The sequence below is a fragment of the Nelumbo lutea genome, chromosome 3 (assembly GCF_056320005.1).
Source record: "Nelumbo lutea isolate HS-2025 chromosome 3, American lotus-T2T, whole genome shotgun sequence".
NCBI lineage: Eukaryota > Viridiplantae > Streptophyta > Magnoliopsida > Proteales > Nelumbonaceae > Nelumbo > Nelumbo lutea.
Genome location: NC_142686.1, coordinates 111,708,025 through 111,780,113, shown reverse-complemented (window position 1 = coordinate 111,780,113; position 72,089 = coordinate 111,708,025). Strand labels below are relative to the sequence as shown.

Here is a 72,089-nt window from a genome sequence, read left to right as displayed (position 1 = left end):
ACTACTGGCCAACGATGAAGGCAGAAGCTGTCGAGCTCGTCAAAAAATGCGACAAGTGTCAGAAGCACGCTAACATCCACCATCAACCTGCCTCCGACCTCAAATACCTCGCCAGCCCGTGGCCCTTTGCACAATGGGGCATCGACCTCCTAGGGCCATTCCCACCAGCAACAGGCGGAAGAAAATTCTTAGTTGTTGCAGTAGATTACTTTACGAAGTGGATAGAAGCCGAACCTCTAGCAACTGTTACGGCTCGAAACATACAGAACTTCTTTTGGAAGAACATAGTATATCGGTTCGGGTTACCTCGGGTACTAATCTCTGACAACGGCAAACAGCTCGAGGATATCAAGTTCCAAAAGTGGTGCCAGAGCATGGGGATTCAGCAAAATTTCACGTCAGTCGCGCACCCACAGGTAAACGGTCAGACAGAAGTAATGAACAGAGCCATCTTGCGCGGACTGAAAGCACGTCTGGATCGAGCTAAGGGATTGTGGTCCGAAGAGCTACCAAGTGTCTTATGGGCTCACCGAACTACCGAAAAAGCAGCCACGGGAGAAACCCCCCTCAACCTCACCTACGGCACTGAAGCAGTGATCCCGGCCAAAATCGAAATACCAACGTTGCGATTTGAAACATACGACGATCGGACGAACGGAGATGTGCTACGTACCAACCTCGACCTACTGGACGAGGTAAGGGACCTCGCGCACATCCGAACAGCGGCATACCAGCAGCAGGTAGCTCGCTACTACAATAGTAGAGTTAAGCAACAAAGCATCCGAGTCGGCGACCTGGTCCTTCGTAAGGTTATGGTGCCCGAACCCGGCATGGGCAAGCTTGGACCTAATTGGGAAGGGCCCTATAAAGTAAAAAGAGCGCTCGGGGGCACATACAAACTCGAAACTTTGGAAGGCAAACGAGTACCTCGAACGTGGAACATCGTGAACTTAAGGCGATACTACCTATAAACCACCAAGCGAAGTGGACGAAATCAGGCCCTATGTGCCACAGGGCAAGCCAAGAGGAACTTCGGCATAGACACAAAGAAGAGCACATTATCAGCTCGGCAAAAAATCAATTCGCGGCATAAAAGACCGCGGAAATTTAATAACCCGGCAAAGAAACAGCTCGGGGAAGATGAGCAAGGGGAAAAAGACACTCCATTGCAAGAAACAGTACATTGGCAAAAAAAAAATTTACATGCCCGGAGCTACTTCTTCGCCATCGGAAGGCACTTCAACAACACCCGAAGGCCCTGCCTCTCCTTCAGAGTCCGGCTCGCCATCGGCAGCATTGGCCACCTCCTGAGTTATACGCGAAGTGGTTATGGCACTTACATCGAGGTCGGGGTACGTATTCTGGATCATCCACCGGCTCAAAACGCGGAGAGACAATGTAATCTTCAACTGCCTACTTCTTGGCGTCTTCAATGCCTTGGGAAAAAATCTGTGTTCTCTCCCTGATGTCCTCCTGAAGATATTCAACTTGATGCTGCAAATCCAACTTCAAGTCCGCCATATGCTTGACAACTACCCCCATGGCCTCGGCGTCACGCTGAGACCTCGCCTGCCTGGCCATCGCGACGCGAGCAGCCTCTTCAGCAGCGTAAGCAGCCACCTCAGCAGCCCGGGTATTTGCCTCTGCAGCACGGAAAGCTTCTTCAGCAGCATGAGCGACAGCCTCAGCAGCTCGTGCCTGTCGCGAGCTCCTCTCCACTTGGGCCGCCAAGGCATGAATTGAAGAATTCACCTACCAAAAGAAACAAGTGAGCAAATGACAGCAGAAGCAACAGAATAAAAAAGGAAGACAAAATCTAACTTACCACCATGGCATGTGTTATGGCGCGGCAAGCGACCTGATTCAAGGGAAGATCAGTCCACGCCGCGACCTCCTCAGGGAAAGTAGCGTCCTTACTCTTCTGAAGAGCGTAGTTCGGTGTCAACACGCTCCTAAACTCCCCTTGAGCTCCCGAGCTTGAGAGCCCAACCTGCGTATGAGCAGACCCGGAGTGAGCTGGAGCACTTGAGTACGCAGGAGCGCCCGTATGAGTGGTCTCAGCGTAAGGTGCCCCGGCAGTTTCGTGCACCGGTGGAGTCACTTCGGGCTCCCTGGGTAGATCCTCCGGCGTATGGTCTGGAACTTGGGTCTCCTCATCCAGGGGCAGCTCGGTACGAGTTCGCTTGGCGACCCGCTTCCTCCTCTTCATACCTTGAAACAAACGCCCCCCACGAGTTCTCTCTGCATCCATCACACCTGCAGAAACGAGTTCATAAAAAAAAATGGAATAACAAAGCAAGCAAGAAACCGCATAGCTAGAAACCTACCCGAACTCAGGTCGGCTGCAATAAGCTTGGCCTCCGTTAAGTAGTGGTGGCACTTTAAGCCTTGTCGTGCCCATTGCCGGAGACCCTTCACCGTCTCTTTATCGAGAGTTACGCCCAAGTCAGGAGCGGCCTCACCCCACCCGGTCTGAAAGGGCCATCCTTGTGCACTTCGCACGCCGAAGTAGTCCCGCTTCCAAGCCGGGACCTTATTAGGAAGATCGTGCTGAAACTTAAAACCCTGGCGAGGAGAAAGGTAATACACCCGTCTCCCCCCAGGAAGAGAACCCATCTGTCTCTTGAGCATCAAGATAGAGGAGAATATCTCTAAGTCTAAGGGGAAGTTCTGCTCGCAAAAAAGGGAAACTATCCCCACCAGGTTCCGAATAGAGTTCGGATGAAGCTGGCCAATGGTGACACCGAAGTGGTTTATGACTTCGACGAGAAGGGGATGGAAAGGAAGTCGCAACCCTGCAGCGAGCTGCTCTCAAAAAATCACGATCTCGTCTAGACTGTGTTCCCAAGGAAAGCTACCCGAAGGAATAAAATATGTGTACCCCCTAGGAAGATTGTAAGGCAGAAGTATGGATTGAAGCCCCTCAGGCGTCATGGTCGAAGGACCAAACCTGTCTAGCATCCGACCTCGGCGGGAGGTAGACGCCAAACTGCCCGAAGCAACTCGGCCTACTGGTTCATTGTCCTCAAGCTCCACCTCAGGATCACTGAGGCAGTCTGGGGACACGACTCGGTTGGTGGAACCTACGTCGGCCCTACTCGAAGAATCGTCTGAGCTATCAAAGCTAGACATTGGGGAAAAGATGGATTCAGGAAAGTACTCACCGGAAAGTTTGAAGAGCAAGCCAAAGAACCGTGAAGACTGTATAACCAGCCTTGACGCGAGCTGGAAAAGACTTGGACATGAGCTGAAAGGTTGGACGCGAACTCAGTAGACAAACCGCAGAAGTGACAAACCAACCGGGGTCCCCCACTATTTATAGCTACAGTAACCAAGAATCGGCCGCGCAGGCCGAAGACGATTCGACGACCCACATTCTTACCGACCGCACAACCCTTAAGGTCGAGACGTGATTGGCGCACATCTTTCCGAAAAAAGCGAAACGTCAGCGCACGTCTTTTTGAAACCGACGTTGCTTCGACACGCGTCTTTTCCGAAACTGACGTGCCACACGTCTCCCTGACATTCGCCCGCGCATGTACAACAGTGGCGCGCCTTTTTGAAACGACCCGCTGTCACGTCCCAGCAGCGCGAATTGGTTTGAAATTTAAAACACGCGCTGTCACAACCACCAGCGTTCTTGAGTAAGCACGTTTCTAGCCTTCTCGGAAACCGAAAGAACCCTAGCAAAAGCATCTCGTGTAGTGAAGGTTCGAAGGACGGGACAAATCCACCTACTACCTCGTGAAAACTCCCCGCACCATGGCAAGACCCCCGGCGCAAAGAGTGGGGGGCAATTGATGAAGGAAGATTTGGTCCGACCTCTCTATTACGTGACACATGGTAGAAACAACAGCTCGGCAAAAGGGGCCAAGCCTAGGTGGGAACAAGGGGACACGAGCGGACTGAACTCCCTACCGGGGGCCCGAACTGACCCACCTTGTAACGGCTCGGGATACACTTCGCCGAACTGACCTTGTAACAGCTCGGGATACACTTCGCCGAACTGACCCACCTTGTAACAGCTCGGGACACACTTCGCCGAACTGCCACCTTGTAACAGCTCGGGATACACTTCGCCGAACTGACCCACCTTGTAACAACTCGAGACACACTTCGCCGAACTGACCCACCTTGTAACAGCTCGGGATACACTTCGCCGAACTGACCCACCTTGTAACAGCTCGGGATACACTTCGCCAAACTGACCTGCCCTATAGATACCTCCGAGCTCAAGACCGCCTCGCTCAGCACTTCGCATCACTTGGCACCAAAACCAAACAAGTCGTACCACGCCTGACACTAAGGAAGTTCGTGCCCAAGGGCGCCGCGCCTGACTGACTTGGGATCTGACGTTTGGCGGTAGCACCCTAAACGGCCACCTGCCACCCCCACTGACACCGCCATCTCCAGTTAGATGACGGTTAGGCAGTGACGGTTCTGTCTCAGCAGAAAGGACGACAGCCGAATTGACAAGCACAAGGGTAATCATACTTGACCTGACAAGGGCCCCGGGACGAGTGCACGAAGTGACTATAAGAGCCACTTGCCCCCCGACAACGGAGGTATGCAAACTTTGCACTATCTGGTATTACCTTGCTTTTGAAGGATTCTAACTTGAGCTTCGGAGCCTCTACACCGGGTTCCCCCCGGAGCTTCTCCATCTCCTCCATTTCAGGTTCCCTGTTACCCCATTCGGAAGCAAGGCAACGGACAGCTAAGACCAGCCGGATCGCGCTCCATCACATTCCTAATTTCGTATCAAAGTGTCACTACATACATTCTCAAATGAAACTTGTTTTGTTGGTACTTGTGATGATTAGAGGTTGAACATGTGTTTTTGAGTTGTATTGTATTTGGTATTGGCATTGCAACTTAACCATCATGCTATAATGATCTCTCACCCAATGGTGAAATTTAAAAATAATTGTTTTATCTATCTATCTATCTATATATATCTATATATATAACGGATGCTCTCTCCGTGTAGCAAATGGAATCTACTCGTGAGTAGATTCCCACGTGAGAGTTCACAACCCAGTAATTAATGGATTGTTAATTGAATCTACTGATTATTACAATTATTTAATAAATATATAATTAGTGATTATAATTAATAATTACTGTTATTATAAATATTGTTGATAACTAGATATTTAATTTAAAACTATAAACACTGTTATTAACAAATATTGTTAATAAATTACTGATCATTACAATAATTTAATAAATATATAATTAGTGATTATAATTAATAATTACTATTATTATAAATATTGTTAATAGCTAGATATTTAATTTTAAATTATAAATTCTGTTATTAAAAAATATTGTTAATAAATTACTGATCATTACAATAATTTAGTAAATATATAATTAGTTATTATAATTATAATTACTGTTAATATAAATATTGTTAATAAATAGATATTTACTTTAGTTTTACTTTAAATTAAAATTATAAATATTATTATTAATAAATTTAGTAATTATTGTTATATTAAAAATAATTAAAAATGTTATTAAAAGTATTGTTATTGATTATTTAATAAAATATTATAATTACTGACTATTATTGATAAATATTGTTAATTTAATTTAGTTTTGGTAAGTATTAATTTAATGAATATTGTTAATAAATCCTATTCATAAATTTAATATTTAGTGTTATATTAAAAATAACTAAATAATATTATTAAAACTATCATTAATGATTATTTAATTAAATAGTATAATTACTTACTATTATTGATAAATGTTGTTAATAACTTTATGACAATCAATGGTTCGACCGTCCGGTTCGAACGGATGGCCCGTTCTGACAACAAAAATTATAAGCAAAAAATTATGGAACTGTTATAGCCATCGATTTTCAGGTCAACAGGTCGATCATCCAATTTGAACGGACAATTCGTTCTGACAACAAAAATTATAGGCAAAAAATTGAGTTTGTGAGGTCTATTAAGTAGTATCGTACATGTTATGTCATTCGAGCGTATGACTCATACGACTCAAAAACGGAACCGTTCAGGCAGCTGGTTTTTGGGTTGATAGTTTGATCGTTCAGTTCGAACGGATGGCCCGTTCTGACGACAAAAAATTACAAAACCATTATGGCCACTAGTTTTTAGGTTGACGGTTCAATCGTTCAGTTCGAACGGATGATGATGATCTATTATAACAACAAAAATTACAAGCAAAAAATTGAGTGTGTGAGATCTATTAAGCAATATCATACGTGTTATGTCATTCGAGCGTGTGACTCATACGAGTAAAAAATGGAACAGTTCTGGCCACTGATTTTCGTGTTGACGGTTCGATCGTCCAGTTCAAACGGACGAACTGTTCTGACAACAAAAATTAAAAAAATAAAAAGTGGCCAAAAACCATCGAATGGGTCAATGGATCGTTGACCGATTCAACATTTTTTGGCCAGGGACCGGGATTGGGGTAAAACGGAACTGATTGCCTGGACGGTTCCCAATTAAAAAAATAAAAAAACGAATGACCCATTCTAACAAAAAAAATTGAGTGTGTGAGGCCCATTAAGCAGTACCATACGTGTTATGCCATTCGAGCTTGTGACTTATACGACTTGAAAATGGAACCGTTCTGGCCACCGGTTTTCGGGTTGATGGTTTGACTGTTCGGTTCGAACAGATGGCCCGTTCTGACAACAAAGATTAAAAAAATAACTAAAAATCATTGAACGGTTCAATGGTTCGATTGCTTGGGTCAATGAGCCATTGACCGATTCAACGATTTTTGACCAGGGGCCGAGATTAGGATAAAACGAAACCAGCTGCCTAGATGGTTTCCAATTAAAAAAAATGGTCAAAAACTAAACAAGTCAATGAATTGACAATTCGACTGCTCGAGTCAATGGATCGTTGACCGGTTCAACGATTTTTTGCGAAGAACTAGGTCAATATATCAACAAGTCGACGGTTCCATTCCAGCCAAATCAGGACCCCTCCGCTAGTTGACTCATTATTACACATAGATTTGGATGTATTGCGGGTAGGATTTATGGGTATTTGGGAATTGATTATGTATATCCATCTTTGCTTGTATATGATGCACTAGAATATAATTCTCACTCCCATGTATGATGCCAATTGCCAGGTAAGAGCTACGCCATTGGACTATTTTCTTTTTCAAGTGGGCGTTTAATGGAAGAAACAACAAATTAATGTTCTCCCAACACCCATGGTTTTGAAAAAAACATTTTATGACATTTAACTCAAAACAGTCTCAATTGAATAAAAAATTAGGTTGTGTTTTTTTTTCGGTGTAAATACAAAAATACATCGATGTAAATGAAAAACGGCCAAATGTATCATTATAAAAGTTGAACCGGTCAATGTTTTTTTACACTGTTGTGCATTTGAAAGATGAGTGTAAATCATGAGAGTATTTTTTATGTTTGTTTGGAATTAACATGGGTATAAAACTACACCCAGATTTAAAAATGCCTATTAATGTCAAATTCAACTATTTTGGAATAAAAGCCTACGTGAGAACTACTGCATGTAACCATATGGCAACTCCCGAGGAAAGAAAGAAACTTCACACCACTTACCTCTGTACAATAAAAACACTCCCCACTTCCCTCCTCTCCCCTCTCACACACTCTCTCTCTCCCTTTCTGGCCGGCTCTCGCATGATTGCATCCATGGAGAAACCCAGAATTGAATCAAAAGCTCAAACACTTGCAATCCACAAAGCTCTTGCAACAGTGGAAGGAGGAGCAGTGCTTCCAACTCACTTGAGTTCAAGTTCAAGATGGTTAGAAACCCATCCTTCCCACAACCCAACCTCCACTCTACTGATGAATTATTCATTGACGGCATTTTGCTCCCACTCCACCTCTCTTCCCACCACTCCGACCCACCTGACTCAGAACCCAAAGCCAATGTAGAGGAGATGCACACTCCAAAACCCGAATCAAAGCCTGCGTCAAGACCAGAGTCAACAACTTTGTTATTCGAGTCACCGCTTGTATTTTTGACATTCAAGCGATGGGGGGACATTTTCAAGAAGGGTGAAAGGAAAGCAGAAGTCGTGGCATCCTCTACAACCACCAACAATCATGAAGACAGAGACAAAGACAAGAAGAAAGAAAGGAAAAGTAGCAGTGGCGTGAACGCAACAGAGCTCAACATCAATATATGGCCATTCTCCAGAAGCCGTTCGGTTGGGAACAACGGCAACCGGCCAAAGATGACTGCTGGAAGGGCGGCTTCTTGGAAGGTTAGTAGTGCCCCTTGCTCACGCAGTAACTTAGCTGGGGAGCACAAGTTCTAGAAATGGCCAAGTAGTCTTGGTTGAGGTGGGATCCATGTGGGGAGGAGTAGCCCGGTTTGTCAGGTACGATGTGAAGGCTCCGATGCAAGAAGCTCCAAGCCTCTGGCTTGGAATGCCGATAAGGGGGTAAAGAAGGAAGGATTAGAGAGTTGGCGGAGCAAGAATGCTGGTGGTGGTGGAGCCAGAGCTAGGGTTTTGAATTTGAATGTCTTGATGTGTATAGGGTGTCATTCCCATTTGAGCTGCAGGAACGATGCGAGTAGCGCCATTGGTAATGGTTGTAGTCATGAACAGGGCCACGGTGTAGCCAGCTCTAGATCTGGTACCTTCTGTTCGTTGCAAGGTGGGGATGATGACAACTTGAGAGTGTCCTCGGTGTTATGAGATTAGGGCGTTTGAATATGTGAAAGATAGTGAGAAAAGAAGAGAAAGAGCGAGAGAGAGGGAGGGAATGGAAGAGAGGAGGTGACTAGTAGAACGACGATGAGGGTGCTAGCGAAGTGCTCAATAGTGAGAGAGAGGGTCAAAGGAGATGAAGATTCGTTGGCTAATTTGGAGTTTTTACATCTTGTTTACTTCGATGGAGTTTTACATCAAAAATATCGATGTATAAAATACATTGACAATCAAAGTAAGAAAAAAAAAAAACAGAAATCACTTTTACACCAATTTTCAGTGTATTTTTACATCCCATCCAAACAACCACAAAATTGGACCGGAATGTAAAAATACACTGAACCGGGTTTTACACCCCATCCAAACATAGCCTTAACATTTATTTAAACTCAAAATGCTTAGGTGGTGCTAACTTGGCAACGTTTCAAGTAGAAACAGCCACAACACTAAACATCACCTATATTTAATAAAAAAAATGAATTGAAATTTACTTTATCACAAGAAAAATAAAAATTTGAAACCAATTTTAGTAACAAACAAAATATAAGTTTTAAATACATATCTACAGTACTGTTAGAAGCTTATGATTATGCAAAACTTTTGGGGGTGTTTGGTTCTATGGGCATTTATTAAAAAGAATGTCCCCACATCAATGCTACATAAGCATTGGCATTTATTGCATATGAAACCATTGTTTGGTTTTACCATTTACCAAATAAACACTAAAAAATGCTTATGTTGCATACTTTACGAGGCGTTAATCTAATGTGTAAAGTAAAAAATGTTTAAAGCAATGCCCACCAAACAAAAAATAAAACGTTTAAAGCAAAGTTGTACAAATAAACATATGGCTCATCTATAAATGCCATTGGAGCCAAATATATACTTTGTTTAACTAAAATACCCTAATTTTTTAACTTAGTGACTCTCTAACCATATGGGTAGAATCTCTCTCATTAAATGTTATAGGTATTAATTCCCATTAACATTAATTGAATCATATTCTTGTCTTCTTGACAAGATTACCCTTGCTTTTGAATTTGGTCTCTCTCTAATTGTGAGGGCACAAAATGTAATTTGAGCTATTTCATTTATTTCACCCAATTCCTTTTCATCAAGTCTCATATTTATAGTATTAACTACCATTCTTTTATTGAATCTTATATTAATTAACCATATTAAGGAAAAGTAAGTGTAACAAAAAATAAATATTTTTATTAATGATATAAATAAAACACAAATTTAAAACCAACAAAAAAATAAAGTTATTTTCCTATTTGGTGGAAAATAAAAAAAAATAAACCTTTTTGGTCAAATTTGTCAACCATTGGTGTCACAATTTAATAATAATAATAATAATGAAAATACAAAAAAGTATAAAAATACAAAGAAAATTTTGTAGAAAATATTTAGGCACATTTCTAATATCACATATTCATCATATTAAATAAAAATATGTGTGACAAACAAGAATAATTTTCATAAATATAAAATATAAAAATATTTGAAAATATATTATTTACTATCATCCCCATTATCATAAAAAATTATCACGTGCAAAACATATACATATTTATCGATAAATATAAATATGTAAATCAAATTGATCCAATTATAAATGAATGGAATTTGGATCACTTTTAATGGGATCATTGAATTAAAATTCAAGCTTGGACAGTCATATTACCATACCTTTTCCAGCTATACAAACTAATTGGAATAAGTGGTGAGATTCACATATGCGCCTCCCATAGCATATTTCAATCATGTATCGGAAACATTTCCCCCTGACAACCTTCGGAGATGTTTCCAATGCAGGGGTGATATGTGCATGTGGGGCACCCTCTGTGTGGCGCAGATGTGACCTCACACTTGCCATCTCAAGAGGAAACGTATACGTAGTTCTCCAATACATGGTAAAAGTATGGTTTCTGGGCACTTTCAAATCCGCTCCAGATTCTGCCACGAAAAAAGTGGCAAAATAGCTATTGACTCCCCAAAGTCTTCTCACTCACCGCCTGCACACGTCGCTCCTCAGGGCCTTTCTTTTTCTCTCTTGTATTTGTTTCCACGTGATTTCTTGTAAAGAAATTCCAAGTGAAATGGGCAATGAAAAGAAAAAAGAAGGAAATTTTGGAGTTTTAGTGGACAAAAACCTTTAAATCTGATGTTGTCCAAATTACTGATGTGGATGAGCAACAGATAAGTCCTATTGAGTTCAGTGAGTCGAATTGGAATTGCTGGATGAACTGTGTGAATTCGGATGAGCTGGAGATAAAATCACACACACCCAGTGAATTACCAATCACAGTTGAACACATCAATGCTTACTGTGGGTCTCATGTGGGACCCAGTTGTATTGAACACTGGCGTCTTTTCAACCGTAATAGATAATTCAGATAGGTGTGTATGTTTTTGTCTCCAGCTAATCCACTCTCAAACTGTGTTGAAGGAGGCAAATAGGGCAAAGTAATAGACACTGAGTGACCTGCAAAAAAGCAAAACCAAAGGTGCTTGGGAAGGTTATTTAGGGAGAGGCATTCTAATGTTGAAGTCAGTAAGTACTGAAAATGGTGGATAGAATGAACTATTTGAGATGAATTCGTCTTAGTCGAGTTATAATAAAGAGTACTTACTGACTTGAACATTAGAATGCCTCGTAAATTGTGCCCTTAAATACCCACCTGGGTGTACTGTTGTGCTTCTCACTTTTAGGGGCTTGTGCCACGTGACATTGGCTAAAGATTATTGGGCAGTGGACAGCCATGAATGACTCACCTTTTGCCACATGCCCCATTTCATTCGGGGTTCTCGCTAATGATGCGACTGTTGGTTCCGATGTGTAGCATTCCGCACGGCTGAATCGGCCGAGGATGTGGCTTAGTTTCTAGCCATGTCAGTATCCACATGGTCAACAATATAGGTTGGGGTACGACCCCATCAAAATCATCTTGAACCACTTGGAGTAGTTGTGCAACTTGGGGGGTTTGGGTCGGACTTCTGTCAAAATCTGAATGGCTTGGCTTGAAGGCCCAAGTCCGAAGTAGTGCTAAATGCTAACCCAGGCAAACCCAACTTGCACACTTGCACCCCCTACTTGAAAAAGATTGATTTAATCAGAAAGAACAATGATAATGAAAGGGAGGACTTGCTTCTTTTTCTATTGTCTGTTCAGGGAACGGAGTTGCAAAACCTAGAGAAAGCAAGTTTATCTCTAGTCGTGTTAAATTTTCCAACATCTCCAATGAGAATCTTCGAGAAAATAACCCTAGTTTTTTCTTTTCTTTTTTTTTTTCCCCTTTTTATTCTTTAAATTACATTTAAACCTATATTGAGACTAGTCAATTGGGATTCACTCATTAATGTCTTGGGATTTAAATAACATGAAATATTAAAAAAATTACTTTAAATGTATTTTGCTTTTTGACTTTTTATGGACATTTCAAGTTTGTATATATTCTTTAAATGTTGTTAGAATTATCCAATTTGTCTTGCCAAAGAAGTTTGTATATATTCTCATGCTAAACAGTTTGCATAGGATTAGGGATTTACATGGTTTTTAAAAACGAACTGGTGACTGAATTGGTCAGGGGTCTGGTTATCGGTTTGAACGGTTTCACTGTTCGACCCAAACGGTTGGCCCGTTTTGACAAAAAAAATAAAAAAAAAAATTAAATTAAAAAACGATTAAAATCGTTTGAACGGTTAATCAGTCGGTTCAACGGTTTGCTGACCAAAATCAACGATTTTGAGGGAAAAAGCAGTTTTGGAGGAAAACAACGGCTCCCGATTTTTCCAATCCGACCGTCTGGTCTGGTCCGATTTTGAAAACAGTGGGATTTATATGTAAAACTTAAAAATGTGAACTTCTTTTTTGTATATCAAAACTTTAATAGACCTGCCCATATGGTATCCCAACAAGCAAAAACTCATTGTCTATCCTCTTTTACTTGTAATTACTATCAAGATGGGATACCAAGGGCAGAGGACTTTGTATATGCTTGTTCTCCTTAATATAACTTGCACCTTTAAAAAAAATAAATAAGTAACACCCCATAAAGTTACTTTCCACCTCATATAAATTGTGTAAGATCAGCATTTCATTTCAAGAATTGCCCAAGCATTGGGGGAAACATGAATTTGATGTTTTTCCCAAATAACCCATGCACATAAATCAAAGTGTTTTAGTTTTCTAGTGTTTATTTGATAAACAATGAAACCAAACTATGGTTTCATATGCAATAAACATCAATACTTATGTGGCAACATTTTTCAATAAATACCCACAGAACCAAACATATACTTGGTTGGAGGCTTGAAGCGCATTTTTTGCCACTGATCAGGGTTCAGGGTGGGTTTGGAGAAACCTGAAACTCTGTGGATCGAGGACAGGGCCAAGATGGCATTTTTCCACCCTGCTCCGATCTCAACTTGGAACCTACTTAGACTATATTATATTACATAATATATGCAAAAAATTGTTAATATATGTTAATACATATTATATATTATATTACACCATATTATAAAAATAAAATTACATGTATGAAATTGGAATTTGCCTCGGGAATTGTTGGGAATCTCCATTCCCTATGAGAACGGGGATGGAATTGGAATTTCTAGCCCCAATGTGGTTTGGGGTAGGGCACTTGAGTCTAAGGTCAGAAACGGGGCATGTAAAACCCAGTCCCGCCCCGCCCTGTTGCCAATCCTACCTTTCATCCAATTGCTTAGAACCAAGGTTCAAAGTATCGACACGTATTGGCCTATATCGGCCGATACGTATCATTCTGGCACCCCACCAATATGCCCCTACAGTGGGTGTATTGGTGGTTTGGCCGGTTCAGGGTGTGGCGAAGACCTAAACCGGCTCCCTTTAACCAGCTGGTAAAAAAAATAAAAAAGAAATAAAAAAAACACCAAATGGAGTATCGATTTGCCCAATACACCCATACCGGAGTATCGGGCATATCGATATTTTGAACCTTGGTTAGAATCAAATTCTGTTTATAACAGTGCAAACTACAAACCCAAGCAGGTATGAATGTGATTATCCATCCCAAATCCTCTAAAGTAATCTCAGTTGATCACCCATATTACATGGTCATTGTAATCTCTCTCTAAATTTGCCCATTTCCTTATTCCTTTTAAGACATTAAATTATAATTGATTTTCTTTTTAATTCATATAAGTTTTGACAAATGACAATGCTCATTGCCATCCTCATGTCCGAATATCCAGATCTCTATTACTGAACTTAATTAGTAGCGGAGGCCCCTGCTTCGTAGGGGCTGAAATGAAATTATAACATTGCTATTTGTTACATTAAAAAAAAATAATAGTTTCTTAATAAGAAAATTGTAATTTTAAGTACTCAAGTCTTAAAACTCATATAAAGAATCATTTACTCGTTTTTTAAATATTGCTTTAACAAAACATCTTATGTAAAAGAATATGATTATACAGTGATAGTTTTAAGTTCTACTTCATAAATGTCTTTTGTTTCACATCGAGAACTCCCAGTTGACCCAAACAGTAGGACCATTTGGTCTGGGAACCATCCAAGCAACTAGTTCCATTTTACCCCAAATCCGGTCCCTGACAAAAAATCATTGAATCAGTCCACGACCCATTGACTCAGGCTGTCAACCCATTCAACAGTTTTTGGCCATTTTTTATTTTGAATTATTTTTTCCTTTTTAATTTTTGTTGTCAGAATGGGCAATCCGTTCTAGAAACCGATGGCCAAAATGGTTTCGTTTTCGGGTCATTTTTCTAGATGCCAATAATTAGACGAAATAACTTCTATAGTCATAGTCATGGGAATGGTAGACATTGCAAGGGATTCCAAAACCTTGAAAGATAAATCAAAAGTGACCTTAAACGCAAAAAAAAAAAGGCAATAAATCCACCAAACTAGAAAAACCAAGGAAAAAAAATCAGAAAATTAAGTCCAAAGTTCCACTTTGAAACAGAGCTAAACATACATGTAATCAAAGAAAGAGACAAAGTAGATCATCTTGTAAGAAAAAAAAAATTGCACAAGAAAACCCAAAAATTGTTTACTTGGAGGATCTTGAAGAAGAAGACCAAATACCCAAAAAAAAAAAAACAAAAGCAGAAAATGAAAAAAAAGAAAAATACTACACACTCGAATCTCGAATAAATCCAACAATAGAAGAAACATTTGAATAGTGAAAATCCAAAAGCATAAAAACCATGGTTTTTGAACCACTGTTGACTCGGATGCATGAACATTTTGGCCTAGGAACCGTCCATGCAATCAATTCCATTTTACCCCAACCTCGGTCCCTAGACAAAAACCGTTGAATCAATCAATGACCCATTGACCCAGGTGGTCGATTGTTGACTCATTTGACCTGTTCAATGGTTTTGACCATTTTTTATTTAATTTGGAATCGTACAGGCAACCGATTCCGTTTTATCCCAATCCCAGTCCCTCGCCAAAAACCATTGAATCGGTCAATGACCCATTGACCCAAGTGGTCGAACCATTAACCTGTTAACCCATTCAATCATTTTTGGCTGTTTTTTAATTTTTGTTGTCATAATGGTCTGTTCGTTCAAACTGGGCGGTCAAACCGTCGACCTGAAAACCGGTGGCCAAAACGACTCCATTTTCGAGTCGTCTGGGTCATACGCTCGAATGACATAACATGTACGATACTACTTAATGGACCTTACACACTCAATTTTTTGTCTATAACTTTTGTTGTCATAACAGAACGTCCGTTCAAACTAGACGGTCAAACCGCCATTTTTTTAATTGGGAACCATCCAAGCAACCGGTTCCGTTTTACCCCAATCCTGGTCCTTGGCCAAAAACTGTTGAATCGGTCAGTGACCCATTAACCTAAGCTGTCGAACCGTCAACCCATTGAAACCGGACGGTCGAACTATCAACCCAAAAACCGATGGCCAAAATGGTTCCCTTTTCGAGTCGTATGAGTCACACACTTGAATGACATAATGCGTATGATATTGCTTAATGGACCTCACACACAATTTTTTTCTTGTATTTTTTGTTGTCAAAGTGGGTCATCCGTTCTAACAGGACAGTCGAATTGTTGATCCAAAACCAATGGCCAGAACAATTCCGTAGTTTTTTGCTTGTAATTTTTGTTGTCAGAACAAACCATTCGTTTGAATCGAACAATCGAACCGTCAACCAAAAACTGGAGGCCTATATATATATATATATTAAAGGGCTGCCATTTGGTGAAACGGGAGAACAGCCCTATCCCTTTAATAGATATACTAGTGGAGGGGCCTTGCTTCGCAGGGCCTGGAGTGGAACTGTCGACCCGTTGACCCATTGACTTGGTCCCTAGTCAAAAACCGTTGAATCGGTTAACGACCCATTGGCCTGAGTGGTCGAATCGTCGACTCGTTGACCGGTTCAATGGTTTTTGGCCATCTTTTTTTTTTAATTGGGAACCATCTAGGTAACTGATTTTGTTTTATCCTAATCTCACTCCCTGTCCAAAAATCGCTGAATTGGTTAATGACCCATTTACCTAGGCGGTCAAACCATTGACCCGTCCAATGGTTTTTGTTGTTTTTTTTTTATTTTTGTTGTCAAAATGGGCCATCTGTTTGAACCATCGACCCGAGAACTAGTGGCCAGAATGGTTCCATTTTCAAGTCGTATGATTCACAAGCTCAAATGGCATAACACATATGGTATTACTTAATGGACCTCTCAATTTTTTTTCTCAGAATGGGTCATCCGTTTTTTTTTTTTTAATTGGGAATTGTCTAGGCGACCAATTCTGTTTTGCCCCAATTCCGGTCCCTGGCAAAATCGTTGAATCGATCAACGACCCATTGACCTGAGTGGTCAAACCGTTAACCCATTAACATGTTCGATGGTTTTTGGTCATTCCATTTTCAGGTTGTATGAGTCACATGCTTGAATGACATAACACGTATGATACTGCTTAATGGACCTCACACATTCAATTTTTTGCCTATAATTTTTGTTGTTAGAATGGATCATCCGTTTGAACTGGACGATCGAACCATCGACCCAAAAACTGGTGGCCATAATGGTTCTGTAATTTTTTGTTGTCAGAATGGGTTGTCCGTTCGAACCGTTGACCCAAAAACCAGTAGCCAAAAAGGTTCCGTTTTCGAGTCATATGAGTCACACGCACATATGATACTACTTAATGGACCTCACAAACTTAATTTTTTGCCTATAATTTTTGTTGTCAAAATGGAACCGTTGACTTGTTGATCCTTTGACCTAGTCCCTGGCCAAAAACCGTTGAATCGATCAACGACCCATTGATTCGAGCAGTCGAACCATTGACTCGTTGACCCGTAAAATTAGTCTTTTTTTTTTTTTTACATGGGAACCATTCAGACAACCAGTTCCATTTTATCTTAATCTCAGTCCCTAGCCAAAAATCGTTGAATCAATCAACGACCCATTGGCTTAGGCGATCGAACCATTGACTTGTTTAATGGTTTTTGGTCTTTTTTTTTTTTTTTATTGTCAGAACTGGCCATCTTTTCGAACCGAATAGTTGAACTGTCAACCCAAAAACTAGTGACCAGAACGATTCTGTTTTCAGGTTGTATGAGTCATACGCTCAAATGACATAGCGCGTATGGTACTACTTAATGGACCTCACACACTTAATTTTTTGCCTGTAATTTTTGTTGTCAGAACGGGTTGTCCTTTTTTTATTTTCTTAATTGAGAATTGTCCAAGCAACTAGTTTGGTTTTACCCCAATCCCAGTCCCTGGCCAAAAACCATTGAATCGGTCAACAACCCATTGACCCGAGTGGTCGAACCATCAACCTATTGACCCGTTTAATGGTTTTTGACATTCTTTTTAAATATTTTTTGTTAGAACGGGCTGTCCGTTTGAACCGGATGGTCAAATCGTCGACCCAAAAACTGGTGGCCAGAACGGTTCCTTTTTTGAGTCATAGAGTCACACGCACGAATGTCATAACATCATGATTTTTAAAATCGACCTAGATACCGAATTGGTCAGGGGTCTGACTACCAAGTTGAACGGTCCGACCATTCAAACCGGACGATTGAACCGTCAACCCAAAAATCAGTGGCTAAAATGGTTCCATTTTTGGGTCATATGAATTACGCTTGAATGACATAACATCATGGTTTTTAAAACCAACTCGGAGACCGAACTGGTAAGGGGTCTGGTTACCAGGCCAAATGGTCGGAACTGTTCGAATGTTTGAATGGTTCAATATAAAAAACGGTCAAAACTATTCAAATGGTTTGAACGATTTGATATGTAGTTATTAACAATATTTATAATAACTATTATACATTTGTATAATTAGATAATTATAATAACAATATTTATAATTATATATAATAACTATTATATATTTATATAATTAGATAATTATATAACAATTTATATAATTAATAGGAAGTGGGTGCTCTCACGTGGGAATCTACTCGCATGAGTAGATTCCATTTTCTACACGGAGAGAGCATCCCAATCATATATATATATATATATATATATATATATATATAGACATAACTAGTGGTGATACGAATGTCTTCCCCTTAAATACTCATCTTGTTTTTCACCGGAGTGCATAAATATGAATTAGTGAATCGGGATTTGACTGCAGAAATGCTAGTGATAAAATTTAAGCGAATCCCTGGCAGCAGTGTTTTCAAAACCAGACCACATCAGATGGTTGGACCGAAAAATCAGGAATCGGTTCCATTTCATCCCAAAACTGTTTTTTGGCCAAAAATTGTTGATTTGATCTGTAAACCACTGACTGAAAAAATGGGTCATCTGTTCGGACCAGACAGCCAGACCATTCAACTTGGAAATCGGTCCCCATAACGGTTCTTTATCAGGTCCGGTTTTAAAAAATCTTGCTTGGGAGTATAGCACCATACTAGTTGGGGGTGGGGGGTTGGATGCTTAGAATAGTGCACAAACAATATTAGGGCACATTAGGTTGGTAGGAATAGGGGTTCGTAGGAATGGACCATTTTGATTCCAACTGTTTGGTTGAATGGAATTTGAATCCTATTCTCATTCATGATAAAATGGCATTCTCTGTTTGAGTGAATGGCCATTCCCTCCACTCCCTAGGAATGAAATCACATTCTAACTGATTTCTATCAAACCAAACAAATTATTGGATTAGGCTATTCTGATTCCGATTCTGACTACAAATCACACATCTCATCTGGTACACTACTTGGTGTCAAATGAATCTCACGTTCTCTAGTGCATTATCCAAGATTCCCAGTCACTATATATTCCATTGCGTGGTGCAAAATCAACAAGATTTCGCTATAAGTAGTGAAAAAAAAATTAATATAGGGTAGGTAGAAAGAATTTCTACACATTGATGACCGGGACCAGAACCACTCTCTCCTGCCTAATGTGGAAATAAGAAAAAATGAAATATAAAAATTAAGGAGAATGACAGTTCAGCCCAGGGTCAGAATCTTTGGGCCCAAAGTATAATTAGGATGGGTGACAGCTTGGAATTGATGTCAATTTACAGGCGGGCATTGATGTATAAAATGAGGATTTTTAGCATTTTGAATATTTATAGATTTGCAGTGAAATTCAAAATTCTGTATTGGATTTATCCGTACTTTTCCGTAAAAATTATCAAACAATCTTCAAATTCAAGCATGAATGTGTAGACTGAGATGAATGACCAGCCTTGAGCCTTGCATTTTCAAACTATCTCAACCAGTTGCTACAAAGCGAAGACTACAAAAAGAATACCTCATTTTTCCTGGTAGAGAAGGAGCTAGGAAGAAAAGACACAGGTAAATCAAAGGGGAGAAAAAAACAATAAAGGAATAATACACTTTTCATTCTTGCTTCTATAATGAATTAAAACTAATAATTAGTAATACCTGAGCATATGGAAACCATCCAAAGAGAGGGATTCCAAATTTTTAAAGGCTCAGTTTGGAAGGAGCCTTTACTAAACCTTAGATTTTGTATTATTTTGTCTTCCCAAACCCTTTTCTTTCAAAGTAAAGTAAAATTTAAATGAATACCCTCATTGCTTTACTAAATTCTCAGAATGCATAACTACTCCGAAAGAACTAAAACCGCCTATTAGAATCCTGTATATTCGGAATCAATTTCCTCGGTCTTAGGTGCCGAAGGATGAATCCAATATTTTATTCCAAAACCCAGCATTATTTAGACTCAATCTTTGACTTAAAGGCTACAAACAATGGAAATGGAATTTGATCATCCAGCAATCAGCCCTCAAAAATGAAATTTAGATGATCAAAAGCGGGAGGCATTACATAAAATTATAGTAGTTTAACACGTATCTTTTGGACAAGAAAGGTGGATCTTTTATTTTAGCCATAGATGGAACCCTAAATTAACATAGGAAAGTGCAGACTGCAGAGTATCACATGCTAAAAGATCATCTAAAATCTCATGGTAAAAAAAAGGAAGGAAAAAGATTAATTATTACATGGACAACCTCATAGAACCGTTAGGTAACATCTCAGCACCATGTAAGTGGACTTCGAGAGCACTTCGAGCACCTCGCAGCAACCTCCTTAACTCCACCTCAACAGGCCGACTTACAAACAAACCGAAAGATGTTAGGTCGACATAAGTGGCGACCTTCCTCTGCTGACTTAGTCAAGATTCAATTTGGTGACCTACATGGCACAATTATCGCCCTACCCGCGTCAAACGCAACCGAATAAACACTACCAGCTTACGCAGAGTCCATTTGCAGGTGAGAAACCACCTCTAAATCAGACGGGCCGATGATATCAGATCCACTTCGTGGAACTCATAGCTACTAGCCTATATAAAGAAATCCCCTCATCAAAAAAAGTATACCCGATTTAGCTCTCAAAAAGCCCATAGCATTCTTGTTTACCAAATTATAGAATTCTTCGCTAACTTAAGCATCAAAATGCCCACCCCCGAATAAAACAACCAAGACACTCTAATCTTTTCTTTGCAACTCAGGTAGGTGACCTATTCAATTTGGCGTCCGAACTGTCTACATGCAAGGAGCACCAGATCGCAAATTATCAGATTCCAATTCTGACCGTAAACCAAACGGACCTCATACATTGGCTTTAATTTGAGAATTGACACCGTGGCTCCATGCTGATTCCCGCGTTGTAGCATGAAATCTTGAATTCGAGTCATTCTAGTGTGTGAAGTGATCTCGACCAATCATCCATGATCGATCCAATGGTCCAGATTTCTCATCAGAAGGAGAAACCATGTCCTGCACATTATAAAAAAAGTACTCGTTTGTAGAATAGATTCTGCAACCCTTGACACCCGATCACGGCTTCACGGGACTACCCTCTACCGTGTTTCATGAGAGAGAGAAAAGAGAAAGAGGAGAGAGAATGAAATGCAGAGAAGATCAATAGCAGAGGAATAGAAAAAACAGGTTTATCCTGAAAATGCAATTAATGTACAGTCACAGATTCCCCGTTTCTTCGTTCTCTTTCGAATTCCAATTCCTCGGTATAACCCTTCCCTTCCTTTGCATTCTTCTCTTATTAACAAACAAGTGAACTACGGATGCGTTCCCAAGCCAGAACTCAGAGGAACCTTCAGATGGATTCAAAAAAAGAAAAAAAAAAAAAACTTCTCTGTTTTTCATTTTCCTTGTAAATTCCATGGGCTACCGTGACACTTTTTGGTCAGTCCAGTTGAAAAGTACAACAAAAAAGGATCAAGAGAAGAAAAATGGTTTCATAATTCACTCATATCAAAAAGAGGTTAAAAAAGAAAAAGAGGAAAGGAAAACCTTGAAGGACGGAATCAACCCGTCAAAGCAAATGAATTTTCTATTTCTCCGACTTTTTCTTTTCTCTCTTTATCTCATTTGTATGGTTTCGTACTTTCTTCCTCTCTCTCTCTCTCTCTCTCTCTCTCTCTCTCTCTCTCTCTCTCTCTCAGCCGTGGACGATCTCAGAGCATTTATTCTTGATCCAACGGAGTCCTTTCCTAAAAGAAGCCTTGAGTTTCCCCTCGACAGCGTAGGCCTTATATTTTGCCACTCGCTTTCGCCTCTTCAACTCAGCATCGTTAAAGCTCCATGATTTCGCGGCCGACGAAGCTTTACTGACCTTGGTAGCGGTGCGCGGTGGTGGTGGAAACGGAGGCGGATCGGGCGACCAAGGCAGATTTACGTTTACCTGATTCACACCGTTGAAGTTGCCCTTCGACGTCTCGAACTTCTGGTCGTTCCCGTATGGCCGGTAAGTCGACGGGAACTCTTCCATCCCCACCGTAAACGGCGAAAGGAAGAGCCCGTCGATCGACCAATGGAATCGGAGGAGAAGGAAGAGGAATTGGGGTGAGAGGGGGTGGGGGATGAAGCTGACCTGGTTTTTGTTAGGAGGGGATACAGCGGGAGAGAGAGAGAGAAGGAAATAAAAGTTGTGGACGGCCTCGACTTCCTCCCTCCGGATTTCTAGGTTTTGTTACCATGTTTCAAAATTGAGGTAAATTTACGATATTGGCCTTGGTTCTATGTTTGAGGAGTTGGCCTTTTGAGTTTTGACTCGTTGTCAGGAGCGACTAGCGAGGGAGTGGAGTGTCCTCTCGCTGACACGCCAGTTTGTCTTGGTTTGACATAACCTCCAAAAGCAACCGTCGGATCATAGTCAGATCAGTATCATCTTATTAGGATCAGTATCATCTTATTTTCAAGCATAAAATAAACATAAAAGCTTTTATTCCATGTCTTAAAACCGATCCGAAACCGGAACCGCTCCAGTGACTTGTTTCCGGATCAGCAGTTCGACCATCTGGTCCAATTGTATCCGCTTATGACTCAAAAGCTGTGATTTAGGTCAAATGGGTCGATGATTTAGCCACCCAGGTCAGTTGGTTGTTAACCAATTCAGTGCTTTTGATAAAATAGCAGTTTGAAGGTGAAATGGTGAGAAAATAGCAATTTGAGGGTGAAATGGAATCTGTATCCTGACCAGTTTTTGGGCCGAATAATCCAACTGTCCAGATTAACAATATTTTGGAAATCCAAAGTTCTAAATAATGATACAGCCTACAGGTCAATACGTCGAATGGGCGTCTGTATCAATGGACGTTTCACTTTTCTTTTTTATTTTTTATTTTGTCAAACATGTTTAAGGGTTGGTTACTCTCTGAAATAGGTCAAACCCCAAAATACATTAAAGTAATCCTAAATCTTTACTTACCATCTGTCACAAATTGATCTCACTTCACAGTCTAGATCACCTACCAATAAAATACATTTCAACACTCTCCCAACATAATCCAATATCCCGTATCTCAAACATGGCGAGTCCCACTTTTATGGTGGGTCGCAATCTCATGTTTTATTGGTTGGTAATCAGCCAACTCCCCACTTCAAAGGTTAATTGCATAACTTCAACAAAATCAACCAATACTCTTAATTTTTTATCGAAGAAGATTATTAAATTAGCAGTAGGGGTGGAAATAAATTGAGTTTTTCACGAGTTATTTGAACTTGGCTTGTGAAAAGCTAGATTCAGCTCAGTTTAAGCCAAGCTTCGAGCCTAGTTCAAGTCCAATATATGGGCTCATTTGCTATTTGAAGCAATCTTAAACTCAATAAAACTTGACTCGTCAGGCTCGCAGCCTAATCGAGCCTAATGATACACACACATATACATATAACTTTTATTATATGCATAATAATAAAATATTATACATTATTATTTTTATTTATTATATGTATGATAATAAATAATTTTTATATGTATAATTTTTTTTATAGAAACCTTAGCTTGGAATGGAACTCAAACCAAGTTGAACTTGAACCTATAGGCTTTTGAGCCAAGCCGAATTCGAGTTCAAATCTCTAATTCAAATCAAACTTGAGCTAGATAGATATTCTATTCAACTCAGCTCGAATCCCAACCCTACCTGGTGGACGAATTTTCTATTTGAACTCTTTGAAGATGTGTGAAGCAGAGCCCATCCCATCCCGAAAGATCATCGACTCAGAACCAACAAAAGAATCTCAACTTTGCTATTCATTTATTTGTTTATAATAATATTAATGTAATGTTTAAATAAGTAGTTATTTATTTGGCTTGACCGAGTCGTAAGAAGCTTCGTTGTTCGTTCGAGTCTTTGAGACTTGCTATAGTTGATGGATAGGAGTATGTCTATCATCTATCATTGACTGCTTGACTGGCATTTGTTTATCGTATTGGGTGACGAATTCGCAATTGATTGATGAAGAAAAGGAACTCCAAAGCCAAGTTTTGCTTCCCAAAGTTCCTTTCCGCGATTGATGCTTGACCCCAAATATCCTTCTTGTCGTCACAAATGAAAATGTTAAAAATATCCTACGAAATCAACATCATAAAATAAACAACGCTAGAAAGTGGAAAGTGGAAACAGCCCCACCCAACGCAGAGTGTAGAATAATCCGCAGCTGATGATTCATTCCGCCGGGATATTAATTTAATCTGAAACCGAAAAGCGGTGCACGATACAATTCTTCTCAAGAATTTGAAATTCCAACTATTCAGTTCTTTTTCTTCTGCTTGAGAATTTTCTTCCGTCCTTCCTAATGCTAATGGTGGGAGAATCCAATGAATTGGGTGAGCACCACCAGTTCTTCGATTCCAAGAAAGACCAAAACAGTCCAAAGAATGTTGGTTCTTCAGTCGCACGAGTTAGCTCTTTGGCACCAAGTCTATTCAAGAAAATTTGAAAAAAAAAAAGTTGCCACAAAGACAATACTGGAAGGGCTTAGATAAATAAAAAACCCTCGATGAATTTGATAAATAACTACATGACTTGTTGATACCGGTTGATTGGTTACAAGTTCTTCCGGTATCAAGTTAGGGGTGACTATGATACAGAAAAACTTACAGGTTGAATATGGACCGGAAGTGTGGTTGGTAGCATTTCTAACAAGCCAAAGCCGGTGATTCAGAGCAGCTTTCAGGTCTCTCGAATTCCTTTGACTCCCAAACAGGTACTAGGTGCTGGCCTTAGCAACTATGATAAACGGCTTAACCTAGGCCTGGACCCAGCCTGCACTCATATTACAAACTTATACATTGGGCCCACTAGAAGTATCGCACCCAGGAGCATACTAGACCCACATCCAAAACATGGGCCCAAGCCCAGAAATTTGCAGGCCGGAAAAAAAAATCAGTATTGTAAAATTTCAGCCCCCTCCCCCCAAAAAATAGTACATTGGAATAATGCAATCTGGTTCTACAACGTGCAAAATACCACATGATATTCAGGCAAATTTTAATGAAGTTCCTTGTAACTTTTTCTTTTTTCCTTCTTGTGAAATTGGTAGCAGGCGCTGCAAGGGTTTCAGCGGTGGACACGGTGGAACCCATGGTATATGACATCAGCAAACAAAATAATGATATTGGTCATACCATGTCTGCATCACATTGCTGTCCACCAATGAAACTATATATGATATTATGCCTCAACTCATAAGGGACTGAATCATTTAATTTTTATTTAGCAAGGCTCTTGATTAGCAGTAGTTTCAGGAAAGGAGCCCCCCTGGTTCTCCAGCCAAGCCTTGCTCCCAGAGGCAATGCAAAGTCAGATTTTTTTTCCCTTTTTTTCTCGAGTAAAATGGGTCCAGTTTAGGAACGAGGGATATTTACATAGATTCACTGTGGTTGTTCACTAATTAAATAAATAACATATACAGATGAAAATTGTAGAAATCAAAGGCTATGAAAAAAAGTGACCTGGCATTATTTGGATTGAGAAGGCGTGTCCTTCCTTCTGAATTCCTTTCTCTTTTTATATGTATATGTATTCTTGGTCTTCTTTGTGTTATCCATGTGGGAAACCTGTGGATTGATAAGTAAAAACAGTTTAGGCTTGGATTGTGGAACAAATTGTTCTCATGCATATGAAGAGTAAATCAAATTGACTTCCATTTTTCTCAATATCTGTAACAAAATTTCCCAGTTAATAAGGGGGGCGTTCTACAACATGAATTGTTTTAGATGCTTCCGGTTCCCAAAAAAAGATAATCTAGTTTGAAAACAGATTATTTCTCGAAACAAAAACACAAAAAACATGTTCTTGGTTGTGTGTGTGTAGATTGTTTTTATAAAACTTGTTTATGTTTTAAAAACCATTATTTTGAAGGTTCCAAAAACATGTATTGTTTCTTGAAAGAAAACCAACTTGTTTTTTCCTTTGAAAACAAAAAAGAACACGTTTTTGTTTTGTTTTGTGTGTGTTTTGCTGATGTGGTGATTTCAAAACAAATGAAAACAAAAACATGCATGTTGTAGAACACCCCCTAAGATGTAGATATTGAGCAGAAACTTCAAGGATGATGGTGGTTATCCATTTAGCTCTATAGTGCTCATCTTCTTTGCCTTTCACTTACTATATAGGATTTCCATTCGTTTTTGACCTGGCCCTCTTTGACACTTGTTGGCTGAGATTGACCAAGGACGTGGTGGAATATGTGAATAAGCACAGCAGCATCAAGAGCTGCATATTCTAACTGCACGCAAGTTCCGATTTAGTTTTACAACATGAACCATTTAGGATGAACATGAAAACTAGAAATTTCAAGTAATATTGGTAGCATTATCTTTTTCATGATATCATCTAAAAGACATGTTATGATTATCGTACTGAAAAAAGGTAATATTTTTGGGCAATTGTTTAGAAACTGCCCATTATTTTGAAGAAGTTCAAGGACCAGACTGATAACTGCTACTTGTTCAAGATGAGTGTAGTAACAGATAGCTCAAGGTAGATAAACCGCACTAATAAAATGTACAGTAGATAATGGTTTAGGTAGAAAGGATTGAATTAGTATCTTATTTAGTAATACTGAATAGGACCTTAAAGAGAGTAGGATGGAATGACTTCACCTGCTCTGCTATGTGGAAAAAATACAATACTGACAAATTTGTCTACAATTTGGTTTCAAGAAAGAAAAATAGGGTACAAAATTCAGTAAAACATACACGGTATAGTAAAATGATTGGTTAAAAATGAATAAATTTTTAGTATGTTATATTTTCATTATATGGAATGAAAAGCTTGGAAAATTTTACATGCAAATGTATGTATGATGTATTAAAATGTGCATATTTACAAATACTAATAATACATCTATATTGAGTTCTGCATTGTACCCTGTAATTTGAAAATACATATTATTCAATTTATTACACATTTAATGAAAATTTCACATATTTTACATTTACGAATAATTTAGAATCTAATACATTTTTGGTCAAAGATTCATAAATGCACTTAACTATGGTTCCACTGACTAGGGCTACAACTTGGGCAGGCTCAGGTTGGCAATATATTATAATTTGAATGGGTCTGACCTAAATTGCACCTCTACTGCTGACACCACTTCATGGTAAAACAATTTGGCATCCCCTTTTTACACTTAATCCTCTCCTAACAACATGCGTGGTATATTAAATAGGCATCTATTAGACATGGTAATGTGGCTCAAAACACAACCAGATTACTAAACTTGCATGATAAAGTTCTAATATATTTTTTAAACAAAAATTCCCAATAAACAGAAACCATGTTTATATCCAGATACTTGCTGCTAAGGTCTCAACCAATAGACTTGCCTTTGAAGAAGATACCTAATGGGATTATACCCACCCTTTTGATGCCAAAAGGGCATTTTGTTAACAGTATCGAGTCCGGATCTGCTCCTCACAGAGCACTCACACCAAAAGGACATTTTATGTCATGGTCACATGACATAAAATGGGCCTCACTGCCTTCAATGTACTCGTGTGTTTGGCTGTACACCTTTGGTTAGCCATCCTTGCTTTATTCTTTATTGTAACCTAGGCTTTTCTAACTACAATTTTAATTGCAATAAATCTAAAGAAAATTTTCTGGAACATATGAGCAACAGATCCAACAGACAACAATTGAAGCTTGCTAGTATATTAACTGCCAGACATGAACATAACATGATGTTCAGAATATGCAAACATAGTGAGAGGTAGGCCACTGCTCATGTAGCTTCCTTTTTTGCTTCGAGAGAGGATTTTCATCTACTTTGGAGTTTCCCTCCCAGAGGAATTATCAAGAAGCTCAAACTTGATGGTTATTCCTTGGAAAACCAAGGTTCAGGCACTGCAGGTGTATGGTCTAGGCTTCACTGAAGTCAAGGCAGGAGATATTCAGGTGGTATAGGTATAGGTATGGAGAGGAAGGCCCATGGTGCTAAAGTCATTGTATTTAGGGTAGACGATAATAATAAAAGCTCATGGTGCTTGATCTTGCAGAAATAATGACACGAAAGAAAAGCTTGTAGTGCTTACTTGATTTTGAGTCAAAGGCCGTTGCTCCCAATTGCTGTTACGTCTTGTTTTGTTCAAACCAACCCCCAATGTTTTCTGGTTTAAATAATAATCACAATTATTATGTTCATGATAAATATAAAGCACTAAAGCTTACCATGTTATCCGTCATCCATTCAGATCTCTAAAAAAAGGCACCAACCCACAAATAAATAAATAAGCAAAAGTTGCAAAATGTAGGAATATCATTATCTATAAATTACCTTGGCAAGCCCAGATAAACCACCACAAGGTTCTTTGAATACATTTTGTAGATCTAATAGCATTTCATAATGCTTGAAACACTCTAGCTCCTCATAGGAATGAGCCAGCTGCTTTATATCACACTGAAAATTATAACCTATAAATCACAAAGCCATAGAACAATCTGGCAATCACTATTTTGCAATAAATATTTCACAATTAATGAGATGAAGATTAGGTTTTCATAAGAAGATGGAAATTCTAGTCCACTCTAGTAAGACCCTCAACATGTATCAACACCTTGATAGATTTCATTTGGGCAATAGATCAAAAACCGAGATGCAAAACCATCTTTACTCCCTCTTTACTTTATGGATGCCAAAAGAATTTTAAAAAGAAAAGCTTACATAGGATGGTTATAATGGTACATATGCCTATTCAATGCAAGTGATTTATGTTCATGAAACCTTTTAGTAGTGGTGGCAATTGGGCGGGTTGGGTTGGGTTTGGGTTGAGTTTAAACCCAACCCATTTAACCCGCCAACCTGTTAATGACCCAGTTATGTAAAATTAAATGGGTTGGGTTCAACCCAAACCCGCTTTAACCCAATCCAACCCGCTGAAACCCATTAATTTTATATTTATGTACTTAAAACAAAAAACTAACTCCATCTTAACAAATAAGTTGGTTATAGCTTAGTGGTAATAGTAGTTGTTATTTGCACAAGTGATGAAGGTTCAAATCACATTACATGCATTATTTTTACACAAGCAGCAAAGCCATTTAACTACGTTCGGGTTTCGGATTTGATGAACCACTTAGCTTCAAACCGGTCAAACCAACTTGAACTTTGGATTGTCTTTGAGCTAATCACATCAAGAGTGGTTGAACCGTTTAGATATGGACCAGTCTGGATGGACCAGACCCCGACCGAACCAGTTTGGACCAATCGAATCAGACCCGAACGGACCGAATTCAGTCCAGTCAGACCACACCCGACCGGCCCAGTTCAGTTCGGTCTTTGGTCGGGCCAGACCAAACGGAGCCGGATTCGGGATGGTCCCAGGTCAGAGACTCCAAAGGATCTAGGTCAGCAAGCATTGCTAACCCGAGCTGGATTCGGGTCGGGTTGTACGGATACGAGACGAACAGGATGATCCAAACCGAGTAAAGCAAGTGGGGTGGTTTAAGGTCCGGACTTCACCTGGTCCGGCTCGGTTCGGATTTGGGTAGACCGGAATCACCTTGTATCGGATCGGGTCAGGTTGTGCAATAATGTTTGGACCGGACGACCCAAACCGAGCAAAGAAAGCAATATCGAGCCATCCCATTTGAGGTCTATTTCGAATTCGAGTTGACCCGGATCAGTATATGTTGGATCGGGTCAGGTTGTGTTGAACTGGTCCGAACTTGGGTGAAATTGGTTTGGATTTATGTTGGGTGAAGTGTGTTGATTCAAGACAAAACTAAATTCAGTCAATAATTAATAGAAAATTAATGCGTTAATTATAAATTATAAATGAAGAAAATTAAAAAAAAAAGGCTAAGGAATTAATACTTATATTTGTAATGGTTAACCCAATGGTTATCCACAACCCAACCCAAATGGGGTGGGTTGGGTGATGGGTTGATCACACAACCCACCAAGTAAATGGACGGGTTAGATTCTGAGTGGGTTGGGTGGGTTCAGCGGGTTGGGTGAAAAATTGCCACCCCTACCTTTTAGGTAGGTTGTAATTGTAATCAACCTTTTGGATGCCAAATAATATGGTATTTTAGGGGGAAAATCTCAATTACTCAATACTACCACAAGAGTAATTTTAAATAAGTACGAACCCAATGAGATAAGGCTTTCAGATAGTAATGTACCAAGCTTCAGAATGTTTGGTGAATGTAAAATGCACTTTAGGCAGTGATCTAAAATTTTGGCATCGTCTTTGAACAACTTTATTAGATCAATGATGAAAACCAACTTTTCAGAAGCAATTTGCATGATGGAGACCTGTGTCATGGAAATGTCAACACTATTAATGCTGGAAACTGAATAGAATTGGGATGGAAAACAAATCAAATGATCATTATCAGTCAAAAAAAAAAAAAAACAGTAATAGCTATTCCATCACAATATGGTTCTAACTGACAAATCTAATTGTCTTGAATAAAATTGACATGCAAATTTAGATGGACAAAAAAAAGCATTTGCAAAATAGTTTCTCAAAAAGAAACTAGGAAAAAGGATAAAGGACAATTTGATAGGAACCCAAAAATCTGGGCTGGCGGCACCCAGAACTTTATTTATAGTAGGGCGGCAGTACAGCTCATAATTAAAAGAAATAAAAAGATTAAAGTGCCCCTTCGGCACTTATTAACAGATTTACAACAATCCGCATGGATTTGAGGGGGCATATTAGGGAATAAAATAAAGATAGAGTGTTGAGTTGAGTTGTTATGATAAGATAGACTAAGTTTGAGTTGGATTAGGATAAATTTTGGATAGAGTTTATCTTTATCTCTCTTAGGTTTAAAGTATCGGAAACGCAAGGTGTATCGGAAAGACAATTTTAAGAGACGTATCGGGGATACGTTTTGGATATGCATGGATACAGACGAAAAATCAAGATACGCATAAATATGTTAAGAAATTCAAAAAAATCATAAAAAATATATCATTAACAATGCTTACAAGTTTTATATGATTGTAAGTAAATCATTTAAATGTAAAAAATCATAATTTAACTTTTATATAAAATGTGACATATCGATACATAATTAGTAGCCGTTGAAAAATGATGGAATATCTAAAATGTGAAAAAAACAAAAAAAAACTAAAATATGAATGTATATATACACCGATTTTCAAATAACCGATATAACTATCCTATTATTTATTTATATATAAATTTTAATAATTAATAAGCACCACTAAGAAAAGAAAAACAATTGACTTAAAACTAAAAATGCATGTAATTACACCAAACAAATTGGATTGGCTCAGTGGCAAAATTATGTGCATTAAAATCTGGTGACCAAGGTTCGAGTCTTGCTATTGTTAATATTTGTGGTTTTTACGCTAACAAAACGAAATTAATGAGAGAGAGAGAGAGAGAAAGAGGGAGTCATTAATTAATAGAATTAATGAGAGATATGAAATTAGGCACTAAAATTCAAATTTAAATTTAAATTTGCCTTAAATATAGGAGTAATTAACTAATTAATAAAGAAGCTAGACTTAAATAGATAAGTAATAAAAGACATTAATGAGAGAGATTCGGTATTAAATATAGATTAATTGAACAAGGAAACCGAAACGATTCGGTTTGTATCGGCCTGTTTCGAGATTGTATCGGCCGATACAAATCCGAAACGGTCCGATACAGGACCATATCGGCCGATATAGATCTGAAACAGCTCAATACAAGCCCGTACCGGCCGATACATACGAAAAGATACGGAACACATGAATTTTACATGTCCCGTGTATCGGAATCTTATGGAAACGGTACGTATCGGACGATACAGGCCGATACGTTACGATATTTTAAACCTTATCTCTCCTTCTCTATTTAAATTGTAATAATCCCATTTTCACTAGGGAATGCAATCTTTCAATCTTGTTTGAAACCTTACAGACATTAAACATTTTAACAATGGATTTAGAACAAGTTTAAAAGTCAAACCATCAAAGAACATGCAGTATATTGAACAATGGTTTCAAATGGATAATTAAATGGTAGGAGCTACAATACCAGATATAAAATCAAGTAAACTAAAGTTTAACCATAATAAGATGTAACCCTCTAACCCACATGAGAGTACTCAACATAAAAATGTATGTTATTGGAGTGCTTTAAAATATTCTTCCTTGTTTGCTTATGAAACATGTCAATATCTTGTCCATTCTCAAATTTAGAATGAAATGAAAGAACATAAAGAAGAGGAATACCAAATTCTCAATATGTAAATGAGTGACTTGAATAGAGAACTGGAAAATGAGAACTCTAAGGAATATGGCAAATTTTAACCTACAATTACCTTATTCGGTTTGCTGCCCTTTTCATAATTAGGCTTCCACTCACAATCAATGCCAACAACTTTACATTCTTCAATATGGGATGTGGCATTAAGCAAACCATCAATTTCATCAACCCATATCACATCTTCCAAAGTTAACTCATCAAGATGTAAATAATGAGTCTGCACAGAAATTGTTTCGAGATCTGTAGCATATTGAAAATTAACAAATACACAAAAGTACATCAGGAAACATTGTTAACAAATACACAGAAATTGTTTCGAGATGGGTAGGGCTGGCCTAAATACTTCTCTTAAGGGTGCTAGGCAAAAAATTAAAGTTGAATGATGAGTTCACACAACCACAACACTTTCATGCAACCCTCCAATGAAACACAAGCATGCTATCAATCAAATGAAAAACCGAATCACTGAACGAGTGCATGCATGGGTGATGTGATTCCAATAAGTGCACATGGTCACAACATTTTCTTGCAACCCTATAATAAAACACAAACATGCTAACAATCAAATGAGAAATGTAATCACCCAATGAGTGCATGCCTCTCTCCTACCCCAAATGATACAAAAATAACCCATTAACATATGAAAAAATAGAGACTACCTCTAAGGCCTACTACCTTACTATGACAATCAAGAAATGCCAAAGTAGTGTGTGCTGTGTTCAGATGGTGACAATACATTCTTGTGACCTTCCAATAAAACATTAACATGTAATCAAGCAAAAGAAAAACCAAATCACCTAGTGAGTGCATGCCTAGGTGATTTGATTTCAACGGCTCACATGGTTACAACACTTTCTTGTAACCCTCCAATTAGTTGCAGAATCCTAATAATCAAATTTAAACAAAATCACCTTGTGAGTGCATGGCTTGGTAATTTGGTTTCGATTAGTTCATATGGTCACAACACTTTCTTATGACCTTCCAATAAAACACAAGCATTCTATCAATCGAATGAATACCAAATCACCCAATGAGTGCATGCCCGTTGTTGCCACTCCAAATGATACATGAACTACTTGCTATTATATGATAAAATGAAAACTACCTCTAGGATCGAACTTACTAGGTGTGAATAGTTCGATTAACCCGAGTTCAGTTCTAGGTCTGAAGTAAGAAGAGAAGAAGAAGAGTGTGTGTGTGAGAGAGAGAGAGAGAGAAAAGGAGAAAGGGTTCGGTCTGAGAAGAAGAAAAGTCACCTCTCTCATCCGACCCACTTTGTATTTATACTCTATGTATTATTTTACAAAAGGCAATGTTGTCCCTCATTAAGTATGGGACACACAACTTAAACCTAGACATAATAGACCATTTAACCTTAATTAGATAGACAAAAGACTTAACTACCCTTGTACTGTCAATTCTAACACTTCCCCTCAAGCCACTTTGTAAGAGAATATATATCATAACTCTTAGGTAAGAGTTATGAGTTTTAATTTGAGTAGGTAATTAGGAGTTTTAGTTTGAGTTGGATTACCCTAGCCTAGCCGAATCCAACAAGGAATTCCCTTCTGTAATCTCCTATTTAAGGAGCTACGAGTTGAAATAAAGTATTCAGTTTTCCAGTCAAGAAAGTGAGTGAGGAGAGTTCGGGTGGTCTCTTGGACAAATCACCCATTAGGAGAGTTCGGGTGATCTCTTGGACAAATCACCCACGCGATTGCCACAATAGGGTCTGTACACAAGGGCAAGGGCAACGGAAGACAGGAGTCTCTCCCGGTGGACCGGCTCGTGACGAGATCCTACGTGCGGGACCATAACATTTGGTATCAGAACCAAACGCCACGGGCGATATGGAGCAGCTATCATTCAAGGTCAACGAACTGGAACATAAGCTAGCAAAAACCAGCATGGAGGTTCGTGAAGTCAAGGAAGATGTCTAGGAGCTGCGACGCTGCCTGGAAGAATTCCTCTCCAACAAAGAATTGAGTTCTGAGGGAATCACCAACACAAACAGCCGCCGTCCGAACTGGGCAGAGGCATCCAGCGAACAGCAGATCGCTGCCCCTACAGCCGCAGTTATTCCCAAGGATCAGCGCACAGAGGATGAAACTGTAAAGTCTCCTCCTTTGGTCGGGGACAATGTCACGAACATTATATTGGCACCTGCAGAATGCGCTCCTTTGTCGAAGACAGGTGGGCTTGGCTTTACCAAAGGCCTTGGCTCGGCGTGGACATAGAGTTATGGTTGCGGCACCACAATATGGTAACTACGCAGAAACCCAAGAAACAGGAGTGCACAAGAGATGTAAGGTGGATGGGCAGGATATGGAGGTAACTTTCTCTCAAGCTTATATTGATGGCATGGATTTTGTGTTCATTGACAGCCCTATGTTCCTCAATATTGAGAAAAATATATATGGGGGAGGCCGAGGGGATATTTTAAAACGCATGGTTCGCCTCTGTAAGGCTGCTCTTGAGGTTCTCTTCTGTAAGTATACCCGGTGCGTTCCTGTGATCCACAACATAGCACACCGGGGTCGTGGTCCAGTACACGATTTTTGTTATGTGGATCTTCCACAAAACTACTTCAAACTATATGACCCAGGAGGTGGGGAACACTTCAATGTCCTTGTGGCTGGCCTGAGTGCAGCAGATCGTGTAGTCACTATAAGCCATGGTTACGCCTGGGAGCTGGAAACTAAAGAAGGTGACTGGAGTCTACATCAAATAATCCAGCTTTATGCATTGAGCTACGGGGCGGTCCCTATTGTTCATGCGGTTGGTGGACTAAGAGATAGTGTGCAGCCATTTGATCCATTGGCAGAGTTCCAAGCCCGTATCCGGAATTCGAGCTTGAGGACAAGCTCGTTGTCCAGGAGGGGTGTAATGTTATGGTCACACCAACCGGCAGCGCACTGCGGTGCAGTCATAGGCAGCATGCCGCACAGCAGCAGGCACCGCCTGGCAGCGCCGCACAGCAGCACGCACCGCCGACAGCGCACAGCACGCACCGCCCGGCAGCGCCGCACGGCAGCAGCACGCACCTCAGGACAGCAGCACGCACTGCACGGCAGCAGCACGCACCGCTCGACAACAGCAGTAGGGCGAGGCCCACATGACAGCTCATCAGGCTGGGCCCACACTTATCTTACCACATCAGCTCGGCTTGCCAACTCACCGCCAGCTTACCTTATCCCTTATCCCTTATCTTATCTTATCTTATTTTATCTTCTCAAGTAAGAGTTATGAGATTTAGTTTGAGTAGGTAATTAGGAGTTTTAGTTTGAGTTGGATTACCCTAGCCTAGCCGAATCCAACAAGGAATTCCCTTCTGTAATCTCCTATTTAAGGAGCTACGAGTTGAAATAAAGTATTCAGTTTTCCAGTCAAGAAAGTGAGTGAGGAGAGTTCGAGTGGTCTCTTGGACAAATCACCCATTAAGAGAGTTTGGGTGATCTCTTGGACAAATCACCCACGTGATTGCCACAATAGGGTCTGTACGCAAGGGCAAGGGCAAGGGAAGGCAGGAGTCTCTCCCGGAGGACCGGCCCGTGACGAGATTCTATGCGCGGGACCATAACATTCACATGTAGTATGAGCCATAGCCCTTTACCTAGCTTCCGCACTACTTCTTGCCACCATTTTTGTTTCTTGCTCTTCCAAGTTACCAGATTGCCACCAAGAAAGGTACAATACCCAGTAGTAGATCTCTGGCCAGACACAAATCTGGCCTAGTCAACATCTGTATACCCCTCTATCTCAAGAGTTCCTCCACTTTTGTATAACAACCCACGACCTAGAGCTCCCTTCAGGTACCTAACTATTCTTAGAGCTGCTTCCCAATGTGGGACCCGAGGATGTTGCATAAACTAACTCAACATGCTTACAGTGAATGATATATTTGGCTAAGTAATAGTTGGGTAGTTCAATTTTCCCATCACCTGCATCAATACTCAACATAACATTCGATTCCATGGGTGTTTCAGCTGGTTTGGCACCCAACAGCCCTATTTCATCAAATAAATCAAGGACAAACTTCCTTTGGCACAAGTTAATTCGATCCCTTGACCTTGCAACTTCTATTCCCAAGAAGTATTTTAGCTTACCCAAATCTTTTGTGTGGAAGTGATCCTGTAGAAAGTTTTTCAACCTGTCAATCCCATTGTTGTCACTACCAGTTATGACAATATCATCCACATACACAACTATCAAGATTTTCCCATCTTCTGATTCACGGTTGAACACAAAATGGTCTACTTGACACTGTTTCATGCCAAAGTTCTTCACTACTTCACTGAATCTGCCAAACCACGCATGTGGAGATTATTTCAGTCCATAAATCGCCTTCTTAAGTCTGCCAACTTTACCATCCTCCCCCTGAGCAACAAACCCTGGTGGTTGCTCCATACATACTTCCTCAACTAGATCACCATGTAAAAAGGCATTTTTTATGTCAAGCTGAAAGAGAGACCAATTATACATTGTTGCTAAAGACATCAACACCTAAACTGAACCAATCTTAGCCACAGGAGAGAATGTCTCCATATAGTCAACACCGTATAACTGAGAATAGCCTTTGACCACTAACCTGGCTTTCAATCGTTCCACACTACCATCTGGAAGATACTTCACTATGTAGACCCACTTACATCCAACAACATGCTTACCAAGAGGGAAAGTGGTAAGTTCCCATGTGTGATTGTGTGTCAGAGCATACAATTCCTCTTCCATTGCTTGCCACCACCCTGGAGAAGTAAGGGCTTCTTGGACAATCTTAGGAGTGGAAACAAATGATAATAAGGATATAAAATGTCGATGGGAAGCGGAAAGGTGAGCAATATAAACATAATGAGAAATAGGATGAGATGTACAACTACGTTTACCTTTCCGCAATGCAATAGGAAAATTAAGGTCAGAAGGAAGAGATGCAACTACAGGATCCGTCGACGAGGGCTGAACTAGAGGAAGGGTCGGTGCTCTTCTGTGGGTATACACTTGTGTGATTGGTGGCCTCTTAGTATTAACCTGCACTAGGAGAGATGGCGACTAAGGTAGAACAGGAACTAAAGGGGGTCCTCAATTGGGACTGGAAGTGGAACCATAGGAGCAAGAGAAGGGGCATCAGTATTCGAGAAGAATAGAACCGATTCAAACAAAGTGACATCAAAACACACAAAGGACCAATGAGAGCTAGAGTTATAACACTTGTATCCTTTTTGGGTTCTAGAGTATCCAAGGAAGATGCATTTTGTAGCATGCCATTTAACTTGTCCAATCCAAGCCCTATATTCTGAACAAAACAAACACAACCAAAGACTATGAGTAAAAGGGAATGGAAAAAGAGTAGGGAACAAGACTAAGAAAGGAGATTGACTTCCAAGGATGGACATGGGCATCCAATTGATGAGAAAACATGATGTAAGGACAACATCACTCCAAAAACGCTTTGGGACATTCATATCAAACATAATTGACCAAACAGATTCAAGTAAGTTTCGGTTTTTCCGTTCAGCCACGCCATTCTGTTGTAGGGTATAAGAACAAGAAGTTTGATGAATTACCCCATGGTGCTCTAAGTATTGCTGAAATGGTGTTGAGGTGTACTCCTTTGTATTATCTGAGTGAAGAATTTTAATATGAACTCCAAGTTGGGTACGCATTTCAGCATAAAATCTTTGAAAAATAAAGAACAAATCACTTCGGTCTTTCATAAGATAGAGCCATGTCATCCTTGAAAAATCATCAACAAAAATTACAAAATACTTATAACCATTGTATGACACTACTTTGTTTGGACCCCAAACATCTAAATGAAGTAAAGAGAAAGGACTCAAAATACGACTATCAACTCTAGGACTAAAAGAAACTCTATGGTGTTTCCCAAGCTGACACAACTCACAATCTAATGATGGAAGACAACTTAAAGACAGGACCAATAACTTCAGAGCCTTGAGCGACAGATGACCAAGTCTACAGTGCCACTGGAGACTTGAGATGAGTAAGAGAGGATTAAAGAGCTACTTCCGGACCACCACCATCAAGATAATACAATCCACCTGCCTCATGCCCTCCACCAATCTTCATCCCCATCTTGAGATCCTAAAACACACAAGAAGAGGGATAAAAGGTTATAGAACAATTGACTTGGTTAATCTACTAACAAACATAAGATTAAAAAGAAACTTGGGTACATATAAGACAGAGGATAAAGATAAGGAGGTAAGATCAACATCATCAACACCGCAAATGGGAGAGGTAGAACCATTAGCAAGGGTAACTGTTTGGGGCGTAGAAGACTGAGAAAGTGAAGAAAATACATCCAAAATCCTAGACATATGATCAGAGGCTCCAGAGTCAATGATCCAGTGTAAGGGTTTGGAAGCCAAGCAAGCCATACCTGAATGTGCAATAGTAGTTGTGTTCTGTTGAGAGGATGTCTAAAGAAACTTCTCATATAGCTCACGTAGGACGCTCACCATTTCCTTCCCAAAAGCACTAGTTGATGTGGAGGGGGTTTGATCAATCTGTTGGTTCTCACTAACTGTACCACCACTACTAGTCACACTCAAAGCATGATTAGCCCAAGTGTTGGGTGGACCATGTAAATCATAACAGAAGTTAACAATATGTCCTTCTAATCCATAGTATGTGCATTTCCTAGGATCAGTACTTCCTCCTTTACCATGACCTCCCCTTGACTCTCGACCTTCATTGCGACCACCAATACAATTAAACATAGGACCACCTCGGGTCCATGGAAATCCACGACCACCTCCACCACACCTCTATTTCCACGACCTCCCCCTCTTGTCACCACAAAACCAAAGTTGTCCAAGAGAGAGGAAGACTTCGTAGGGTCAATAGAAATCCTCCGAAGTCGGGCAAACACTTCCTCATGAGAGGGGAGAACAGACCCACCCAATATTCAAACTTTAAACCCACTAAAAACCTTGTCACACCAAGTTGCTCTCGTTGTTGCTGCTGAATTTGAACATCTGAAGTCAGAGGGTGATACACATTAAGCTCATTACGGAGGTTTCTCATCCTTGCATAGTATTCTTCTATGTTTTGATTACCCCGCTTCGGGTTGAAGTACTCTTGGTAAAGTTGATACACTCTAGCGGTATTATCTTGGCCAAAATAAAGTTTCTTAGCATGGTCCCAGATTTCCTTAGTTGTATTCAGGAACATAAAATTCACACTAATTTTAGGTTCCATGCTATTCCACAACCAAGTCATAATTTGTGCATCCTCCTGTTCCCAATCACTAAACCCTAGAGAATCAGAAAATGGTTTCTCCTCTCACGTGTTTCACCTTTTTCTTGGCTCTCAAAAACACTTCCACAGATTTAGCCCATGGCACATAGTTCTCACCATTTAATTTGATAGAGGTCATTTGAACATTCAGGTAATCAAGAGAAATCATAACACTTGTCTTGTTATCACTACCCTCTCCAGTTGTTGCCATCATAACCAATTCACCTCACACCACAAAGAATTCAACTATGATAAGCAAAACAAATCGCCCTTTACCATTCAGCACTACACCTTACACCACACAATAAAGTGGTGTTATGACCACACTGCTGTTGTTAAGGGTTCAGCACCCGAAAACCCTACTATCATCGCACATATCCAGGTATAAACAGAAAAAAAAAAGAGGTTCATATGCATACCTACCAATCAACACTGCCACATGAATGAAATCCAGCCCCCAAAAAAGGATCACACTCCACTATTAGTCGATTAGAGATTTCTATTCACACCTGTTCACGATCAACACCCTTCGTGTCATCGAGTAGAGGGCTTCTAGCATACCACCACAGCAACTAGAGGCATATTTACCTCCAAGAGGGAAAAAAGACCACTCCTTTTTGGTCCCTTATCGAATATCGATCCTCCAATCCGTTTAGAAGTTACTTCGAAGAAAATTTCTGATATGGAAACCTCAGGAGGACAAAGGGAGAGAAAAGAAGACCGAGTTCTAAACTGATTTCCTAGAGCTCTGGTACCATGTGAATAGTTCGACTAACCCTAGTTCAGTTCTAGGTCTGAAGTAAGTAAGAAGAGGAAAAGAAGAAGAAGAAGAAGAAGAAGAAGAGTAAGATAAGGAAAAGAAGGAGAAAGGATTCGGTATGAGAAGAAGAAAAGTCACCTCTCTCAACCAACCCACTTTGTATTTATACTCTTATGTAATAGATTACAAAAGACATGTTGTCCCTCATTAAGGTAGCCTTGTACTATCGATTCTTAACACTAGGAATATAAAAAATAGGAAAGGTAGCCTAACATGTGACGCAATGAGTTCACATAATCATAACACTTTCTTGTGGCCTCTAAAAACACCCAAACATGCTAAAAGTCAAATGATAAACCAAATTACCTAGTGAGTGCATGCCTAAGTGATTTGGTTTTCATGAGTTCACATAGTTGCAACAATCCAATAAAACACAAGTATGCTGCCATCAATCAAATGAAAAACCAAATAACCCAGTGAAAGCATGTCACCTTTTTTTTTATCAGAAGAAAGCATGTCTACTATTCCTACACCATATGATACAAGAACCCACTATCATTTAAAATAGACTACCTCTAGGATATACTAACTAACTATGACAATCAAGTAATACCAAGGTAGCTTAACATGTAGAGTTATGCTAGGTGATAAGGCGTCAGTGGAGGGTTACCTCAATCACCAAGTTATTTTTTACATGCTACTTTTGGATACTTTTATATTCTTAACTTTTTGAGACTATAACAATAAAGCATGCATTCTTAAACTAAACTATTTAGTTTGAACTAAATTTTTTTTTATCAGAAACGATTACTTTCATTAGAGATAAATTAACCTGAAATACAGAATTCAACCCTTATTAGAAAAGGTTGATCCAATAAACATCAAACATTACAGCACTACCCAAAAAAGACTCTCCCTTGCAGTCCCTTGTTTTTGCTAGGGCATCAGCAAAACCATTTGCTGATCTCCTTATCCACTTGAACCAAACACCCACCTCCCTTGTTATGCTAAGAATTTCCCTTATCAGCAGTCTATATTGCCAAATTCCCAGCTGCCCTGATTGCATCCACCCAATTACCAACTTGGAGTCTCCCTCTATCTCAATCTTCTGTAGCCCCAACTGTTTGGCCAGTTTTACACCTTGATGTAGTGCCAAGATTTCCGCTCTTAAGGAATCTCCAACTCCTATTGGACCTGAAAACAAAGCCATTATCTTGCCTTCATTATCTCTGAAAACACCTCCTATACCAGATGGGTCCGGATTACCTATAGAGCCTCCATCAAAGTTCAGTTTCACCCTTTGTTGTGCCGGTGGGGACCAAACTTCTTGTATCATAACTTTGGAAGTAGTAGTTGATGCCACAATACCCCAACTTCTATAAATGTTTTCAACTGAGAAATCCGTAAAAAGATCACAGGATTTCAACCAATGGATAACCTTAGTAGTTATTCCTTCCACAACCTCTTCCTTGGATCTACATCTGCCTTTAAAAATCCTATTGTTTCTTTCCTCCCACACTGACCACAATACAGCAGCTCTAGTGGCTCTCCACATAATCCTTCCACGAACCGTTGGTTGCCTGTAAAAAGTTGGATCAAAGAGGTTCACCACGCTTGAGGAGGGAGTCCACCTGTAGCCAAAGAGAGAAGAGAACCAAGACCAAATAAAGAACACAAAGGGACATGAGATTAGTAAATGTGAAATTGTCTCACCAGAACCCAAACATAGACAACAAACATGGGGGGAGAGGCACATATTTGTCCTCTTTTTCTGCAATAAATCCAAGGTGTTGATTTTTTGGAGTACCGCTTCCCAACAAAAGCCCTGAGTTTTAGGGGGTACAGGGTTACCCCACACCTCCTTTGAAGGAAAGTTCCCTACAAAGTTAGAGGTCTGAAGCAAAATGTTATAGAAAGAAGAGCAATTGAAAAAACCAGAAGGGGAAGGTTTCCAAATTCTGCTATCTCCACAAGACTGATCAAGAAAGACTTCCCCTAACTGAGTGATCAAATCATCAACCATCCTCATTTCAGAATCCCTTGGACCTCTTCTCAAGCCCAAATCCCAGGAGTTATCAACAAACACTGAAGAGATCACTTTTCTTTTGTTTTCAGACAAGGAGTAAATAGAAGGAAATCTATCTTTAAGGGAGTTTTCACCAACCCAAACATCTTCCCAAAACAAGACTTTATTTCCAGCGCAGACATCATATTTGAAATAAGGAAGCATAAGAGGCAAAATACCTTGAATAGCTTTCCAAGGAGAACACTGAGAAGCCCCAGGGTCGAGTCCTGCATCCCAGCCGTTATTTGCCAATCCATGAATACTAACAATCACTCTAGTCCAAAGTCTGTCATGTTCCATCGGTAGTCTCCAAATCCATTTCCCCAACAAAGCCATGTTTCTTAATCTTATATTTCCTAACCCAAGGCCTCCATCATCCCTACTCCTAGAAACCACCTCCCACTTCACTAAGTGGTCCTTCTTAGTATCCCCTGGTTCCCACAAGAAATCCCTCATTATCTTCTCTAACTGGTTAGCTACTTTCGTTAGTACTCTAAAGGTAGATAGGAAATAAACAAGCAGGTTGGCTAAGGTTGACTTGATTAAGGTTATCCTACCCCCTAAAGAGATGCAATTCCTCTTCCAATTTGCTAACCTCTTGGAGAATCTTTCAATTACAGGGTACCAAAAACTCTCAACCATTAGGTTCCCTCCCAGTGGTAGCCCCAAATATTGTAAAGGCCAACCCCCCACTTCACGCCCCAAAATCCTAGCTAGGAAATCCACCTCCTCTCCGCCTAGATTGAGCCCTGCCACACAACTTTTTCCCCAATTCACTTTAAGATTGGACTTCCTTTCAAATTGAAGCACTAGACTCTTTAAGTTCCGTAATTCCCCTTCCTCCCCGTCACAAAACAAGATGATGTCATCTGCAAATTGCAAGTGTGTGACCACCCTCGAAATCATGGCACTCAACACATCAGCTACTAGGGTAAAGAGGAATGGGGACAATGGATCTCCTTGCCTAATACCCCTCTTTGCAGGAAAGAAACCCCTAACTACACTATTCACCAATATTGAGAAATGACATGACGAAATGCATCCCTTTACCCAACTGCACCATCTCTCCCCAAACCCTCTCCGCTTGAGAACCTCTAGTAAAAAATCCCAGTCCATCATGTCATATGCCTTTTCAAGATCCAATTTGCAAACCAACCCCTTTCCTTTCTCCTCATCTTCACCTCAACACATTCATTGGCAATAAGTATTTGATCTACAATTTGTCTTCCTTCTACAAAGGCCCCTTGACACGGTGAGATTAGAGACGGGAGGATCTTTTTTAATCTTAGCGCTAGGACCTTAGAGATGATCTTATACGTGCTTCCCACCAGGCTTATAGGTCTGAAATCCTTTGGTTGGAGAGTGTCCTTATTAGGAACCAAGGCAATAAAAGTTGCATTTGCTCCCGAGTTAAATTTGCCTCTCTCATAGAACTCTTCAAAAACCTCCAACAAATCCTCTCTAATTATCTCCCAACAATCTTGATAGAAGCCCATCGAAAAACCATCAGGCCCAAGAGTTTTAGCTCGATCCATGGAGAAGATTGCATTTCTCACTTCTTGGGCCTCAAATCTTCTTTCTAAAGATTCCAATAAGACACTATCCTCCACCTTCCACTCCAAGTCCTCTAAGCTCTCACTAGGTCTCCCTGGGTTGTCATACACTAATTTGAAGTGATTAACCAAAGCTTGAGCTATATTATCTTCCCTTGTCAGCAATTGCCCATCCCACTCCAATTTTGAAAGAGAATTCTTTCTTCTCCTCCCATTTGCCAACAAATGAAAAAACTTGTATTGATGTCCCCTTCCTTTAGCCATTTGCACCTAGATTTTTGCCTCCAACTTATCTCCTCCTTCCTAAGAAGATCTTCCAGTTCCTTTTTCAAAACCTTGAACTAAAATATTAGTTTCTTTTTATTATTTTTCTTTACTCAAAGACTTAAAAACCAGAACCAATAAGCATGGAAAACTCAATTTTTTGTCCAGTCAACAATTAAACTTATTTTTCTTCCTTCTTTCTTCTTTTCTAGGATAAAAATAGAGGCTCATCCCCTCTATTTTCTGAAATTCCTTTTCTTTTTTCCACTTTTTTCATGAATATGCTGATTTTCTATGTTTTAAATGAAGTTTAAACACTTTTTATGTAGACAATTAATAGTGAAAGATGGTTGGCACATGCTCTAGGGAATTACCCTAGTATTCATGGTTTTTACTCAAAAAGATCCCATTGCCTAGGTGACGCCTAGTGCCAACTTAGGCGACAAGGCGCCCCCTCTATTGGAAATGAGGGATTTCTTGTGGGAACCAGGGGATAATTTAAGGTGTATTTGGCAATGGTTTGCAAGTTTAGTACATAATTTAAGGTGGCCCTTTTTGTAGGCAAGCATATAATACCTACCCCTTTCTTCATATTTAATTACATCAGGCTCTCCTAAGGGACCTCCTCCCAAAATAGATGAGTCCTATTTACTCCTTGTCTTCCCAAAGCATCAGCCACACTATTAGCACATCTAGGAGCAACATGGAATTTTGCATCCAATTCTTCTGCCATCCCACTACTACTTTAGAATTACGCTCCACCATGTTTCTATAGTTAAAGTTCTGACTCATCCTTAGCCCTTATAGAACTTCCAAAAGCTCTACCTTAGTAGAGCCACCATATCTACAGGGCCCAAGACAAGTGTCATTTTTTTTTTTTGATCAATAACATCAATTTCATTAAATTAAGAGAATAGAGGGAAAGGAATACAAAGGGAGATAAAATAACTTAGCTCCCCAAAAATCAGAAAACTCAGGGAAAGCAAAGAAAATTAAAAACTAGCCCAGAAAACAACCTCCCTACTCACTCCTTGCTTGGCCAACCCATCCGCAAATGAATTGGCACTCCTCTTCACCCAGCTGTACTGAATCTCTATGTCCCTTTCCAGCCATAAGAACTGATTTTTCTCATTGCTAAAGTTCCACAAACCACTGTCTTCTGTCTTCAACCAATTAACCACCACCTTCGAGTCACCTTCCAGAATCAAACGGCTAATATTTAGATCTTTTGCTCTTCGAATTCCTTCAAGCGCTGCAAGGATCTCAGCCCTAAGAGAGTCACCTTCTCCAATAGGGCCAAAGAATAAAGCAGTAACAATCCCTTCCTCATTCCTGAAGACTCCTCCAATCCCAGAGGGCCCTGGATTCCTTACATTGTTGCCATCAAAATTCAGCTTTATAAAGCCTGAGGGGGGAGGGGACCAGAACGGACAAAGAGTCCTCTTGCATCTTGCAGTGAAAGCAATCTCTTTCCAGTTTCTTAGCAAGGGTCATTTAAATCCCAAAATATCTTCTAATTACACTCAATCCTAGAGGTCCCATGATTCTCTAAGCTTGCAGCCTTCAAAGTTCAATTTGGTCTTAGGTTGAGTTGGAGGCAAACATTGGATCAGTAATCTTATCCTAGATAGGCAGAAACGGTTTGCCAATTTGTGATAATATTCTGTAGTGAAATGTGCAAAGAGAGGCATAGTTTTCACCCAGTTCACCACCCTCACCATAAATAACTCATTCCAATAATCAAATTTAATTCTCTGGAGAGAGAGAGAGAGAGGGACTTTGCATGCCTTTTTTCATAGGACTTTGAAGGGAGTATCTCTCACATAATTCATCAACCTTCTCTGAGTAGCCCGCTTCCATTGCCAAATACACCTGTTAGAAAACATATATATCCATCAAAAACTTTCAAGTAGCATGTTGACATATAAGATTTCCAAAGAAAATCCAGTGCCAATCAATAGAAATTTTTTGAATACTCCATTTCCAACACAACTAAACTACCACATTGATCAACCTCTGTGCTTTATTTCTTCACAAAATTCCAGAGCCTTAGAACTTCTAATTCATTCATCTTTTTTGCAGATTTTGTGATTTCTATCAGCTAGCTCATCGTTTCCATTACTAATGGAGGAAATTATTATTTGTCACCATGTACTTAGAAACCATATTGCTGCACTTCAATTAAAAGAAAGCAGAAAAAAAAAATCTATTGACAAACAGAACTTGAGATGCAACAAATATTGAGAAATAGGAACATCTCCAAGATAGGTGCTGATTTCACAGGATTGGCTATCATGGGCCCCTTAATCATAAAAGGGACAACACCTAACACTCAATGGCGCCCTGTGTTTCCACACACACACACACACCAAAAAAAAGGTTTATATTTTGTCCTCTTGTCATGTGAAGTCTCCATTACTAGACAAGGACCATAGTTGCTTGTATATCCAATACATCAAAAACATTAGCATCAATATCAGGTTTGATGTGTTAAGACAACCTTAGATTGTTGTGGCCTCTTTGCACACTGCAATAAACTGCAATGCAATACAATAGACAAGAACATGCAGATGATGTCTTTTTTTTTCAATTTTTAGTTGACAACATGATTTTCAACAATTCAACATGGTGCATGTTCTTCCATTTCCATATATTCCTCATTTTCAACAACTGTCCACAATTTACAATTTTAGCTCAGTAGAAAAAATGGTGGGAAACCCTATTCAACACATTGACCCCTCCGAGAATTTAGGAACTCGCAAGCCATAACCACAAATATTGTGCTGTGAGACTCAAATTTTCGGATGCATAAAAATAAAGGATTACAAGGTGTAACCTTCTGTTTTGTCTATTCAGACTTTTCCTCTTTTTGGTTGGGTGTAACCTTTTCTGAGAGAGGCTTCATCTCGTGCCTTTCTTGGGGATACTTGTAACTTATCTATCTGTTTGATTAATGAATTAATTTTTCAATTATAAAAAAAAGAATTGCACTCTATTAGAAAATGACCATACCATTCTCTGCTAAGAATAAATTTGTCTGCTAGTACATACGGATTACAGGCCACTAAAGTTAAGTGCAGAGGGAGATACTGCAAATAACCAAAAATAAAAACAACAAATTATTCTAGATTAATAAAAACCATAACATGTGGTTAGATGGACCATGTTCAATGTTCTAGTCCATGGTTCATAATTAGAAACTTCTGGAAGAACACTGATAACGTGGATAGGGTCTTACAGTCATTGAACTCAAATTTATTCTGAAGTGTTTGTACCTTAGTTATTTTATCCAATGCAAAATTTAGATTTTACAAGGACTGATCATAATTTGTCATAATGCAAATAGAACTGCAACACCAGTAACTTTACATTTTAATTGCATTAGTTGATTATCTATGCCTTAAGGCCTTAAAACCAGGTGAACTAATTTGCAATTCCCCAAAGTCATCACAAGGTTTCCCAATTAAGGCTATTTGAAATGGGTTAATTCCACAGAAAAAATTAGGGCCTTTTATTAAGAGGTCTATTATCTGAAAATCAACATTTGTGAGACCTTGAAGGAAAAGAGGCAATATTAGGCTTTATCACCCCATAAATGCTTTATTTGCAATGCAAGCAGTAAATCTACTTTTCGCTTACTAATCCCTCGTTTGTTTACATATTGCATTTGAGAGTGGTTTTTCTCTATTTGATTGCAGGTGGAACTCTCCTGGAGAAAATGTACAAGGGCAGCAATCTTCTCGTCTATTTGGGAAGAAAGGAATGAGAGAATATTTAGGGAGAGATCTCATTCATAGGAAACCAAATAGAAGATTTTGGTCTTTGACCTCGAGTGTCTTCTTCTCTTGTTCTTCCTTCTTCAAGTCCCTATGCTCTACTCCTTCCCCCTTATTGTTCCCAGTTAAAGAAGTTTGGTCAAGGCCAATTCCACCTAAAATTGTTGGTTTTTGTTGGGAAGTGTATTATGGTAAAATTAATACTGCAGACAATGTACAAAAAAAGAGACCTAATTCATGCTTGTCCCCCAATTGGTGCATTTTATGTAAAGTGCATGATGAGGACTGTTATCACCTACTGATTTCTTGCTCTTTTATAGTAAATATTTGGAATTGGTATTTTATGCTGTTTGGGTACAGGTGGAACCTGCCTCCTGAAGAAAATCTGCTTTTTGATCCATCTTTTTTTGGTTGGCCAACAAAGAGAGGGAAAGTAATGTGGAAATGCATTTGAGCAGCCCTCTTATGGACCATTTGGGAGGAAAGAAATGCTAGATTTTTCCAGGAGGAGAGAAGCATTGCTGAAATAAAGGATTGTATACTGACAAGGGCAATCCTTTGGCTAAAAACTACTGATCTCTTTGTGGATTACTCTAGTAATGACCTTCGAAGAAGTTGGGCAGAAGTGGCCTCCACCTCATCCAAGAAAAATAAAACACAAGCAAGTTGGTTACCCCCTATGGAAAGGGTTGTAAAGTTGAACTTTGATGGGAGCAGTCGGGTAATCCAGGACATAAGGAAAAATGATGGCAACATTCTATCCTTATTCTCAAGTCCAGTGGGTTATGGAGACTCTACAAGGGCTGAGATGTTAGCTGTGGTACAAGGACTACAGATTTCCAAACAACTTGGAGTGACTAATTTGATAATTGAAGAAGACTCTAAAGTGATAGTGGGATGGATGTCGGACCCAGAAACTGTTGTTTGGGGATATAGGGATATCATCAAAAAAGTCAAATGGCTTACAAGAACCATGTCAGTTAGATTTCAGTGGGTTAGTAGATCGGCAAATGCTTTGTCAGATTCTTTAGCTAAACAAGGGGCTTCAAGGGATTCTCTGTTTTTGGCTGTTTTGTAACTGTAATCTGAGAAGAGTTGGGCTTGGAATCACCTTTAAGGGGAGGTAACACCTCGTGCCTCCTCTTGGTTCAAGTGATTCAGCGGCACAGAAAAAAAAAAACTTTAGATATCTTTGCCGCTTTCACCATGGATTGCACTTTTATAAGTGTTTATTAAAGAGAAATGAAAATAGGCAGTATCAAAGAGGCACAAGATGCTACCTCTCACATAACAAACAAATTACAAAAGTCAATTACAACTGAGCCCAATACAACAAATTATCCCTATTTACCCCTTGTTTAGCTAACACATCTGCCATAGCATTAAGCTGTTATCCTAACCCAACGTATTCTCAAATTCATGTTTCTGGTTAGCCATTTAAATTTATTCATCTCATCCCTAAAGGACCAGGTTATAGACTCTGGATCCTTAACCATCCTATCAGGTCAAAACTAAACTTTGATGGATATGATATGGGCAATTCAGGTTTGACTGGCATTGGAGGAGTATCTAGAAATAGCCATGGAGAAATAATAGCCATGTTTTCTGGACTAATAGAAGTGGAAACTCAATAACGGCTGAATTATCAGATGCCCTTCAAGGTCTAAGACTGAGTAGAAAACTTGGCTTCAGAAATGTAAAGTTGGAAGGAAATTCCAAGGTAGTGGTGGATTGGCTTAAAAATACTAGCCAAGTTTTGTGGAAGCATAGGCATGAGAGGTAGGGACTAGCTTTAAGTGGGTTTGTAGATCAGCAAACAGATTGGCTGACGCCTTGGCTTGGGGGGGCAGAAAATGTAATGCTTGTAAATATACTATTCTTCTCAATAAATCATCCAAACAGAGGCACAAGGTGCAGCCCCCCATTACAGGATCAAATTACAATTGAGCCAAAAATAGTACACACTTTTGGACCCCATGTTTTGCAAAATAACCAGCCATCTTATTTGCTGATCTCCTTTCCCATTGGATGATAGTAGTCATATCTTAACCACTTAAATCCTTTCACTGACTCCCAGTATTTCCAAGTCACTGTCTCCAGTTCCTTCAGCCATCCATCCCATTATCAATAAATAAAAAAAAAATTAATTTGCAACCCATTTAGGAGTTCCATTCCAAAGTCAGATTATTCTTAGAATAGTAGATGCATATGATTTGAAGAACAAATTCCAACAAAGTTCCCAAATCCGAAGATGTGGTATAACAACATCTAATGCCAAAGCAAGTTGTTACCAGGTATTGAACAAGTTGAATATCTTTGTTAGTCCTTGTCTCGGCAATATCCCAACATCCTTTCTCTGCTAACTTCTTTAGTGTACTGCAATTTTAATGGAATATTCTAATTAACTGAGGGGAAAAAAAGAAAACCACTCCTCTAACCATAAGGATGTCAAGAATCCATAAAAACGTATAGAAAAGAAAGTGAGGTGACAAATGAAGTTGTAAAAATCACCTCTCTTTGTACATATGGTATACATGTGGAAATTCCTGCTGAAGATTGTTATTCTTTATAATCTCATAAGCATTCTTTAGCATCTTCATGTCAATATATTTTTGGACAAGTATAGATAACATTGGCTTTCCCATAAATGCTGCCCACTTCTCTGCTGCTTTGAATTGGTTGCCTTCCAGCATCAAGTCTAAAAAACATTGGCTAGATTGGCAGATGGAGAAGCGTTCTGAGAGGTTCACAGCTGTCATATAAGATTTAGATTTTATCAATCCACATATGTATTGTTCAATACATGCCCTTGCTGTGTCCAAACTACCATCACTCAGTTCTGATCCACCACATATAACTCTTGCAATGTCTTCCAACCTAACATCAAAATTTTCAAGCAGCTTTACAATGATCCTGTCCTCGTGGATGGTCAAGCCAGCAACCACATTGATAAATAACTGCGCTGCCAGATTCTTTGCTTCAGAAAGATCTATTGGGATGGACTGTCCAATTTGCAACCGCCGAAGAGCAGATACCACCAGGTGACTGAAGCCTTCAGTATATGGAGATCCTAGTAAGGGTATGACATAGAGACATTGAACAACAAAAGTGGCAGGTCCAGGGTAAGGATCATTATGCAGCATTTTGTGGACTTGTTGCTGAAGAACTTGAAACTTCATCGTTGCCTTGCATGTGCCTAAAAAGGTTAGAACTTAGAACGCAATCAACAGCAAACAAGTGTTTGGAAATATGCACAAAACATTGCCTTTGCAGATTATCAAGGTTAGTTAATAAAGAATACATAGCATAACCAGGTTGACCTTTACAATGCTTCTCTTTTCTTGCATTTTAACAAATTAAGAGGTCTGGCACAAAGCCATGGAAGAGAAGGGGACAAATATCTTAGTTTGGTTTAGTCTAAAATAAAATGCAGAAATGGAATAAAGGTATATTTATTGTCAATGTAACCCAGTCCCCTGGCCTCTCAGGTCAAGACTGCAAGTGCAGAAATTGAAAAAAAAAAGTGGTTTTTTTTTTTATAAATGAATGAATTTTATTAATCACCAAAGATAAGGAGTACAAGCATCCCGCATCCCAAGGAGAGGCACGAGATGCGACCTCTCCAGAAAAGTTAGATACAGCTTCCCAGATTTACTAGAACAAGTTACAAACTACCCCTAAAAAGATTTTCCCTGATACCCCTTGCTTGGCCAATGAATCAGCCACAGTATTTGCCAACCTGCTTACCCATTTAACATCAACTATCATATTGCTGGTTACCCACTTCACTTTTTTGAGGTCTCTATAGCCCAATAAAGATTCATTTATTGTCAATGTACCCCAGTCCCCTGGCCTCTCAGATCAAGACTGCAAGTAGTTGCATATCTTTTTTTTTCTTTTTTGAAGAAAGGCAAAGTATATTCTATTAATTCAAAAGTATATGGTCCTCTGTACAATGAGTTTCTGTACAAGTGTAAGCCATATCAGGACCTCAGAAAAAGTCCATCCTCAAAAAAGAAACAGCAAAACTATCATTCTTAAATACATTATGAATAGACAGCCAATCTCTAAGAAACCCCACCACCATATTGATGACTTCTTCATATGTAGCTTTCTGTACAAAAATTCTGATATTTCTCTCACACCAAATAGCCCAAATCATTGCCAGGGAAATAACCAACCAGCAAACTTTCCCTTTTTTAAGTCATTCCAGAGACCTGCCACTCTTCCAAGAGTGCTTTCACAAATTTGGGAAAGCACCAGTTTAGGTTTACTGCCTTCAAGAAATGGTCCCACACTACTGCAGCAAAGTTACAGTTCCATATCATATCAAACCAAGGTAAACCCTAGATTTGATCCTGCCAACTAGTTTTACAAGAGAATTTTCCAAGTACAGTCCAAAAAGATACACCTAGGTTTTTGTAGCACCAACTTGATATGCAATTGAGGGCATGACCCCATGCCTACAGAACTTTGGCTTGGCCCAGTGTTTATCTGTCATCCATATATTTTCAATGAAAAACTCTACACATTCATTCAGTCACATATAAGGATGTGGTCACCATGAGTATGGAACTCTGGCCTGGTCGAAATTACCATCTGATTCATATATAGGCATATACCATAGATAGCCTTTTATTTGAATCACACGAACATAATCTCTACTGCAAATAGATGACAACATAAATAAATAAATAGACAAGCTATAAACTTAGGACGTTAAATGTATTACAAATAATGGAAAGGCAAAGCAAATATAAAAAAGTGATTGTGATTCAGTCCAATTAAACATACCACGGGCATAACATTCTTTAAGAAGGTACACAAATACAGCTGGTGAAACACGGGATAAATCTGAGGAAGCATGCAAGCAAAGGGTCCACATTTGATGAGCTTCTTTCTCCTCACTCCCAACTCTTTCCACCGATTCCATGCTAGAAACTGGGGAAAACCTAGAAACAAAAGTAGGGCAAATGAAACTAATAGAAACAATGTTGTCAAAATTTTACAATTTACGATACAATTTATGATTTCAGTCATGAAACACAAGGGATTCAATTTGAATTTAATGTTTGAATCCTTTTCTGCAAAAATCTCATGATTTTTGTTAGAATCTTTACTTTGTCACTGTTTTGATTATATTTAGTTTTGTCAAGGGTGACTTGTTTTAAAGATTTTACTAGAAATTGATTTATTTACGGTATGTAAGTCCATATATTGAGTTTGTTTCTATCATATGTTGAAATGATAATATTAGAAGACCTTCAGGAAAGAAACTATAAGATCATACTGTTACAATTCTAGAATGATAATATTAGAAGACCTTCAGGAAAGAAACTATAAGATCATCTCAATTCTAGAATTTCTATCTGTTCAATCAAATAAACAGCCCATAACCTTTTTGAAAAAGTTATTAAGGGGATATATCAATCTTAAAAAAGCAGCAGAATCTTAAAAAATTATTAAGGGGAAGGTACGCATAAAAAGACAAGGGCTCCCCAATGGTTAAGTGGAGTTGTCAATCGATCAGGTCTACCTAATGGAACTGACCTGAATAAATTGATTATGTTGGTTATGGTTCTGTGGTTTGTGTCCCAACTAAGACCTTTATAAACTTAATAATGTATAAAGGTCTCCTTGTTTTTCTTGTAATCATTGTTATATTTCTTCATGTCTATCTTTGAAAAGACGTGTGAGCCGGCCAATGCGTCTAACATGTCATCAAGACGGCGTATGGGAAACCTGAATTTAACTGTAATCTTGTTAATGGCATGACTATCAACACATATACGCCAACTACCATCTTTCTTTGGTGTGAGCAAAGCTGGTACAACACACGGGCTTAAGCTCTCACAGATTAGCCCCTTCTTCAACAACTTTGTTACTTGTCTTTGGAGCTCCTCGTGCTCCTTAGGGTTTATTCTATAGTGGGGTAGGTTAAGCAATGCTGCTCCCGGCATTAAATCTATATGATGTTGTACATCTCTTAGGGGAGGAAGGCCATCGGGTAATTCTTCAGGCATCACATCAGCATACTCATGAAGTAGCTTCTTCACCAACTCTAGAACAGATGTTAACATCTTTTGCAACCAACACATAAACAACATCCAAATTCTCATCTTCTTGAGCCAATTTATTTGAGGTGAAGAGTGTAGTGGTTGGCTTTGTTTCCTTCTTTGGAAATGAATCAAGTTGCATTGGTTTAAGAGTTATCTTCTTATTGTCTTTCACAAAGCTGTATGTGTTCTTGTTCCCATAATGAATGGTCTTACGATCATATTGACATGGGTGACCCAAGAGAATATGGCATGCATCTATTGGGACAACATCACACCATACCAATTCTTCAAATGTATTACCAATAGAAAAATTAACGAGGCATTTAGAAGAAACTCTTACCTCATTTCCTTTGTTGAACCACAGAATACAATATGGTCGGGGGTGTTGAATAGTCTTGAGCTGTAATTTATCCACCATCTCTTGAGAAACGAGATTCTCACTACTCCCACTGTCAATAATCAAGTTACACAACTCCCCACCAGTTGTACAACGTGTCCTAAAGATATTCTTTCTCAACCAGTCCCATGATAGTGATTCTTGAGGTGCAACCATAGAGTGTCATATCACTAGAGCTTCACCCTTAATATCCCCATCCAAGTTTTCTTCCTCTAAAGTATTAGCTTCAGTAGTTTCAACCACTTGTCATCCTCAATATGGCCTATATCATCTTGTTGTTCATCAGTGACTTCATCAACCAAATGTGTTTGCCCTTCAATCCTTCTCTTAGGACATTCATTTGAACGATGTTCCAACTCCATACACCTGAAACATCTAATAGTAGGCTGCCCTTGACTGCTCTTTGTTGCATTTGAAGTCCCTTGGACTGTAGGTCGTATTTGGTTGATCACACAACCCCTACCAGCCCCAATACTTCAACCTACTGATGAAGATGTACCTTGGACAGCACTTAGCCTCCGCCCTGAGCTCCAACTCAATTGAGCTTCAACCTTTAAAGCTAGCTGATATGCATCCTTTACCGTATACGAGCAATGTAGGCTGACTTGATCTTGTATTGGCAACCTCAAACCATTGATATAACTACTAACTTTTTGCTGTTTAGTTTCTGACATATTACTCTGAAGAGGTAATCTATTAAACTCTTTTGTGTACTCCTTCACACTCTTTTCCCGATGCCTTAAATTCTGCACCCTTTGGTAAAGAGTTTGCTCATAGTCTGGTGGTAAAAATTGGGATTTCAGCTTCTCTTTCTTTCTTCCCCAGGAACTAACCTTTCTTTTCCCCTTCCCTTCTCTATCCCTTTGGTAATTTTTCCACCAATCTAAGGCTGTCCCATGCATCTTTGTTGTTACAAGCTTCACTATTCTTTCTTCATTCATTTCTTTCCAATCAAAATAATTTTCAATGTTATCCAACCAGTGAAGAAGCTCTTCAAGTTCCAACTCACCATCAAACTCGGAAATATGAAGTTGAACACCATGACCTTGATTGGATTGTAAAGCTTGCACTATTCGGTCTTCCCAGCGCTAGTTGTTATTCCTTCCATGCTAATCACCTTTAGGTTGCTCAATGTCTTCACTTAATGCTTCACTAATAATGTCAGTGAGTTGTTCATCAATTCTAGGAGCTTGTCTTCTTCTTCCTAGCCCCAAATCATTTGCTATGTCACCACCCCTAACAGCATTTTGAGCTACAAGTTGGGCAAGATGTTCAATCTGTTCTTGCAATCCTCTTATAGCCTCTTGGAAAACCTCTACAATAACATGTTGTGGTCTTCTACCACCCCTACCACGTCCACCCCTTACAGCCATGATAATATAGAGAAGCACAAGGAGGAGAGAACTTTGAAGCAAACCCAAGGAAAGAACTTGCTCTGATACCACTTGATGTGGACAAAAAGACAAATTACATGCAATACCTCAAGTATACAGCAATAAGCACAAGGAATACCAAGATGAGAACAGCAAAATAAGTTAGATTTTTAAGTATTTCAGACCTGAACCTGAAGTAAAACTCCTCCTGGAACAATTCCGCTACACTAACAATGGCAGCAAGCTGGCCTCCCGCACGGACACGCAACAATGAAGGGATTGGAAGGTGCCAAAATGGGTCGACTCCTCAAAACCCAAGCTCCCAATGCTTGAAAACCCTAGTTGGGCCTGAGCTACAGCTCAAACAAGAGAGGAAGAACCAAAAAAGACCCCTACAGAAACAGCCCCCTTCTCTTTTATAAGACTCACTCCAGCAAGCCAGTTAAAATATTTACACATGAGCCCCTAGAATGTTTCCCTCTCACAAGCAACTCCTTAGGCTCAATTTGGAAGGAGTACAAATGCAAAGATGTAGAGTGCAAAGCCTTATATTTTATATTATTTTGTATGTATTTGCATTTGTACTCCTTCCAAACTGAACCTTAAGAACAAACAAACTTCAAATGAACCCTCAAAAGATAACTTTTGTTACAAAAAGACTCAAGAGACCAAAACCCAACAGATATGCACCCAACCGCCCCTGACCAAAAGTCTAACTTATAAAATGACGAAAATATCCCTTGGTTCCAAACTGGCAACAAAGCTACCCTAAAACAACAATTTGGGATCCTACTACAAGAAAAACATACAAAACAGAATACATTCACACATTTCTTTTTTTTCTTGCCTCATCACAAATGAAATCAAGAAGTTCAAATGACTGATAAAGAATATGTCTACTTCTATTCAGTGGGTGGCGAGATCAGCAAATGCTTTGGCAGATGTGTTAGCCAAGCAAGGGACAAACAGGGAAGACCTTTTCTGGGCTCAATTGTGATTTGTGTTGTTCTTTATTTTCCTTGTAATTTGTTGGGGGAGGCTGCAACTTTTTTTATTGGAAATGGTAACTTCATTAAATAACTTTCCAGATTTAAGTACAGCTGTCAACTCCTAAGTAGGTGTTGAGCCCCCAGTAATCATTCTTACAAAACTGCCCAGATCATACTCTCCTTCACAATCCCTTGTTTAGCCAACATGTCAGCTAAGCCATTGGCTGATCTCCTTGTCCATTTGAAGCATGCACCAATTTCCCTTGTTATATTGTGGATTTCAACCCGCGCCTCTCCAAGGGTTGTATGAGCTTTCAATCTCAAACCTATTTATGATCTAATAAAATTATCACCATTTATCAAAAAAAATAATAATAATAACAGATTTGCTGATTGCTGCCAGTAGCCTATCCATTGACCAAGATTTGTCTTCAAAAATTATTCTATTCCTTTCCTTCCAGATATTCCAGCATATTTTAAAAAGGATGCAGCTCCAAATTATTTTTGCTTTCCTGCTTCCTCTTATCTTTGGCCAGGAAGAAAAAAATTTCTGCAGGTGACCTTGGGTGAAAATCTCTAACCCCAAACATGGCTGTGAACAACCTCCAAATAAAACCAGCTATCTTGCAGGAGAAAAACAAGTGGCAAATGTTTTCCTCCTGCACTCTACAAAGAAAAACACATGTTTGCCATATTAAAGCCTCTCGATTTCAGGTGGTCCACTGTCAGAATGCTGTCCATTGCCACTAACCATGCAAAGGCTTCAACCCTGGGGGGAACTGGACTCCAGCTTGATCTGAGCTTGAATTGTCCCTACTAGAGCAATGTAGTAGGATTTCACAGAAATTCCCATTTGAACATTCTTTCCACCATAATTCATCCCTTGAGGAATCTGAAATTTTCACCTTCTCTGGATTCTCTACCAAATAAATGCATTCATTGACTTCCCTATCCAACAAAGGTCTTCTGAATTTTGGACACCAAACCAGCTGTCCCCGGCCGCCTATACAATCTTGGACATAGCTCACTCAGCTTGCCTACCCCACACCAATCATCCTCCCAAAACCTAATCCTTGCTCCTTCCCCTACTGAGAAACGGTTAAACTTCTGAATTCCTGATTGAACTTCATAATCTCTTTCCAAATATATTATATTTATTACATTACGACCACACAACACATTTATCATACTTATCTTATAAATGTATATGATTATTGATGCAGAAGCCAACAAGTCAAATCTGGGATTCCCTGAATTTTTATGTAGTTCTACATGATAGAGGTACTTTGGTAATCTTCAAGTAGCTACTTTTTGAATGGTACGCTAGTAGTTTTGCATTTGCATGATTTTCCTAATTGGACATTATCATGTTAGTAGATTGAACATTGGAGTCACAGTCCCACAACTCAAGTAGAATTGTCTTACCCTATTCCTAATTTAGTGTCTTAGTAATTTTTTTAGTTGGTTTTAGAGTAGGAAACAAGGGAAAAGAGCTGTTCAATGCTCCACTTTTTGCCATTAAATACATGTTAAGGCCTTCTCTTTTAGACATCAATTGACATAATGAGTTTTACTTCTAATGTTGGACTGATTCTAATTTTCTTGGTGGTGCCGATTCCTTCAAGAAACTATTAGATGTGATTCCTAATAGTTCCTTTAGGTGTTGGTTCCAAAGAAGCCCAAGTGTTGATTCCTACATAAAAGTTAGCCTCTTTTTCTTATTCTGTATGTTTGTCCTGCATCAAATTGGTATTAGAGCTTATAATCTGCCGCTATGTTCTTATAATTTTTTTTTAAGAGTAAATAAAAAATTCCATAATAAATAAAAAGAGAATACGGAAGAAAGGTGATAAGAAATCATCCAAGAGAAGAACAGACTACCTTAGACACTTCTTACACTAAAACAGCCAGCAATGAACAAATACTTTGAAGAAAAAAAGAAAAAAAAAAAAAAAAAACTAACTCCTCCAAAACCAGATCCTAGACCAAAACAAGGTCGGCTACAGAACAGGCAAGATGAGACTAACAGAGGAAAGAAACTAATCTTCCCCTATAAACACCTCCTTTTTGTTATTGCCATGTTCATCCCAACTCCCTCTACCAAATGCCCACTTTCTCGAACTTTCCTCCTTCTTCTTCCTCTCAAACTCTTCAAAGGCTTTCTTAGCAAATTTTTCACCTCCCCAGAAAACAATTTCTACATCCCTTTTAACCGCTGCTTCAATAGAAATACTTCCAAATTTCTCCAACCTTCTTTCGAGAATTTTATCAAGGCCTTTTACAATAAAAACGGACTCATTCTCAGTTACAGCTTCATGCTGACCAGATTCCAAATGCTTACCCGGATTAGAGGCGTACTGAGGAATCTCATTATCCAAAAGTTTATTTGTTGGTTTAATAGTCTTACTTCTCTTCCTCTTATAGACCTTTTTAAAATTCTTTGTAGGCCCAGTCCCGACCGATCCAAGCTTCAGGCAAGAAAAGACTTTGGTTACATGAATAGTATGAGAATATCTTACTCCAAAGGCTCCTCGAAATTTTTTGGATGTTGCAGATTCAACCACATTAAAATCTTTCTTCGCTTCCCCCCTCCTACCCAAATCCACACCTAACCTCCCAACTACCACCTCCTCAAAACATTAAAGTAGCCAACCCTATGGCATAAATTCTTTGCAAACCAAGGAGATATTATTTACTCATACATCTTATTGAAGTTTGAATGTTGGAATAAATAAGATGCTAAATCTTGCAAAAAAAAAAAAACTTCCAATATCTCTAAATTGCAAGAACAATAAGATGATAATACTTTAAAGTGCTGAAGAATGACATTAAAGAAATATATACATGCAAACAAAAATTGATATTAAAAATTACAAGAGCTTCAATTTGAAGTTGAGTCATCGGAGGTTGAAATTCTTGAAAGAAGAATGTTAATACTCATGATCAGTTTGACGTTAATGTTTAAGAAGATGTAATTGTAGATTTCAGACCTCAGAGGTAGAGTCAAATGAAGACACTAAGGAACATATCATAATTAAACTGAATATAGCACTAGATTTCAGATCCAAAAGGTTTGCAATGATAAGAGAAAAGAAGATTCAACAAAAGATAAGTTAGCTAGTAGTTGATAGTACTGATAATCTAGTTGAAGATTATGGAGGATAATGTTTTAGGCTTTAAGAGAAGAGTGGCCCCAATCACTTTTCAAGCATGTGTAGTTATGAAGATCCTTTTTTGTCATGCGTGAGAGACATGCTTGACAGTCCAATCTTGTTGAAGAACTTTGGAAATTTGCTGAAGTGCATTCTAAGATAAGCAGCTTTTTATCCTCAAGTTCTTTAAAGCTCAAGGGTGATAAACTGTAGGAGAAAGCAAGGTGCTAACCAGCTGGTTGGTAAGGTCTCCTGCTGGTCATAGCAGAGACTAGGGATCGAATCCCACCTGCACCTGGGTTGGGGGATGGGCTACCCCTGTTGTGTAGCCCTTCAAAAGAAATAAAAAAAAAAATGTAGGAGAATAATGTAGAAGCCAATATATCAAATATGGGATTTTTGGAATTTTAATGTATTCTTTGATAGTAGGGGCATTGCAGTAATCTTTCTGTATCTTTTTTTTTTTGAGTCATTAGTAGTTTTTCCTAATTGCATTAGGAGTCAATGTTCCTAATTACATAGGAGTTGCTTTTCCTAATTAACTAGGATCTGTTTTTCTAATTTGACAGTGCCATCTTAGCATATTAGAGTCATAATCCTATGTCAAGTAGGGGTCGTCTGATTCCTAGTCCTATGTCAAGTAGGATTTGTCCTACTTGAATCACACGTCAAAATCCTAGTGATAAGTCAAGTAAGAGTTGTCCTATTCCCAATAACCGTTTTGTATTGTTTCTTGGTTGGTTCTAGATAGGAAAAACAGGTAGGGTGGGCCAGTGTTCCCCCTCTTTGCCTATAAATACCTTTATGGCCCTCTCTTTTTTTTTTGTTGTTGTGCTGTTAAATTTTGAGTATTTCTTTTTTTTCCATGGTATTGGTTTCCTCTAAAAGCTATTAGGTGTCAATTACTAATAGTTGATCTAGGGGCTGATTCCTTGGGTGCTGTTTTCTAGGCCATCTTAGCCTCTTTTTCTTATTTTTCTGGTCTGTCTATAAAAAAGGTCCATTACCCAATGATGGTCCCGGCTATCCAGGGATTTGGGAGGGGTAGACTGGATACGGATCTAACCTTTGACATCTTTTTGCACGAAGTGACCACTCTTAGACTTATTCCTAGTCCTAAGTCAACTAGAGCATATTTTGCACTAAATGAGGGCCCCTAAACAAATAAATATTTATTGCAGTCCTAAATAAATATTTCTAATATTTGTTTCAGATTTATTGTCTTCACTTGAGTCTATTTGTTTAGATCCCCTCAAACCTGACACAAGAATTTGGACCCCTAACCCGAATGGTTTGTTCACTTGCTCCTCTTTCTTCAAGTCCCTTTATTCCACTTCTGCACCTCAGAATTTCCCAGTTAAAGAATTTTGGACTAAGCCCATCCCCCAAAGATTGTTGTTTTTCGTTGAGAAGTTTATTATGGTAAGATTAACACCTTTGAAAACCTACAAAAGAGAAGATTAAATTGGTGCTTATCCCCTAATTGGTGTGTTCTTTGTAAATCTCAGAATGAGGACTGTCACCGCTTACTGATCTCTTGCTCCTTTGCTACAGCTTTATGGAATTGGATTCTTACGTTGTTTGAGTGTAGGTGGAATCTGCCATTTGATACTAGTTTGTTGTTTAGTCTGTCTATTTTTGAATGGCACACAAAGAGAGGGAGAATTATGTGGAATTGCATAAAGAAAGGAACACTAGAATCTTTTGTGAAAAAGAACGGAGTTTCTCGGAAGTTAAAGAATGTATTTTGACAAGGGCAATTCAGTGGCTGAAAACTCTAAAGATCTTTGATGCATACTCTTTTGATGACCTATGGAGAAGTTGGTTAGCAGTGGCTAATACTTCTACCAGGAAGGACAGACATGGGGTTGAATGGATGCCACCAGGGGAGGAGTTTATCAAGCTGAACTTTGATGGAAGTAGCTGAGGAAATCCAGGACCTTCAGGCATAGGAGGAGTGCTAAGAAACAAAGATAGTAACGTGATATCTTTGTGCGGGTGTGGAAGACTCTTTAAGGGCCGAATTACTGGCTGTTGTACAAGGAATCCAGCTTGCAAATCAGCTAGGCATAGAGCATCTGATTATTGAAGGAGATTCCTAAGTGATAGTGGGTTGGCTGAAGGGACACTGTGATTTGGGGTTTTAGAGATCTTCTCAAAAGGTTAAATGGTTAACAAGGAATATGACAATCAGAGTTCAGCGGGTAGGCAGATCAGCAAACTCATTGGCTGATTCGCTTGGAAAACGAGGGGTTTCCCGGGATACTTTATTTTGGGCTTCAGTGTAATTTATTTTGTACTTATAATTCTGTAATTAGCTTTAAAGGAAAGGTAACATCCCATGCCTTTCCACGAGTTGCATGTAACTCTTATTTGCTGGTTTAATAAAATTTCACTCATTTATCAAAAAAAATAGATAAATATTTCTAACATTAGACCAAGAGAACCTGAAACCATAACAAGAAAAGGTGTGAGAGGAAACAATGAGGGCCCCGGGATTTTATGATAGGTCTTCTAATAATTCTAGAGGGCAAGTTTACCTGATGCAAGAAACTTTCTGTTCTCGGTACATTACACTATTTTAGTTATAAATTTCCAAAATACACTGTCCAAGCCCTCAGACTCCTTCAGACATGATATCCTATCATGTTGCATGTTAATTAGGTTCACTTTCGCTGATAAAAAAAATTAGGTTCACTTTCCTTCAAACAGTCTTCAGTTTTTGGAAATCTCACATTTTAGGAGCATATGTATTGCAATCCCCTCATACTTTTTGCTCATAATACACTAGGCATCCTATAGCCTCTCTTTTGAACTGATCTACAATGTAGATACTGTCAAGAGAGGAGAAAAAGTTGAATAGACAGGAGTAATTACATTGGACCATTGAAATACCAACACATTATAAAAGAATATAAGCAATTAAAACAATGGTTGGGAGAAATTGTAAAATGGGTGCATCGGCTAATGGACTGGTGGATGGGTTTGCAGGGCAAGGAGTCGGCAGGGACAAAATGTATTGAGGTCTGATTTTGTAAAAGGGAGCTGTAATTGTAATGCTCTTGGTGGCTAGCCTTGCCACTTCTATGTATCTCTCTGTACTAGCATTTTATACAGTAATGAAAAGTTTTTCACTGTTATCTATCTCTATCCAACAAAAAACAAAACAAAAAGGGTTGAACACGCACTCCTTCAACCTGTTGCAAAGGAGTACACACGACTCGATCCCAAATCTACCACCTAGAGAGGGGTGACCTTTGAAAAAAAAAGGTATGTTCATTGGTCAGAATGTAACAAGAAAATCCTTGTAACAGAAATCTGACCAAATGAGCTATGCATGGTAACAAAATATTCCATCACTAAAAGTTGTTCGAAATGTCAAACACAGAGCTAATACCACAACAATGAAAACATTAAAAACACTCGTGCCATTCTAACTCCATGATAATGCCAACAGTCAAGCTAAACATTTCCATGCAATGTTTGAAATGTGTGTTGCATGTAAGGCTACAAGAAAAGAGATGAAATATCTCCACCTCTTACATGTTACAACTCTCATTTTAAAATTTATTTCAATCTGTATATGTTACTATGCAATTCTTCTTCTTCTCCTCATCCCTCATGACAAAGGATTGAGATAGATGCCAGTACAATGAACTTCACCCAGTACGACTTTGTACGTTAGCAGAACATTTCCATCAAAGTCAACAATAATATTGGTATAGTTCGAAAGGAGATTAGAGAACACAAGTAACAAGTAAAGCCGTGAATGCTTGATCAAACAGACCCAAAAAGCAGGTTTCGCCATTCTGCACGAGCGTTTTTTTGAACAGCAGAACACAGTGTATAGTCGGGAATCAATTTTCCGTTTCATACAAACAAAGACTAAGCATTGCAGCAAATTCATAATCACCAATCTCACCATTAATCCATTACACACCACCAAATGAAGCAATATCCACGATACAAGACCTTAGACAGATAGACCAAAACAAAGAACTCATCGAAAAATCAATATAAACGAAAATTAAAAAAAAAAAAAGGAAATGAAATGAAATAGGAACTTCGTCGATGAGATAGCTGACCGAATAGCCAGCATGCATAAATGTCAAAGTAGTTTGGGGTAACTTAATAATATGGATTAAGATGAAGGAAAATAACAGATATTGCAAATAAGAAAATAAACAGATTCGAGTTTCGACAGCAGTTACATTGCTGGATAGAAACCGAAGAATTTCAAGGCTTCTGAAAAACTGCTTAAGAAGCTTTTTTCCCTCCTTCCGTTTGTGCGAGAACTGCGAGCTACATCGAATAAATAAATGAACAGTGCGACATGCAACCTCACTTACTGGATTTTATATCGTCTTTCCCTCGTTCCGTTTGCTATCTTGCACCGGATTCCTATTGAGCTGTTGCCTAATTTCCTTCCCGGGAATGAATAGCGGTGCCAATCGTATAAAATATTTAAATGTCTTATATAATTTTTATATATAATAATTAAGTTATATAAATAATTTATATATTTTTTATAAATAAAATATTTATTAATTAACTAAAATAATTAATTAATTGAATTCGAATCAAATATTCAAATATTTAATCGAATTCGAATTCAGATATTAATTTTCAAAATCCATTAGATATCGAATTTTCTAATCGAATTCAAATTCGGATATTGCTTGATCCGATTCGAATTCAATCCGTTTACATCCTATAAGAAAATCAGAAATTTTAGAATTTATAAAATTTTAATATAATAGACTTGTGCGGTGCAGAGAATAGTGTTGAAAAAGATACCTACATTGCATTCAGTTCTTAACTGAATTGGTTTGTGCAGTCAATTAATTTTAGATGATTCTAACATTTCTCCTAATTTCTTCCTATCTTTCATTTGCCACACAAATGAAGGAGAATTTGAAGCTATGGTGGAGAGATTCACCTCCAAGTGATTCTTCTAGAAATGGCTCTTCTTTTTGGCAACCTCCAAACTATGGTGTATACATGTTGAATTCTGATGGAGGCTTTACTAGTCTTAATGAAGCTAGTTTCGGTATTGTGATTAGAGACTGGCAATGAAACTGTATTGCTGCTTGTTTTGGCCCATGCCCTTCTTTCTCAGCTATTCAATTTGAGGCAATTGCTATGTGTCAAGGCCTATTATTGGCCCGTCAATGTGGGATTTTACAAATTATCTTAGAATCAAACTGTTTGAGCTTGGTTCTTTCTGCTAATAGGAATATTTCAGATTTTAATCCCAAAGTTTTTTGTAAACATAAATTGAAATGGCCTAACTCACTATCTAGCTAAGAAGGGCCTCCAGTATCAGGGTCAATTTGTTCTCAATTGCCCTGGTTAAGGTCTTTAGCTTTGGCTGATCTAGGCCTACCTAACTCTCTTGTTTTACCCCTGTTATGGGTTCTGCTTTGAATGATAAAGTCTCAATCCTTTTTTGTTCGAGAGGAAGAGCTCGAATGAGGTATTATTGTTGGGTTTAAAACAATGGCATAACGAATTATTTTAAAATTACATGAGGTTATTTTTGACTTTAAAAACTATTTCAGATCTTATATTCATACACAAACCCAAACACCTCCAATGTCTTGGAAAGTGGGTTTTTCATGTTAGACCAAGTCTTATCAAATGAGGCCACATGACAGATTAAGGGACCGGTTGGTAACAGCCAGGTGGCTGAATATCTTAGAGGTCATACGGATACAAACATAATATTCCATTCAGCTATAAGAATCTGACTACTATTTAATATAGAGAAAATTTCGATCAGTACCTTGTATTTTGGTCCGAATGACAATTTGGTCCCTTAACCTTAAAATGCGACAATCCATCCAGTATCCAAATTTTTAAAATGTGACAATCCAGTATTTGTCGTTAATCAATTGTTAAGTGATATTTGAAAAGTCAAAAATGCTCTTTAAATGCCATCTAATTCTCTTTATCAATCATTTAAACATTGACAAAAGACTGAACAGTCCCAAATCCTAACATTTTCTGTTAAAAAAAGTTTGTGAATATTTAGAATAATCTAGAATTTGGGATTGTTCATTTTATTGTCAATGTTTGGATGGTTGATAAAGAGAATTAGATGGCATTCTAAGGGCATCTTTGACTTTTCAAATGTCACTTAATGGTTCATTAACGGACTAGTTAACGGTAGGTACTGAATCGTTACATTTTGAAAGTTCGGGTATTGAATTATCGCTTTTTAAAGTTTAGGGACCAAATTATCACTCGAGCCAAATTACATGGTATTGATCATGAACTTTCCCTTTAAAACATAGCTTACAAACTAAAAAGACAAATCAATAAACTGCCCCAAAGCCTCATGATAGCATAGAAACTATGAATCACAAACTTGTCAATTTGTTTATCTTAAAGTAAAGTCCATCCATATCGATTGTAAGGTTTTTATAACTAGATAACTATTATATGGGATGGATTATGATTTGTAGAATTTACTTTTGGTTTTAAAAGAACTGTTTTACAAGATATTCTCACCACCCTACCCTAAAAATTGATGTCCACGCTATTTGATGTTGTTGGGATTGTCTTATTTTACAACCAATGGATTAATTTTAATCTAACAGTTGGTGTAGTCCCACTTTTAGATTAAAGAGGTTTTACATATAAAAACTTTCTTTTGTATGTAAGACTAAGGTTTTTTGGGAGAAAATGTGTAAGAGAAAAATACAGAGTGCTTTTGGTGTGAGAGTGACTTTATTTTCTTGTTTTTGTTATTCAGTTTGAGAGGAAAGAGAGAATGGGTGTACAAGGGTTAAGGGTTGGTTTGGACTGCAAGCAATAAGGTACTTGTACTATTATCGATTTTTCTTTCATAGTGATGAAGAACAAATTTTGTCTCTCCCGTGAACGTAGGCGGTAAGGCCGAACCACGTAAATCTTTGTGTTCTTTGTGACACGTGCTTTTATTTGTCATTTCTTGGATTTCATCTTTTTTGCTTCTATCAGACCTCTCATGGTTGCTATTTCAAATACTTGTTATTTTATACTGTGGGTGATTGTTGTGAGACCTCAACAGATATAAGACACAGATAGTCGAAGTCTTATTGTAACTCAGTTGAGGAGTGGCTTGTTGATATATTAACTGGTTAACTCTAGCATTGATATAGAATCAATTCGTATAACCACCTATTTAAGGAAAATGAAGGATTATTTGTAGTTTGTGGCACTAAATAAAAAATAAAATAAAATCTTATTGTCACCTACTCACAAAGGCTTAATTTTACAACAAAATTGAATACATCTAGCGTGAAGCTTGAGCTTAAAGTTCTTTTTTTTGGTAAAAAATGAACCACTACAAACATCACTGGTACATTAGGAGCCCCCTTTTACAATAATTCAAAAAACAAGCATGTAAGGACGCCAGGGGATTGGTCCCGTTAATAAGAGTGTTTTTAAGCCTAGCCTATTTTGCAAGGTCATGGGCTGGCTTAACCACCAACCTATTTACATATAATAACTTTACATCAACAAAAAAATGATAAAAGGTCAAAGATGTGATCGTATAAGGCTTGAACTTCCCATGTGATGTTTGTATTAATTCCTTTTAGCTTCAATTGCACATCCTTAGCATTCAATAAGAGAAAACCACTTTTGTAGGCCATACAAAAAAGCTTATGCAGACCTCTTATGATTGCCTAGAGCTTAAAGTTGTGTATAAAGTTCATGGGTTGAGCCTCAAGGCTAACCCATGAACTCAATGACAACATACAAGTATCAAGTATGCGAGGTCAGCAACACGTTCCCACATGCTACACATGGGTAGAGATTTTATGGTAGGACCGTAGGAGATGCGAGAGCAAAGTCTATATATATATATATAGATATACAAAGTAGTCAAGACATTTTCTTCTTTTTTTGAATTTTTTGATTTTTTATTCCACGTCATTTTTGAAACAACCAATGAGATGTGCTTTCCCAATAACTTAAATAATCTCTTCTCCTAAAATTTATCCTAAACTACCTCCCCCACTTTCTCAAGAATTATCTCTAATTCCTATTTATCTCCACAATTACCTCTAATTTAGTAGAGAGTTTCTCTACTAAATTATCTCTAATTCCTATTTATCCTCTCCCCTACCTTTTATCTATATCTATCTACAGAAAGTTTGGATTAAAAAATTTAAGAATTACTTAAATATTATAACAAAATTATATAATAACTTTAAAATATTTATTAAAAACACAAAATATAATTTTATATTTTTACAAAATATACCACAAAATTATGTACAAACAATTTAAATTATGTTTTTTCGGATTATCAATTTAAATACTTTTCAAATATTTATTAATATGCAATAGTTTTAAAAAAATAAAATTCAAATAAAAAAGCAACTAAATACTTTATAGATTATTTAAATATTTAAATAACTAAATGTTTATCATAACTATATTTTAAATAGTTAAAATAACAAAATTATCTAATAAATAAATTTATATTTTTACAAAATATATCACGAAATTATGTATTAACAATTTAAATTATGTTTTTTTGGATCATCGATTTAAATGTTTTTCAAACATTTAATAATATGTAATAGCTTTAAATAAATAAAATTCAAAAAACAAAAAAAAAATTTATAGATTATTTAAATATTTAAATAAGTATATATTTATCACTACTAGATTTTAAATAGTTAAATTTACAAAATCATGTTATAAATTTAAAAAATTTTCTTTAAAGTAGAAAAAAAATTATAACATAATATTGAAATTAATAATAATTCAATATATTACAAAACTAATAATTAAATTATGTACTAATAGTATAAATTATGATTTTATGGATAATTAAATTCCATAAATAACTAATATTTTAAATTTTAAATATTTTACATATTATTTAAGTATTTAAATAAATGTGTATTTTAAATAACAAAATATTTATCATAATTAGATTTTAAATAGTTAAAATAAAGAAATTATATAATAAATTTAAAAAAATTCTGAAAAGTAGAATAATAATTATAACATAATATTAAAATTATTAATAATTTAATATTTTTACATAATACTGTAAATAACTAATTTCACTTATATCAAGTAATAATTCGAGAAAATAACTTTAAAAAATAACTAACTTCACTTATAGCTTATGAGTGTTCATGAGTTTGTTTGGTTCGGCCGTAGCCTATTTGGCCAACCAAATTGGCCTGGTCAAGTTGGGGAGCTGGTCAATTAAAATTGACTAACCTTTTGTAAAAACTAACCCACTCAAGTTGTACCGGATTGGGTCGATTTTTTTGTTTGGTCAGTCAGCTCAAAAGATTTAAACCTAAAAACTAAATTTAATTTTAAAAATTATAGTGCAATTATTAAAAAATAAATTAAAAAAATAGATTTATGACATAAAACATTTTAGACTAAGAAATATGGTAAATTTCCCATTTTTCCATATTAAAAATTATATTTAAATATCAAATATTAATATATATATCCATGGTTTGGTCTTTCGATTTTGGTTGGTTTACAAATGGCCAAAGTGAAATTTATCCAACTTGGTCGAATTGGGAATTTTTTGAACCAAAGCCGACCTAAAATACTAGAAAATCAATCAACTCGGGTCGAGTTGATCGGGTTGGTCGGTTTCATCAGTTTTATTAATAAACCTAACTGAAATTAATTATTGTTATTTTTGTATTATAACAAAATTGTTAAAAGTAGTATATAAAATATGAATAATTATTAATTATTTAAAAAGTTGAAATATAAAACAATTTTATACTCTCATGTGATTTTATAGGGTCATTTACTAGAACGAATCTTCTAGTTTTACATATTTACTTTAAACCTACCTTATAGTTTTCATTTTATTAAAACATCACATATATTTTACAATTTATTTACTTAATCAACATTTCATTAAGGAGTGTTTTTTTTGCCATTAGGCCCATGTTTTTTATTCCAAAAATACCCTTAACACTTATTTTTTGTATAGAAAACAAAACTAACCAAATATAGCCAATAGAGTGGTTATTCGTGTCTTATAAAGGGCAAAATGGTATTTTTTTTATTTTCTTTTGATTAAATTTATTTAAATGAACATTAGGATCAACACTATCATTTTCCACTATCATATAATGGAAGATTGATTAAATCCATTGCAAAATTTAAGTGATGTTTTATTAAAATTTTAACTATAGGGTAGATTTGAGTAAATCCATTAAACTATAAGGGGTATTTTAGTAAATGGCCCTTTCTATTATTTAGCTTTCGCTTAATAAATCCCATGCATCGCATGGGTTCCCGCTAGTTACTATATTAATTAGTAAATTTGGGTTTCGGTTTCATACCATGTTGTTGATCAGAAAACTATGTTTTGGTGTGTGACTCATATGACCCAAAAACGGAACCGTTTTGGCCACTAGTTTTTGGATTGACGGTTCAGCCATTCGGTTCGAATAGACAGTCCGTTCTGACAACAAAAAAATTATAAGCAAAAATTTACAAAACCGTTTTGGCCACCAGTTTTCAGGTCAGCGGTTCGATCATCCAGTTTGAATTGACAATCCGTTCTAACAACAAAAATTACAAGCAAAAAATTGAGTGTGTGAAGTTCGTTAAGCAGTATTATACATGTTATGTCATTCGAGCGTGCGACTCATACGATCCAAAAATGGAACCATTTTGGCCACCGGTTTTCGGGTCGACGATTTGACTGTCCGTTCAAACGGACGACCCATTATGACAACAAAATAAAAAAAAAGCCAAAAATCATTGAACGGGTCAATGGGTTGACTGTTCGACCACTCAAGTCAATGGGCCGTTGACCGATTCAATGGTTTTTGACCAGGGACCAGGATTGGGGTAAAACGGAATTGGTTGCCTGGGCAGTTTCTAATTAAAAAATAAAAGAAAACGAACGACCCATTCTGACAACAAAAATTACATGCAAAAAATTGAGTGTGTGAGGTCCATTAAGCATTACCATACGTGTTATGTCATTCGATTGTGTGACTTATACAACCTTAAAATGGAATCATTTTGGCCATCAGTTTTTGGGTCAACAGTTCGACTATTCAGTTCGAATGGATGACCTGTTTTGATAATAAAAATTAAAAAAATAAAAAAAGACCAAAAACCATTGAACGGGTCAATGGTTCAACCGTCCAGGTCAATGGGTCATTGACCGATTCAACGATTTTTTGCTACGGACCAAGATTAGGATAAAATGGAACCAGTTGCCTAGATGTCCGATTAAAAAAATAAAAAACAACCAAAAACCATTGAATAAGTCAATGGGTCAATAATTCGACTACCTAGATCAAGGGGTCATTGACTGATTCAATGATTTTTTGCCAAAGACCAGTCAATGGGTCGACAGGTCGACGGTTCCATTCCAGCCCCTGCGAAATAGGGCCCCTCTGCTAGTAATATGTTGTTTAAGTACTTTTTGTTTTTCAAAAATTATCCCTATGTTTTAATGATGATGATGGAATATTAATAATGGAAATTATCAATGTATTATTTATTTATCTATTTAATTGTTTAATTATTTAATAATTTATTGATTATATAATTAATTAATGATTAAGTATTAATTATTTATTGAATTAAGTAAAAAATAATTCTCTACGATATTTAATTATTCATATTTTTTACCAATTTCACTATTTATTAATTAATTTATATTAATTTATTATTTTTTAATTAGTTTATTAAATAGTCAAATAAACTTTTTTTATATCTAGGGTGAAAATAGTCAATTGTCATTTTTCAGAATTCAACATTCATATCTAGGGTGAAAATAGTCAATTCTCTACATTCATACTTTAGAATCAATGAAAATTCACCAACTCTAATGCATGTTTAAAAATAATTACTATAGTTTTAAACACATTTGAATGTCTTACGTAAGCGTAAACGAACATGCCAAGTGGGAAAATGTGTAATATGCATAAAGCTCTCAAACATCCTCAACGATTTTCCCCCATAGTTGGTGTAAGGCAGTGGTGCATGCAAAAGAGTGGGGACCAACTACGAATTGTGGGCTATCATTGTCACCTTTTCAAGATTTCACGACATGTTGCTTGCAGAAAGCCTCCGTAGACCGTGCGTGTTGTACAAAGGATGTGCACCTCGTGTTCGTGGGGGCATGTGGTCTACATAAGCTTTCTACAAGTGGCACATGGTGAGATATTGAAAAGGTGACAATGATAGCC

At 38.1% G+C, this 72,089-nt stretch overlaps 2 protein-coding genes across 9 annotated transcripts; both read right to left on the bottom strand.

Moving 5' to 3' along the window:
* Positions 1-21,660: 21,660 nt before the first annotated feature.
* On the bottom strand, positions 21,661-21,990 carry LOC148867660 (uncharacterized). The gene has a single exon (XM_088976499.1). The coding sequence runs from the start codon at positions 21,988-21,990 to the stop codon at positions 21,661-21,663; it is 330 nt and encodes a 109-aa protein (XP_088832625.1).
* Positions 21,991-25,189: 3,199 nt separating this feature from the next.
* On the bottom strand, positions 25,190-64,338 carry LOC148867659 (Polynucleotidyl transferase, ribonuclease H-like superfamily protein). Of its 8 annotated transcripts, none has more exons than XM_088980190.1 (11): positions 64,101-64,338; positions 52,714-52,871; positions 50,431-51,115; positions 50,211-50,295; positions 45,931-46,015; positions 32,300-32,484; positions 30,104-30,269; positions 28,287-28,423; positions 28,045-28,119; positions 26,112-26,231; positions 25,190-25,560 (listed from the first exon to the last, which is right to left on the bottom strand). In XM_088980190.1, coding segments are annotated over exons 1-11 (1,797 nt in total). In that variant the 5' UTR covers positions 64,103-64,338; the 3' UTR covers positions 25,190-25,461. The 8 variants fall into 8 exon arrangements, with proteins under 8 accessions (XP_088836316.1, XP_088836318.1, XP_088836313.1 ...); XM_088980192.1 differs by having other exon boundaries at positions 30,137-30,269; XM_088980187.1 differs by having other exon boundaries at positions 64,239-64,332.
* Positions 64,339-72,089: the final 7,751 nt, after the last annotated feature.

What these genes read in the sequence shown, in the direction of transcription:
- LOC148867660 (XM_088976499.1), bottom strand. Translation starts at nt 21,990, where the DNA reads ATGGAAGAGTTCCCGTCGACTTACCGGCCATACGGGAACGACCAGAAG.
- LOC148867659 (XM_088980186.1), bottom strand. An exon ending in TAAAGAATGTTATGCCCGTG is followed by an intron (nt 51,116 to 52,713) that starts GTATGTTTAATT and finishes TAACCTTTTTAG; the next exon opens with GCACATGCAAGGCAACGATG. An exon ending in TACCATATGTACAAAGAGAG is followed by an intron (nt 50,296 to 50,430) that starts GTGATTTTTACA and finishes TTAAAATTGCAG; the next exon opens with TACACTAAAGAAGTTAGCAG.